Source organism: Nuphar pumila, chromosome 9 (assembly GCF_984573655.1).
Source record: "Nuphar pumila chromosome 9, dmNupPumi1.hap1.1, whole genome shotgun sequence".
NCBI lineage: Eukaryota > Viridiplantae > Streptophyta > Magnoliopsida > Nymphaeales > Nymphaeaceae > Nuphar > Nuphar pumila.
In genome coordinates, this window is record NC_143257.1 from 111,837,448 (window position 1) to 111,909,536 (window position 72,089).

General features: G+C 36.2%; 1 protein-coding gene and 1 long non-coding RNA gene across 4 annotated transcripts; one reads left to right on the forward strand and one right to left on the reverse strand.

Annotated features, from left to right (window-relative positions):
* Positions 1 to 14,561: 14,561 nt before the first annotated feature.
* On the forward strand, positions 14,562 to 15,717 carry LOC149828889 (uncharacterized). Its single transcript, XR_016434085.1, has 2 exons — positions 14,562 to 14,700; positions 15,509 to 15,717. It is a non-coding gene; the product is annotated as an uncharacterized LOC149828889 (long non-coding RNA).
* Positions 15,718 to 31,544: 15,827 nt separating this feature from the next.
* Positions 31,545 to 43,628, reverse strand: LOC149828890 (cycloartenol-C-24-methyltransferase-like). 3 transcript variants are annotated; one of them, XM_090017784.1, is made up of 14 exons: positions 43,563 to 43,628; positions 42,854 to 42,937; positions 41,232 to 41,298; positions 40,041 to 40,114; positions 39,761 to 39,845; positions 39,608 to 39,663; positions 36,004 to 36,058; positions 35,353 to 35,400; positions 35,146 to 35,229; positions 34,920 to 35,036; positions 34,220 to 34,303; positions 33,977 to 34,102; positions 32,543 to 32,640; positions 31,545 to 31,751 (listed from the first exon to the last, which is right to left on the reverse strand). In XM_090017784.1, the coding sequence occupies exons 2-14, from the start codon at positions 42,934 to 42,936 to the stop codon at positions 31,691 to 31,693; spliced, it is 1,038 nt and encodes a 345-aa protein (XP_089873910.1). In that variant the 5' UTR covers position 42,937; positions 43,563 to 43,628; the 3' UTR covers positions 31,545 to 31,690. The 3 variants fall into 3 exon arrangements, with proteins under 3 accessions (XP_089873910.1, XP_089873909.1, XP_089873911.1); XM_090017783.1 differs by having other exon boundaries at positions 43,533 to 43,623; XM_090017785.1 differs by lacking the exon at positions 32,543 to 32,640 and having other exon boundaries at positions 43,533 to 43,623.
* Between the last annotated feature and the right edge of the window lie 28,461 nt (positions 43,629 to 72,089).

The window sequence follows — 72,089 nt, forward strand, 5'->3', positions numbered from 1 at the left end:
AATAAATAAATAATAAATAAATAATAATAGATTTAATTGCATTTGCTGACTCTTTAGCATGATCGAACAAAGAGTATATTGTTTGTTTTAGGTGGTTTTATTTTTCTCAACCTGTCTAAATTTAGGTATTAGTCTGTTTAGGGTGTTAATATCTTAACTGTTCCACGTATTGGACTGTGTGGGTCTTTTAATCACTGAAGCCATTACGTGGTTGTGATTTTATTATTAGCATGAATAGTTCATATCGCTATTGCTGAATAAAAATTAGGCATTTGACTTTGCACGTTTAGATTTTGAATTTTTGGCAAGAATCAGTTTATTTATCCAATGCTCATGAACAAATCTTGCGTTTTGGGTTTCTTAAATGTTGATGTTATTCAGCATATGTTCGAATCAATGACATATTTTGATTTTCTGTTGGGTTTGGATGCATATTAAGTATATGGTCTTAGTACATGACAAACCTGAATTTTTTTGTCTAAACTGGTATTTTTAACACACGAATGGACCAATTTAAATAGAGTTTAAGTATAGGTCAAATCTGAATTTAACTAACTAAATCTAAACCATTGTTAAACATGATTTAAATCTGAATTTAATTAAAACAAATATGAGTTTTTATTGAACATGTAAATTTGGGATTTTTTTTTAAATCAAGTAAAAATCTGAGTTTTTATTTTAATCGGATAAATCTGGATTTTATTAAGTAGGTTCATGTCTAGTTTAAGTAGAGATCTCAGTATGGAATTTTATCATTGGAAACTAGATTTTTGGTTAACTATTTAAATCTGAATTTTTAGATCAAATAAAAATCCAAGTTTCTAGTGGTCAAATCTGATTTTAAATTGGCCTTAAAACTGGATTTCCGATTTCTTTATAATTCGAATGGACAAGCTTTAAAAATCGGTAATGTATTTAAGGTCTAAATCTGAATTCAATTAACTGGGTTAAGCTTAATTTATAGGTGGGCTTAAATCTGGAGCTAATTATTTAAAATTGAGTTTTGATAATCGAGTTTTAAATCTGGAGTTAACTTTATAAACCTATGTTTTATTTAATTGTGATTTAATCCAGAATTCAAGTAAATGAACTTGAGTTTTCATTTAAATGCGGTTTAAATCTTATTTTTTGTTCTGGTTATATGCTTTGAATATGTGATTGAGATTAACCCAGAATATGATTATGTGCCTTGTCTCATGTGAGCAAGATGTGTAATGTCAAACTGTGTCTTATGTAAGGGACTCAAATTTGTGTAATGGTTACGATTGAGCCATTTGAGGACCTTTTAAGGCAGTGTGTTTGTGCCATGTTATTTAGTTAATTGTGAAATGCGTTGATATGATGATTTACAATGCTTATCATTTAATTTCACATGTGGTTTCACATGTGGCATAATATTTAACTGATAGGACCGAATGGAATGAAGGCCCAAATCAGATAATGCATGTTGATTTGCATATTGTTCTAGTGTGAAGAACCCTTAATAATTTATGAAAGGTATAAAAGACTTAAACAATGTTATTAATTTTTTTTCTTCCTTGGTTGCCCTCTGAAATGGTGGGATCCTTGGATGGCGGTTATGAGAGACCGTGAGGATACTGAACATCATGTGAACTGTTTACCCCAAGAACCCGTTAGGTATTTCGTGTTCCTAGCCACAACTGTAGGAAACTTCCACCACTTTGCCTCGGGGTGTTGTTGTTCGACTTAGCTACAATTATTGGTATATCAAGAAAAGTGGCGTCGAAGGGTAATGATGCCCTTGTCATCCCGACATTAGGTGATGATTCTTAGTATTCCAACTTAGGGTGATGATTTCCGACATTAGTTGAGAGAAATGTGTGGGACCCAGTTAATAAAATACAATTGTGTGATTAAGATATAAACTGGGACTGCCTTGGACCGCGGGATTTGGTCCATTTTTAGTATCCATGGGTTTTATGTAAGATAAAACTTAAATGCGTTGCATTAAGTATGAACATTCATTCAAAAACAATGATTAACAATTAGACAAAAAGTCACTTATAAAATCTGCATTGATTCATGCATCGATTAAGCTTTGGTCCATGCATCCACTTTGGTTTATGTAACATACAAATTGTGATTGCTTGAAATTAAATTGGTCTATATTGCAAGCTTGTAAAAGTGTGAATTGTGTGTTAAAGCTCTTTTAAACTTATGTTTGATTTGATGTATGCTTCTTTTTCTTAGTGTTGAATTTTGAGAGTGTCTCGTACGAGAACTTCGGTTCTTACTCCATTTTTAAAAAACCTTTTTTAGGTACTAAAGCTCAGTCTTAACTAAGCAAAGTGATGGAGGGACCAGTTTGCTGGAGAGGACGAGGATTTATGATTTGGTGACCCAAATTTTAACTGTTGTAGGAGTTAACCATTTCTTTTTGAACTGATTGAACTTTACATTGGGTTATTAAGTTAAATACATTCAATTTAAATTTATGAATTGAATAAATTTATGTTTTAGAATGAATGTTAGTTTGGTAAATATAAAATTTGTAATATGCTCCAAATCCATGGGTTATCTTTCCACAATGATTTAAAATATGTATTCGTTTAAAAAAAATTGCATTTTTTCGAGGGTCAGTTTGGGATCGTTACAGAGTTGGTATAAGAGCAAGGTTAGAATCGACACCATAAATCATAAACTCGCATTCCATTATAGTTTTCTCATCACTGGTAAGAAGCATTTTGCAAATTTTAATTATTTTATTTTTTATATAAGTATGAAAATTGTTATTATGCTAGATGCAATATGGACTGCAAAAAATTAATCCATTTATGATGATTAAGTTGTGGTTGATGTGATTATTTTTCGATAATAAGGTCAAGCCTAAGGGGGTAAGTTGGATCTATGAGCATAGTCTAATAGCAAACTTTTGGTTTAGGTTAATTTTTAAATATAACGCTCTAGAGAGCTTGTAGGAAGAGAGGGATTTTTTTATGAATGCCCTCAGCAGCCTGATTGAGATGGTCACTGTCCATATTCAGGGTTAGACTGGTCAGCTCGAACCAGTAACAAACCCTAATCCTAGTGTGGTGACATACGAGAAAATTTTGAAGTTGGATCCGCCGATTTTTTCTGGGAAGGCCAACCCTGAGGCTACTGAGAGCTGGGTCGAAGAGATAGAGTGTGCCTTTTGCATGTTGCCTATGCCAAAAGAGAGACAAACTGACTTTGGCATCTAATGTCTAAATGGTGATGCCAAGAAGTGGTGTGACACAGTTTGGAAAGTTAAGTTCACCGGGGTGGATTCCATATCTTGAAAAACTTTTTGAGAAGCATTCTTGGAGGCTTATTTTCTTTGATTTGCTAGGGAGAGGATGCAACATGAGTTTCTCGAGTTGACTCAGGGGAACATGAGTTTGGTGGACTACACCACCAAGTTTTGGAGTCTTGAGCGTTACTGCCCCAACCTATTTGCTGATGACAAGGCAAGAGTATCGAAGTACGTGTGATGACTCAAGGATGGACTGCGGGTTTATGTGATGACTAGCCATCCTACTATGTTCAGCGATGCGATCGAGTCGACTTTCATCCTGAATGAGGAATGTGAGCGCTTCAAGGGAGGCCAATCCAAGAAGCCAGGTGGCAGTAGCAACCGTAACAACAATGGTGGAGCTCGAAAGCATCTATCTACTGGTGGTAAGGCACATAGAGCGCAATTTAAAAACAAGAAGACCCAGCAGGGGAACCACCAAAACCGCCATCAGCAGAGGCAACTGCAACAGACCTGTCGCCAGTGCAACAAGAATCATCCCTTCGGTGCATGCCCACTTTATACTGGCGTATGCTATCAGTGTAAGCAACCAAGGCACATTGCACAATATTGTCTGAACAAGTCGGGAGCTCAGGACAACCAGCGACAACCGCAAGAGCAGCAACAACAACAGAGACCTCCACAACAGCATTCATAGAGGAAGACCAATGGGCTTGTATACGCCGCCATGGCCATGGAGCGGAATGATCAAAGTGATCTAATTGAAGGTATTATCGTTGTTGTCGATCACTTTGCATGAGTTATGTTCTATTCGGGTGCTACCCACTCTTTTATTTCTTCTTTTGCTAGATTGCTTGATATTTCTGTTAAATTATGTAATTGAATCTTATAATCCAATATATATTATATATATATATATATATATAAAATAATACATATACATATATATAATATCTGTATATGTATCTACCTATTATATATATAATATATATATTTATTTATTATTAGTCATAGGGGTAGTTTAGTCTTTTCACACATTTTACACATTCAATTCTTGAATATGCTTTTTTGTAATTTCCTTCTTATTTTCTTTATTTTTCTCTTTTTTCTTTTTCATGTACTCAAGTACATTGGGGGGGGGGGGCACCACGTGTTTATCATCAAGAATATTAAGGTCTTGATCATAGTATCTCGTTGAAGATACTTTTACATAGTATCAGAGCGAGGTTGGAGAAAGAAAGATCATGTGGGTTCTCACATTTTTTTGGTGCCTTGAAAAAATGTGCCCTCAAATATTTGGTGATTGGAGTGGATCCTTTTGTTCATCCAATACTTTAGAAGATTCTTCCACCAAGAAAGATCTAAAAATCTCTTGAGGTACATATCTTTTTTTCTCATTTCTTCTCTCCAATGGATGAAAAAGACTCTCATTTCTCTCTCGACTTTAAACTTAATGGCTTCGACTATCACGTTTGGGCTGGAAATATAGAGGCGCATATTAAAGGAAAAGAGCTTTGGGGCTATATCCAAGGCTTGATTCCCGAACCGGAGCCTAAGATCACCTTGACAGAGAGAGGATAAATAAAAATTCATGAAGGAGAAGAAAAAACCAAGGCTCTTGAAAATTATAGCAAAAAACATGAAAAATAGGAGATGAAGAACTTCAAAATCCTCTCATGGATTTTCTCATTCGTGGAGACAAGAATCAATGCCAACATTATAAAGTTCAAGAAAGCTTCTCAAGCGTGGGAATACCTTAAAAAAATATACATTTCAAGGGATTTGCCCCACAAATACTATCTTCAAAAGAGGGCCTTGACCCTTCAGCAAAATGAAATTACTATTACAGAGTATTTCGCGGAGTTGTCTTCCATTTGGGATGAGCTTGCCATGCTTGAACCCAAATGGAGTGGAGAGACTATTGAGCTTAGGCACAAGCAATTAGAAGAAGATCGTTTTTTCAATTTTTTGAACGGGCTTAGGCTCGAATTTGAACAAATCCGATCGTCTCTTCTATCTGCCTTCACTTCCCCCCTCTCTTGAAGATGTAATTACTAAACTAAGTGGGGAAGAGACACGTATGAGTATAAGTAAGAATAACCCAAGTGTTCTAGCAACACCTTCCAATAATGAAGAAAATGAAGTTGTTAATGTCGTTTCAAGACTGGAGATCAATTTAAGGACCTACAAGCCTCTTCATTTCAAGAATCAAAACCAAAGTTTAAGCGATCAAGGAGGAAAGAAGGATTATAGCAAGCTCTTGTGCCACTTTTGTAAGGAACCGGGGCACATCAAGCCAATATATCCAAAATGAAAGAAGTTACTAGCCATGGCTACCACATCTCAACCTCAAAAGGAAGAGTGCTCATCATCTTCAAATGGAGCTCTCTCATTGCAACAAATTGTAGATGCTCTTCAACCTCTTCTCAAATGGGCTATTTTCGGAGCCGCCATGTCAACCTCTTCTCCTCCTGGTAAGACATCGTGGCTTTTAGATTCGGGTGCTTCATTTCACATAACCCCAAGTATGAGTTCTTTTTTTGATTACTCAAATAATCGCTCCCATCATTTGTTTCAACCGCGGATGGAACATCTCTTGAAGTAAAAGGAATTAGAAATTTTGAAAAACAAAGGTTTTTTATTCCAAAAATTAGATTTATACCTAAATTAAACTTAAATTTACTTTCGGTCTCTCAACTCTCGGATCATGGGTGTGATATAAAATTTTCATCTAACAAATGTTGGATACAGGATCGATTGTGAGAGGTTCATTGGGGAAGGCTCTAGGAAGGGCGATCTTTACTACGTCGATTCTCTTCAAATTCCAAAGAACCCATTTTATAATATTGTCCAACAAAAAGATATTAATGTGTGGCACAAGAGACTTGGACATTCAAATATTGTAAAAAAAATTCATTTACCTTTTGTTAAAAGTCTATGTAAAAGTGATTTCAATTATAACGATTATATACTTGGGAAAATGAAAAAAATTACATTTTTGTCAAAGATCTATGTTTAAAACAAGACCTTTTGAAATTGTTCATTCGTATGTATGAGAATCGACACCTGTTTTGTCAAAAGGAGGTTTTCCATATTATGTCATTTTTGTTGACCACTACACGAGATATTGTTGGATTTATTGTCTTAAACACAAATATGAAGTTTTTTTGACTTTTAAAACCTATCATATGATGATTAAAAATCAATTCAATGTGGGTCTAAAAATTTTTAGAACTGACTCTGGTGGAGAATACCTTTCAAGTGAATTCAAAAATTATCTTGAAAGTCATGGTATTCTTCACCAAAGATCTTGTCTGAAAATCCCTCAACAAAATGGATTAGCCGAAAGAAAGCATAGACACATAATAGAGACAACTCAAAATCTACTTATTTCTCAAAACATTTCAAAAGGTTTTTGAGCTGAAGCTGCTTTAGCGTCTGTCTATCTAATAAATCGGCTACCTTCGAAAAAATTGAACAATATCTCGCCTTTTGAAATGTTGTATACCAAAGAACCCGACTATAGTCGGTAGAGAATATTCGGTTGCAAATGCTTTGTTCTTACTGACAAGAACAAAAAGCTTTTACCAAAAGCCATTGCATGCGCTTTTCTTGAATATTCCGAAACCCCAAAAGAGTTTTATTGTTATGATATTAAGAATGATAAATTATATGTTTGCAGAAATGTGAGTTTTCTGGAAAATGTTAATGGTTTTGAAAGAAGTGAACCTTTTAAAGAAAACATGAATTATTCTTTTTTATTTGAATTATTAGCTCATTATGATGACAGTGATGATGAACTCACTTTTAATGAGGCTAATGATAAAGAAGACAAAGAAGATATTTCCTTCTATCCTCCTATCTCTCAACATAGTGATGAAGGAGTATCGAGAGACCCTATAACATATACCCATAGCAACAAAAACAGTTTTAGGAGTGCGATTGAAAAATACAGTGAACCTAGTGGTTCGAATCCTATAAATAATGAAAATCTATGAAGAACTGAGAGAAATAGAAAGATGCCTTCTAGGTTCATCTCATATGATTTATTTACTCCTAAACATAGAGCCTGTCTTAGCGTCATTCATTCTTATGTAGAACCCATGAACTTTGAAGAAGCCAAAAAGAAAGATGAGTTGTTGAAAGCAATAGAATGTGAGCTTTCAGCTCTCAACAGGGCAAAAACTTGGGAATTTCAAGTTCTTCCTAAGGGTAAGAAAGCAATAGGGTGCAAATGGGTATTTAAGGTAAAGATTAAGAGCGATGAATCTCTTGAGAGATATAAAACTCAGTTAGTTATAAAGGGATATAGTCAAGAATACAAGATTGACTATAAAGAAACGTTTTCCCCTGTGGCCCGAATGGTCACTGTCTGATGCCTCAATTAACAAATGGAACGTCTATCAAATGGATGTTAAAAATGCCTTCCTAAATGACGATTTAAATAAAGAGGTATATATGGATGCTCCACCAAGAATGGAGACTCCCAAAGGAAAAGTGCTTCGCATTCGAAAAGCTCTTTATGGTTTAAAACAAGCTCCTAAGGCTTGGTATGATAGGTTTAACTCTGTAATGTTAGAAAATGGGTTTTCATCCTGTTTCACTGACACTGCTTTGTTCGTTAGAAAAACCAATGCAGGGATTGTCATTCTGCTTCTGTATGTAGATGATATGCTAATAACCGGAAGTGATACTAAAGGGGTTAAAAGCATAAAATCAATTTTAAATGATAGATTTGAGATTTCTAACTTATTTTTTGGGTATTGAAGTGACATACTCTCATAGAGGGTATTTTTTGTTTCAAACTAAGCTTGCATCTGAGGTTATTGACAGGTCAGGTATTACGGATGATAAAGTTTGTAAAACCCCTGCTATACTAGGAGCTAAAATGAAGATTGATGATGGCATTCCTCTCTCCGATCCCACCTCCTACAGGCAGCTTGTGGGATCATTGATGTATATGAGTATTACTAAACCAAATATTTCTCATGCAGTTCATACTACAAGTCAGTTCTAACATGCACCAACATGAGTTCACATGAGTGCCATCTTGCAGATTGTGAGATATATAAAGGGTACACTAAACAAGAGAGTATTCTTATCATCTTCTTCTAAATTAAAATTAATTGCTTATACTGACTCTGACTGGAGAGGTGACCCAAATAACCGTCACTCCACCATTGGTTTTTGTGTGTTTTTAGGAGACTCACTGATCTCATGGAGATGTAAAAAGCAATAAAAAGTGTCTCTATCCTCAACAAAAGCTGAATATCGTGCCATGTCGACTACTACCATGGAAATTGTATGAATTCATTAGCTATTAGAAGACATGGGGCTCACAATAGAATGACCCACTAAGCTATGCTATGATAACAAGAGTGCAATATACATTTCCAAAAATCATACTTTTCATGAGCGGACTAAACACATTGAGATGGACTGTCACTATGTTCGAGAAGCGTATCTGAAAGGAGTTATAGATCTTCCATATGTAACTTCAGAATATCAGTTGGCAGATTTCTTCACTAAAGCTTTGTGTGCTCTGCGGTTCAATTTTCTCCTTGGCAAACTTTCGGTCATCTTGCCCTAAGTTTGAGGGGGGGGGGGTGTTAAATTATGTAATCGAATCTTGTAATCTAATATATATATATATTATATATATAAGGTAATACATATATATATATATAATATGTATCTACCTATTATATATATAAGATATATATTTATTTATTATTAGTTGTAGGGGTAGTTTAGTCTTTTCACATATTTTACGCATATTCAATTTTTGAATATGCTTTTTGTAATTTCCTTTTTCTTTTCTTTATTTTTCCTATTTTTCTTTTTTCTTTTTCATGTACTCAAGTACCTTGGGGCCCCTCCAACGGTCACATTTGTGACCGTTGGAGAGGACCCAACGACTATGTGGGAGCCCCTCCAAGGGTCTTCCCTTGCCCTATATAAAGGGTCTCCTTCTATTGTTTTTACTATGCTTTGGGTCAAAGCCCAAGTGATCGATAAAGTGTTCTTTTATTCTTTTGTGCATTTGTGAGATTTAGTGGGTTATGCTTTTGTGCACAAGTGTTCTAAGAGTTCCTATTGTGCATATGTGCACGTGTTTATCATCAAGAATATTAAGGTCTTGATCATAGTATCTTGTTGAAGATACTTTTACAATTTCACCATCTAGTTTAGAGACTATGTTAGAAGTTATGTCTCCTTTGGGGATATCGACTCAGTGTGCTAGGTATCTCACCGTGGTTAAAGTGGTCATTGACAAACATGAGTTATCTGTCGATCTGATTTTACTCGAAATAACATTTTATGATGTCATTTTGGGTATGGTATGACTATCTCAGTGTAATGCGACTCTTCAATGCTGGGGCAAGAGATAGTCAATCCATACCCAAAATGACATCGAAATAACTCTTCAGTCGCATTATACTTAGATAGACCCGACCTGTCAGTGTTGGTATTTCAGGCAATAAGGTCTATTGGCGAGGTGACACTACAAGAAAATAGGTTGTTAGCGACGGACGTTAGCGACGGAAAGATTCCGTCGCTAGTTAGCGACGGATTGGCGAGCGACAAATATTCGTCGCTATTATCACTGAATCTTATGAAAGTAGCGACGGAAGATAGTCCGTCGCCTAGTCCGTCGCTAATTAGCGACGGATGTTGCGACAGATTGTTTTGTCGGTACGATCGCACCATTTACCGACGACGTTAGCGACGGAAACTAGTCCGTCGCTAACTAGCGACGGATGTGGCGACAAAATATAATCCGTCGCTATTTTCGCGAATTTGATTTTACGTTGGCTTAGCGACGGAATTAATCCGTCGCTAAGCCGTCGCTAACTTTCGAATAACCCTAATCCCAACCAGGTTTTCCTTTTCTTCTTTCGCTGCTCCTGCGCCGGTCCCGCTCCCGCCGTTCGCCGGTCCCGCCGTTCGCCGGTCCCACCGTCCGCCGGTCCCACCGTCCGCTGGTCCCACCGTTCGCCGCCCGGAGAAAGGTAACGCCCTCTCCCTCCCGTTTCCGGCAAGGGGTTAACCCCCTGCCGGAAAACGCAGGGGGTTAACCCCCTGCCGGAAACGGCAGGGGGTTAACCCCCTCCCGGTTCACGCAGGGGGTTAACCCCCTCCCGTTTCCGGCAGGGGGTTAACCCCCTGCCGTTTCCGGCAGGGGGTTAACCCCCTGCCGTTTCCGGCAGGGGGTTAACCCCCTCCCGGTTCACACAGGGGGTTAACCCCCTCCCGGTTCACACAGGGGGTTAACCCCCTACCGTTTCTGGCAGGGGGTTAACCCCCTCCCGGTTCACATAGGGGGTTAACCCCCTGCCGTTTCCGGCAGGGGGTTAACCCCCATTTTCACGCAGGGGGTTAACCCCCTGCCGTTTCTGGCAGGGGGTTAACCCCCTCCCGGTTCACACAGGGGGTTAACCCCCTGTCGTTTCCGGCAGAGGGTTAACCCCCGTTTTGACGTAAGGGGTTAACCCCCATTTTCACGCAGGGGGTTAACCCCCTGCCATTTCCGGCAGGGGGTTAACCCCCTCCCAGTTCACAGGGGGTTAACCCCCTCCCGTTTCCGGCAGGGGGTTAACCCCCTCCCGGTTCACAGGGGGTTAACCCCCTCCCGTTTCCGGCAGGGGGTTAACCCCCTTCCGGAAAACGGAGGGGGTTAACCCCCGCGTTTTCCGGCAGAGGGTTAACCCCCGCGTTTTCCGGAAGGGGGTTAACCCCCTGCATTTTTCGGCAGAGGACCCTTGCCCCTTGCCTTTCCGGTAGGGGGTCGACCCGGGCAGGGGGTCGACCCCCTGTCGGAACAGCAGGGGAGTCGACCCCTTGTCAGAACAGTTTTTTTTCCGTGGTGACTTCATTTTAAAAAATTGTTTTTTTGTGCAGATTTCTCAACGGAACTCGCTTGTGCCCCGCCACCCGTGGTAAGTAAGTGACAAAAACAATGCAAATCGGGTAAATACACGTGGTGAGTAAGTGAGGCAAGCGCATCACATGTTATTTAATTTATTGAATGTAACACTTTATTGTTCACACACTCACTTAGTTGTTGATATCTAGGACTGCTTTGTTGGAGTTCGGAGATCATGCTGAGCATGATTTTAATGTATGAATATGGAAGTGTTCTTATTTTTGGAGTACGGAGTCCATGCTATGCGTGGTAGTAGTTAGTGGGATATTGAAGTGTGTTTGCTGCAGGTACATGTTTGACATTTGTTTGATATGAATTATTTCGATGTATTGCAATGTTTGATGTGATTGTATCCATGCTTACATGTAGTTACTTTCAATTTGATTATGTCTTCCATGTGAAATTGTATACTGAAAGCATGCTTCAAATGAATGTATCGTGTCATGAATAGTTTGCACATGAAAATATTAAGTTATCAATGCATGCATCATAATGTAGCTGACAAGCTGTCGATATTTCAACGACTTGGGCATGCATTTGGTAGTTGCCGATCAAGGCTATTGACAGATCGAGAGCAAGATGCAGCACACATCTATATTCTTTTTAATTGTTCAGCGATCGACCCATACATCGAGTAAGTATATGTATATGCAACTCAATTATAAATCCTTTTATGTTATATATGTGGATACATGGCTCGGTAATATAAGTATTTGTGGTTTGCAGACGATTTGATCTGGAGTTGCAAAGCAAAGTTTCACATCTCACTAATGCAGAAGTACAAAAAGAACGTGAAACTAAGTTTGTGGAGTGGTTGAAACAGTTGGTAAAGAAGCTAACATAAATTTTATACTTATAAACAACACTAAGTTACTTAATTGATCGTGATCACAATAATTGTTTATGTCTGTGCGTAGGTTCGCCATGGTGATGTTAAAGATCAAGGAATATGTGATTTAGAAAATGGTCCGACCAAAGTTGTGCAATGCTACAACGGGTATATCGTAAATGGTTATCGATTCCATACAAAAGACTACGGTATAAACAAATCAACGATAAATAGTGGCGTGTGTGTCAAGGGTAGCAGCTACGGTGAAAATGAACATGATTACTACGGTGTTATAGAGGAAATAATGGAGTTGACTTACTTAGGCATGAATAACAGGGTTACGGTATTCAAGTGTCATTGGTTTGATCCAACTGCAACAAGACTCGACAAAGCTTCAGGCATTGTGGAGGTGAATCATAAATCCAGGTTTGGAACATATGAACCATTCATATTAGCCTCGCAAGCTCAACAAGTTTATTATACTTCATATCCGAGTATAAAAAAGTCAGATAGAAATGAATGGTGGGCAGTTTGCAAGGTGAAATCCAAACTATACCCCGAGTATGATCAGTTACAAGAAGATGAGTTAGCTGAAGACAGTGATTACTATCAATCAGATGATGTCTGTGACTTCGCTTATGGTCACGATGTTGCGCATGATATGCATGTCATATCTCCATTAGCTGATGAAACATTCATAGAGGAATGTGATCCAAATGATGTACCAAGTGGATGGGCAAACAATGAAGAAGAAGAAGAAGAAGAAGAAGAAGAAGAAGAAGAAGAAGAAGAAGAAGAAGAAAGTCAAACTAGTAACGAGGAAGAATTCTCAAGCTAGTGAAAAAAATCTTATACTACAAACCTCTATTTAAATGCATTGTAATACTTGATGTGAGTTGTATTGCAATACTTGGTGTGAATGATTAAAAATTTTATTTCAATGTATTGTAATACTTGATACGAATGATTCGAATGCATTGTAATTTATCTGAATGTATTATAATTTATGCAATTAACGAATGATTTGAATTAGTGCAATACTTGATGTCAATGATTTGAATTATTTGAATGCATTGCAATGCTTGATGTGAATGACTTGAATGCATTGTAATACTTGATGTGAATTATTTGAATGTATTGTATGACATATGTTATTTGTTAAAATATGGTTCGTGGAGGTTATAGTGGTCGCTCATCCAGTAGTAGCCAAGCTCAACCTTCATCTTCACGGGCTCCTGTGATAGGTATATCATATAACTAATTAGATGCTTGATTAGTTCAAATGCACATTCTGAGAACTTGGTGTGTATTTTTTTACAAATGATGTTGCGCCTGTATACGACCCACCGACACCAGTTGATCGCACAAGTCAACAGCCAACACAGGAAACAGGGTCTTCACAGGCTGGCCCAAGAAGACTCATTCGAATAGTGTATATCGATAATCGACCGTAAGTATTTTGTTTTCAATTATTGCATATCTTTTAAATATTTTATATTGATATTTACTGTGTAACAATTCATGTGCAGCACGAGGTTTGAGCCACAAGAAGTAGTACGGGAGATTAGGAATTCACTTCTTCAACATCTACCAGGACCAGTTGCTCAATGGAAAGAGTACCCAAAGGAGGTATTAGACAGATTGTGGTCCTCATTCATGGTATACAGTTGTTCCTCATAGTTAATGTGTTTCATATTTAATTTATTTAAGCAATGTCTACTAACTTTCTGAAAATATTTGTAGGCTTCGAATCGCTTTGCAACTACGGTGGAAGAAAATGATGCAAGGAAGGTGTGGCAGAAGGTGGCTGCCAATCGATTTGCAGACATGCTGCACACTATGAAGACTGCAGCAAAAAAAGCATCTGGCGTAGTAGATGATCCATTACTGTGGAAGGGCCATGGTCCTATTACTATCAGGAGAGATTACTGGGATGAAATGTGCGATATGTGGGCGGGAGATGCATTTAAAAATCGCTCTGCGAAGGCTTCACAAAATCGATCGAAGATGCCCGAAGCTCATCTACACACAGGTGGATCTAAGACATTTGGGAGCCACCTAAAGAAAATGGTAACTCATCAATATATAATATTAATTTTATAAGTATAGTTGCAAATTTGTGTACTAAATCTTTTGTCATTTAACTTCGCAGGAAGCAGAAAAAGGAGGCAGTGTACCATATAAGGATGTGTTTGTAGAAACACATAAACGGAAGACCACGGGAGTCTTCGTATCAGAGAAGGCGAGAACGACAACGGTATGTATTAATTCTATTAATAATCATTGCAATATATATGCAAGTCATCATAATGTTATCATTAATTATTAATGAATACTTTAAACATTATTTTGTAGGAGGCATATGAGCAACAAATGGTAGAGCGATATGGTGAAGACGCTACTCAGCATCCATCATTTGATCCTACAGCATGGGTGACTGCAGCAGGTGAACCCAAAAAAGGTCGCGTGTTCGGGTTTGGGAGTAATATGAACACTTCACCAGTTATTGGTTCTTCCAGTTACGGCTCACCAACTTCTTGCGCCGACATAAGCTCCAAGTAGCCGACTATTCTTTCCGGTGATGATGTACGCGAGATCATTAATGAATCACTGAATAACTACTTCCAATACACCGTCGCCCCCTTTCTCCGAAATGAGATCAAGGCCGCTGTTCAGGATAGGGGATCTTCGATTCCAGGTCCCTCTCAGGTATAATCACATATATAGTTTTTTTTACTATTTTAAAGCACATCTGAGCATGGTAGAATCACATATAGAGTTTTTCTAGATGCCTTAGAACACATATGAACATGCTATAATCACATATTCAATTTTTTTACTGCCTTAGCACACATATGAGCATGATAGAATCACATATATATATTTAACTTTTTGTCTGTCTTAGAGCACATATGAGCATGATAGAATCACATATAAAGTTTTTTTGATTGCATTAGAACACATAAGCATGCTATAATCACATATTCAGTTTTTTTACTGCCTAAGAACACATATGAGCATATTATAATCACATATTCTGTTTTTTGACTGCCTTAGCACACATATGAACATGCTATAATAACATATAGAGTTTTTTAACTGCCTTAGAACACATATGAACATGTTATATATCATTTATGATAGAATCACATATAAAATTTTTGGCTTTGCCTGCCTTAGAGCACATATGAGCATGCTATATTCACATATTCAATTTTTTTACTGCCTTAGCACACATACGAGCATGATCGAATCACATATATAGTTTTTTGCTTGCCTTAAAGCACATCTGAGCATGGTAGAATCACATATAGAGTTTTTTTATATGCCTTAGAACACATATGAACATGCTATAATCACATATTCAATTTTTTGACTGCCTTAGCACACATATGAGCATGATAGAATCACATATAGAGTTTTTTTATTGCCTTAGATCACACATGAGCACATGATAGTGTGTAATTTATTTCATTATATTTTGTTTATCAATACTGACTGTTCTTTTCTTGTGTAGGCTGCTAGCGATAATCAGGGTAGTGGAGCTGAAGGGACAGATAAAGACAATGAACAAGAAGACGCACAAAATCTTGGCGATGATTAGAGGACTGTGTTGAAGAAGTTCTATTTTTTTTATTTTTCCTAATTGTAATTGTTGAATTGTAAATAATTAAACTTCTTAGTTTTAAGGTGGAACGATTAATTATTATAGATACTTGTTATATGAATTTTTTTGTGTGGTTTGTTTTTTATTTACAGGAAATATAAATTGTACAGGAAATATAAATTGTACAGTTCTCCGTAATTAATTTTTAAATAAATTTTTTTTGATTTTTTTTCGTTTTTGCGACGGATTAGCGACGGATGATTCTGTCGCTATTCATATTAATCTAGCGATGGCTTAGCGACGGAATTAAATCCGTCGCCACGCCATGGTCGCCGTTTAGTACCGGCGGATTGGCGACGGAATTATTCCGTCGCCAGTTAGCGTCGAAATATTCGCGACGTAAGCATACTGTCGCCGCGTTGTCGCTAATCCGTCGCTAACATGGTTAGCGACGAATTAGCGACGGATTAGCGACGGAAGGTGGTCGTCGCTAATCTACTGCTCTGTTGTAGTGTGAAGATCATATCAACATTGAAGATTTTGAAGTACTGCAAGCAAGGGTGTACTATGTTCTTGATTAGTGTGTCGACAACTGATAGCCAAAAGTTATTATTGGAACAATTGGATGTAGTCTAGGAGCTTCCTCATGTATCTTCATTGGACTTACCGAAATTACCGCCTCATCATGAGATTGAGTTAATGCCTGGAACGACACCGATATTGAGAGCACAATATCATATGACACCTACTGAGCTTGTGAAGCTTAAGAAGAAGTTATATGAGCTTCTTGACAAGGGGTTTACCAGACTGAGTGTGATACCTTGGGGTGCACCAGTCTTGTTCATCAAGAAGAAGGACAAATCTATGAGGCTTTGTATCGACTATCGAATACTGAATCAGGTAACAGTGAAGAACAAGTACCATTTTCCTAGGATAGATGACTAGTTCGATCAGTTGCGCACAATGAAAGTGTTTTTGAAGATTGACCTTCGATTGGGATATCATCAGTTATGGATCAAGGCAGAGAACATTCTGAAGACTACTTTTCGGTCCAGATATGGGCATTATGAGCTTTTGGTGATGTCCTTGGAACTCACAAATGTCCCAACAACTTTCATGGACTTGATGAATCGAGTCTTTCGGTTATGGTTGGACTAGATTGTGATAGTTTTCATTAATGATATCTTGATATACTCAGAAAGTGAAGAGGAGCACATAGAGCATTTAATGATCATACTGAAAACACTAAGAGAACACAAGCTCTATGCTAAGTTCTCAAAGTGTGAATTCTGGTTGGATCAGGTTCATGTTCCTTGGCCATGTCATCTCGGAGAATGATGTTGAGGTAGATCTGGCGAAGGTGAAAGCAATATTGTCTTGGGAGCAACTGAAAACTGTCACAGAGATTAGGAGTTTTTTGTGATTAGCTGGATACTATCATAGATTTATCTAGGATTTTTCTCTTATAGTTGCCCCAATGACCAAGTTATTGCAAAAAAGAGTAAAGTTTATATAGATGCCTCATTGTGAGGAGAGCTTCCAGGAGCTGAAGAAAAGGTTGACCTTAGCTCCAGTACTGACTTTGCCATCAGAATCAGGTTGTTTTATGGTTTACAGCGATGCGTCGAGAACCAGACTAAGTTGTGTCTTGATGTAGCACAAAAAAGGGATTGCTTATGCTTCTAGGCAGCTAAAGGTGCATGCGACTTGGAGTTGGAAGTTGTTGTCTTTGCACTGAAGATTTGGCGCCACTATTTGTATGGAGAGCAGTTTGAGGATCTCTCTGATCACAAAGCCTCAAATATATATTCAGAAAGATCTAAACTTGAGGCAGTTAAGGTGGCTAGAATTCTTTAAAGATTATGAGTTCTCCATCGCTTACCATCCGAGAAAAGCAAATGTAGTGGCAGATGCGCTTAGTAGGAAGACTTCAGTTTTAGTCGCCAGTTTGATTGGGCAAAGTTGGGATTTACTTGAAGAATTTGTTAAGTGGCAGCCGTTTGCAACGAAGCCGAGCAGATGTATTGTGCAGAAATGAGAGCGTAACCTGAGATCATAGATCGTGAGGCATTGCAGTCAGATGATTTGGACTTCGAAAAGATGTGTGAGAGTGCTCAAAAGTCGAATGCGTAGTTTCACCGTGAGGAAGACAGGACCATCATGTTTGGAGAAAGATGGTGGGTTCTGAAAGCTCTTAGAGAAGAGTTGATGAGTGATGTCCACATATCGAAGTATTCAATTCATCCTGGTAGCACTAAGATGTTCAAAAACTTGTAAAGAACTTTTTAGTGGAATGAGATAAAACACGGATGTGGCAGAATACATGTTCAGATATCTTGCTACCAAATTAAGATCGAGCACCAAAGGCCTGGTGGGCTACTACAGTCTTTGGATATCATAGAGTGGAAGTGGAATGACAACTTGATGGACTTTATATGGAACTACCAAAGACCCATCGTCAGCATGATGCCATCTGGGTAGTAGTGAATCAATTGACAAGAGCGCACATTTCTGCCAATCAAGGTGAGTCAGACCCTAGAGAGCTTGGCATAATTGTATATTGATGATATCGTCAGGTTACATGGGGTACCACTTTCGATCGTGTCTGATCGAGATCCTCATTTCATGTCATGATTTTGGCGATAGTTACAGAAGGCTTTGGGCACCAGAATGAAGTTTAACACAACTTCCCATTCGCAGACTGATGGATAGTTCAAGAAGACGATTCATACTCTCGAGGATATGCTAAGAGCATGTGCGCTGGATTGAGCAAAAGATTGAGATAAGGATGTGAAACTTGCAGAGTTTTCATACAACAATAACTATGACACTAGTATTGGTATGACCCCATATGAAGCTCTGTATGGTAGGCCGTATAAATCCTTGGTGTGTTGGGATGAGGTCGGTGTTAGAGCAGTCGAGTCGTTAGAGGTGATCCAACACTATTCAGATCAGGTGTGATTGATTCACCAGGAGTGATCGCAACACAGAGCCGACAAAAGAGTTACACCGATTAGAGGCACAAAGCTTAGTTTCATAGTGGGAGAGCATGCTTTTGTTCGGATATCGCCATCGAAGAGTGTTTTCAGGTTCGAGAAGAAGGGTAAGCTTAATCCTCGGTACGTGAGATCTTTTGATATCCTTGAACAAATTGGTGAGTCAGCATATCGAGTGACACTTCTGCCTCAATTTTCTCAGATCCATAACGTCTTTCATGTCTCAATGTTGAGAAAATACGTACCAAACCCTTCACATATTATTCAGTACGAGGCAGTCAAAGTGCAATTTCATGTCTCAATGTTGAGAAAATGTGTACCAGACCCTTCACATATTATTCAGTACGAGTCAGTCGAAGTGCAACCGGATTTGACGACAAAAGAGAGATCAGTGAAGATTGTGGATCTCCAAGAGAGGGTGTTTCGAAGCAAGACGATTCTGTTGGTGAAAGTGCGATGACAACATCACGGATTGGACAAATGTACTTGGGAGCCTGAGAATTACCCATATTTATTCGATATGTTTTAATTTTTTAGACAAAATTCTTTTAAAGGGCTAGGGATGTAAGACCTCATAAAATTTTTAGGTTTTAAAAATATAATTAATAATATTTTATGCATTTTATGTGTTAAATAATATTATATTATTCTTTAAATGAAACAACATGGTTAGTTTAGACGTGAACCCTTAATGGGTCATGTACCCTGTATGAAATCCATGTCCCACACGTATGGAAGGGTATTTAAATTAAGCAATTAGATTCTAATTAGGACACATGCTTAGTTTAAAAACTTAAAGAAATTTTATTAGGAAGGTTACTAAAAAGTAAAACTACAAAATAAATAAAGTTATTTGTAAAATGTGTAGGACATCTTTTTTGGAAAATCCCTTTCAACAAAAAAACTCCCCTCGTTCATGTTATAAGAGACACGAGCTCCTCTCTCAAAACATGAGAAACATTGTACGAGATTCTCTCTATTAATCCGATAGGTGAGGAGATTGGCATGGGTGGAATCGAATACAGGTTTTAAGAAAAATTAATAAGAACCCAAAATTTGTTTTGAAGGGGCGTTCTGGGTAGGGTGTTAGGCTATTTAGGATTTTTTTTTTTGTGATTTGCTCTTGTTTTAACGTGAACATGTGTATGGGCTTTAGGATTTAACAGTCTGTCAATTTTTTTTTAAAGGTCTAATTGTTTCTGTTATGTATTTTTGAGGGCTTGATAGCATGAACTGTTTGATGAGTTTCGAGATTTTCCTTAGTATGTATAGATTTAATTGTTTGATAATTAAATTCTGATAGTTTTAATAACCTGTACAATCTTAGCTATTCTCTGTGCATGCCTAAATCTCAGTCTAACGTATACTAGTGTTAGCTACTCCTTGCCTGTGAACAATTTTTATTTTTTTTGTTAGACATTGATTTACATGAGTGAAGCGTACACAACGTGATTTATTATGTGTCAATTTTAGGGATAGCTTTTGTCTTCCTATCGACATATATCAATTGGTTGCTGGAGGTTCAGATTTAATTGTATGTACTGATTCTTTACCATAATCAAACAAAACTTATATTGTTTGTTTTAGGTGGTTATATTTTTCTCAACTTGTCCAGATTTAGGTATAGTCTGTTTAGGGTGTTAAAATCTTAACTGTTCTACGTATTAGACTGTTAGTATTAACCTGACCCGACTATGCCTGTGAGCCTTTTAATCGCTGAAGCTGTTACATGGTTGTGATTTTATTATTAGCATGAATAGTTCATATTTCTGTTGCTAAATAACGATCAGGCATTTTACTGTGCATGTTGAGATTTTGAATTTTTGGCAAGAATCAGTTTATTTATCCAATGCTCGTGAACAAATCTTGCATTTTGGGTTTCTTAAATGTCGATGTTATTCAGCATATGTTCGAATCAATGATAGATTTTGATTTTCTGTTGGGTTTGGATACATATTAAGTCTATGGTCTTAGTACATGACAAACCTGAATTTTTTTTGTCTAAATTGGTATTTTTAACACACAAATGGATCAATTTAAATAGGAAGTTTAAGTATAGGTCAAATCTGAATTTAACTAACTAAATCTAAATCATTGTTAAACACGATTTAAATCTGAATTTAATTAAAACAAATATGAGCTTTTATTGAACATGTAAATCTGGGATTTTTTAAATCAAGTAAAAATATGAGTTTTTATTGTAATCAGATAAATCTAGATTTTATTAAGTAGGTTCAGGTCTAGTTTAAGTATAGATTGCAGTATGGAATTTTATCATTAGAAGCTGGACTTTTGGTTAACTATTTAAATCTGAATTTTTAGATCAAATGAAAATCTGAGTTTCTAGTGGTCAAATATGATTTTAAATTGGCCTTAAAACTGGATTTCCGATTTCTTTAGAATTCGAATGAATAGGCATTAAAAATCAGTAATGTATTTTAAGGTCTAAATCTGAATTGAATTAAGTGAGTTAAGCTTAATTTATAGGTGAGCTTAAATATGTTCCTAATTATTTAAAATTGAGTTTTGATAACCGAGTTTTAAATTTGGAGTTAATTTTATAAACCTACATTTTATTTAATTATGATTTAATCCAGAATTCAAGTACATGAACTTGAGTTTTCGTTTAAATGCGGTTTAAATTTGAATTTTTATTCTGGTTATATGCTTTGAATCTGGGATTGTGATTAGCCAGAAATATGATTCTATGCCTTGTCTCATGTGAGATGGATGTGTAATGTCAAACTGTGTCTTATGTAAGGGACTTAGATTTGTATAATGGTTATGATTGATCCATTTGAGGGCCTTTTAAGGCTGTGTATTTGTGTTTTGTTATTTAGTTAATTGTGAAATGCATTGATATGATGATTTATAATGCTTATGATTTAATTTCACATGTGGCACAATATTACACTGTTATGACCGAATGGGGTAAAGGCCCAAATCGGACAATGCATGTTGATTTGTATATTGTTTTTGTGTGAAAAACAATTAATAATTTATGAAAGGTATAAAAGACCTAAACAATGTAATCATTTTTTTTTCTTCCTTGATTGCCCTATGAAAGTGTGGGATCCTTGGATGACGGTCATGGAGGACCGTGAGGATACCGAACGACGTGTGAACTATTTACCCCAAGAACCCATTAAGTAGTTCGTGTTCTTAACCTTGGTTATAGGAAACTTTCACCACTTTGTCTGGAGGTGGTGTTATGTGACTCAACTGCAGTTATTGGTATACTAAGAAAAGTGACGTTGAAGGGTGATGATGCCCTTGTCATCCCAACATTAGGTGATGATTCATAATGTTTCGACTTAGAGTGATGATTTCCAACATTGGTCGAGGGATATGTGTAGGACCCAATTAATAAAATATAATCGTGTGATTAAGATACAAACTAGAGACTGCCTTGGGCATCGAGAATTGACTCATTTTTAGTATCGACAAGTTTTATGTAAGATGAAACTTAAATGTGTTGTATTAAGTATGAACATTCATTCAAAGGCATTGATTAACAATTAGACAAAAAGTTAATCATAAAGTCTTCATTGATTCATCCATCGATTAAGCTTTGGTCCATGTATCCACTTTGGTTTATATAACATGTAAATTGTGATTGCCTAAAATTAAATTGGTCTATATTGCAAGCCTGTAAAAAGTGTGAATTGCATGTTAAAGCTCCCTTAAATTTATATTTGATTTGATGTATGCTTATTTCCTTATTGTTGGATTTTGAGAAGGTATCGTACGAGAACTTCGTTTCTTGCCCAATTTAAAAAAAAACATTTTTCAGGTGGTGAAGCTTAGTCTTAGCTGAGCAAAGTGATGGAGGGTCCGACTTGCTAGAGAGGACAAAGATTTATGATTTGGTGGCCCAGATTCTAATTGCTATAAGAGTTGACTGTTTGGAACTGATTGAACTTCAAATTGGGTTATTAAGTTAAACACATTCAATTTAAATTTATGAATTGAATAAATTTATATTTTAGAATGAATGTTGGTTTGGTGAATATAAAATTTGTGATGTGCCCCAGATCCATGGGTTATCTTTCTGCAATGATTTAAAATATGTATTCATTTAAAAAAAATATATATTTTTTGAGGGTCAATTTAGGGTCGTTACACTTTGGACAAAATTATTTTCAACAAAATATGTAAATATGTGCTGAAATGCATAAACTTTTAGCATATGAATTTTAGTACATTCGCATGCTTGTTGAATCATATATAAAGTCATTTTTGTTTTATTTTTTTTTATTGTTTCTAGAAAGAACCCTAACCCTTTTCCTTGTAAAACATATAACTCTTTTTTCTCTCCTCTTACTGCGATTCTCGTGAAGTCTTTTGGCACCATCCGACGAGGTTGCGGTATCCTTCTCATCGAGTTCCCTAGTTAGGTCGAAAGGTGAGTTTCATATAAACAATATATATGCATATTGTTTTATTTCATTTTGATTTTTTTTTTTTAGATATGAACATTTAATAGCCTTATAACATGTGTGTTTGGTTGTTGTTGTAGGTATTTTATGTATGTTTTTTTGTGTTTTATTTAATATTTAATACCAAATTTACCATTTAGGTTTTTCATATATATATATATTTGTTGGTGTTGTAGATTATTCATGTAGTTTTGACTTGGTGTAATGGGGCTAGAGTTGACTACACACAAACATTAATTAGTGTAATGCGATTGAGGTTGATTATGTATAACCATTGAATAGGGGTTATGAGGCTAGTGTGAGTAGTTAGTTTTTAGAGTGGTTGTTGTAAGTAGTTTTGTTAATTGAATGTATGAAGGGTATATTGATGGTATTTTCTCACTTGCTATTTTGATTAGATGAATGATGACCTTTGGAAGGGTTAAAATACATTATCGTAGCATTGATTACCCTACTTAGAGATCTATACCGGTCTCTAAAAATAATTGCTTTAATGAATTTATGGCATTGATGTCTCATAAAATCAGATACATGGAAGAGTTATTGAGCCTTCGGTATAGTTATTCTCATAAAGTATGTAAGCAAGATATATGGGCAGATGTTTTGGACGATAATGATGTAGAGCCGATGTTATTTAACGGTGATGTTTACTTAGTTGCTCACAAAGTTAAATAAGAAGCAATTGAAAGTGATGTACAAAAAGTTTTTGATAATTGAAATGATGAGAATCCTGTGAAGAATGTGCATCTATCTCAGACACTATCTATTGAGCATAGTCCTTTGGCGGACATTCAACTATTTCACACGGTGGGCGATATTAATATCCTAAACATTGAGCTCAGACACACAAGGGCATGCAATTACACGAACCAATTAAGGATATAGATATTCGATGTGCAAGTAATGAAGAACTTTTATAAACAATTAATGTTGTACATGATTAAAGGATCATTATAGAGGATGTAGAACTACGTGGGCAAACCAGTGCTACTAATCTTCATCACAATAATATGAATGACATGTAGTCTTCCAGGGCAAATGACATAACTAGGTACAAGTTGGTGGACTTTGTAATGTATGCATGAGATATAGTGTGATGATGAAAGTGTTATTTTTACTATTAATATTAAAAGTTAGAAATGCAGGAACGTTGCATGTATAAAAGCAAATGAAGTGATAGATATGCTAAATGTTGATTTAGTTTGTACAACCGATCATTCAATTAATGGTACAAATGATCATGTTGACAATAGAACTATACTATGTCAGTTGAGCCAAACGAAGACACTGATGACATTGGGCAAATAATGATAATTGAAAACACTGTATAAATAGCAATTAGGAAGTTGAACCCTTGGTATGGTTGTATAAGCTATATGAGCATTTGTTGGGCAGTAAAATTATTTTATGTTTTTACACTAATGATATGAGGTTGAATAATTTTTCATTCAGTGGATTCTCATACAATGAAGAACAATTGAAAATCATTGAAGTAGAGGCATCTCAATTGTATGCCAAGTTGCATAACGAAAAACTTAATAATTGAAAATCCTTTCAATGACAAACAACAGGCTCAAACGGTCGAGAAATTGCTTTCGGCCGAAGGTTTAACATTATTGTGAGTTTTTTAAAGACTTTGTCATCCAAAATAACTATAAAGCAAATTTTGTGAAAAATTGCAATAACAGAGTGATTGTCATATGCACAAGAAAGATATCATAGGCGATGGTTGATTGGCTTTGAAAGATCCATTGCAAAAAGGTGTGAAAAACAACATTCTTTCAAGTGAAGAAGTATAAAAACAAGCATGCATGTGGTGAATCATTGGACAACCTTCTAGTGAAAAAAGTGTCATTCAAGTAGATTTCAAGTGTTTTTCACAAATGCATGCACGATAACCTGAAGATGACTCCAAGAGAAATCATGGATGACATCAATCGTGAGGAAGGTGTTGAGGTTAGTTACAAACAAGTATGGAGTACATGAACATGGATGAGAGATAAGCTATATGGTTCATTTAAGAAAATTCTCACCTATTTGGATCATTTAATGAAGGCTAACCTTGGAGTGCTAGGGTATATTCATACCAATAAAAAATTCATTTAAGTACCTGTTATCCTTTAATCCATGCATCGATGAGTTTTTGAAAGGATGCCCTCAAATTCTTTTGGTAGATGGCATATTCTTAAAAAAAAATACATTGATATATTATTGTTTACCCATAGTATTGATCTTTGTGGTAAGATGTTTTTGTTAGCATTTGTAGTTGTAGATAAAAAGTTAAGAATTCATGTGCATGGTTTTTGAAACATTTAAATGATGAGTTTATAAAGAGATGAGTATTGACAGTTATCTCAGATAGATATATAGGGATAAAATATGTTGCCCCCACACATGACCTAGATGTCATGTTGGATATTGCATTAAGCACTTGTCAAAGAATTTTGCTAAGAAATTTGGTTCACCACTTAATGCACTACAGTGAAACACAACTCAGCAACCATGAGACATTTGTACAATTATTTTCTTTCAAAAACTCAGAACTAAGATGAAGTTGTATACCATTATATTGCCACCGATGTGGATATGAAACATTAGGCTAACAATCACTTTTTAATAAGAAGATATGTGTGCCTAACATCTAATACAATAGAGAGATTCAATTCGTGGATTCTCCTTATACATGACAAGCCCTTAGTGCCTCTTATCGAGAGGCTCCGTCTCATGCTGATGAAATTTTTTGAGAAAAGAAAGTATACCAGGCAGAAAATGTCAGGTGTTGTGGTGCTCATGGTAAACAAAAAGGTAAAGGCACTTAAGAGAAAGACATAACTACGTGTGCAGGTAGTGCATTGCCACCAACGTTTGTGCAAAGCTCATGGCTGATCTCTCAGTTACAGTGTTGATCTTGAAAAATAATTATGTTCTTATGAAGAGTGCCAAGTTTGTGTGATTTTATGTAAACATGTTTTTACTTGCATTTTGTATGAGGGCAAGCTACAAAAAGATTACTGTGACTAGTTTTTCAGAGTTGAAGTGTTGCCCAATTCACGTGAAAGTTCATAAGAAACTAGTTGACTTAAAACAATTTTCCATCATATTCTTTTTAACATAAAACTGCTTCACTTCAACATTTAGCAAACTAAAGCTCAACTTAGTACCTCTGCACCATAATTTGACTACACATGCACATGCACGCACGAATGCATGTAGGACAAACTATCAAGTATAACATATAAGCCACACCCAGAGTTTTCTTCACCTCGACAATGGTTCCTTGTTATAAAAAAACAAAAACATACCAACGGGGGCCCCTCTTGTTTGGCAGGAGCAGTTAGTTCACGTCAACTTGTGTTGGGATGTTGCAAGTTTGAATCCCAATGGTATGATTGTATAACTGGCAGGGGTCCACCTAACCCTAGCTTTCCCTGTTGAAAAAAAAAAAAACATATAAGCCACACCAAATTTAAGTTTCCAATCTTTGAACCATTGTTGTTGATCTATTACCTGCTGGGGAAGCCCCGTGGAAAAGATAGCTCCACATTAATATTGGGTGCTACTGAAGCCACAAAATTATGGGTATAAATCACCTTAATTTCACATTTTTTAGTACTTTTTTTGTAGATCGAACATTATGAATGTAATTTAGAAGGAAAGGACTTCAAAAATCATCTTCTTACAAAGCATTAAAATTTTATAATTTAAAAAATTATATTTTTAGATAAAAATGACATTATCGAAGCGAATAAACCATGTTGAACACATTTATGTAGTCATATTGAGTTGAAACCACTTGAACTTATGAGAGAGAGAGAGACACATAAACAAATTAAAAAATCAGCCTTTTCTGACCCAATTTTCTCATGTCATATAAAAAAGTGATTTTTTCGTGAGGAAAAGTTTTAAATTTTTTAAAAATGCACCTAAAAAATATTGTGGTTAATTAAAAAGTCTAAGGTGTTTACTACTACCAAGTTTGCTCTTAAATTTGATATAAAATTATCATTTTACCCCTCAATATTATATTTAAAAAAATTGAAAATAACTGTAATGTATGACAAAAATGACATGTTTCCTAAAATGTCACATATTTACCAACTTCGTCGAATGGACAATATCGCAAGTTCCTAATTTTTTTCTTATCGCGTTTACCCCCGTAAGTGCAAATTTTTTTATTTTTGCACATCATGATCCTAAAATAATACACCCACGAAACTCCTCAATAAAATTGCATATGAGGTTGCAAAATTCTAAATTTGTGAAATTCCAAATAATTTGCCAAACTCATCATGAGTTTTACAATAAAAGTTGCAAAAATCCTTTCTAGTGTTGCAGAAGTTCGTATCTTGCGAATTTTAGAACAATTATCGCACTGGTATTGTGAATTTTTTTTTTTGTGAAATTTTCTATAAATAGTATAAAAACAAAGCTAGGGTTTCACATAAACTAGGTTTTTTGTGGTATCCAACCAGTGAAAAATTATGGTCATTTTCCTACAACCAAGTGGCGGCAGTGAGAAGATTGGAGGCGCTTCATTGGCAAAAAATCATCGACAGTGAGAAGATCGATGACGTTTCCGATAGGGGCATCTTATTGTATGGGTGGGATAGAAAATGAAATTTGCAGTCAACATTCGATCATGGGGTATGGGTGGGATATGCAACATTTTTTAGGTCATCCCGCTCTAATGAACTATGATAGCTAGATAGATGTGTTTTCTCCTTATTAACACAAAGTAGACCAATATTCTTATGAAAGAATATAATGAATGCAATGTATGAACAACTTTATTTTGTGAAAAAATGAAATGAATGCAATGTTTGAGCGACTTTATTTTGTTAAAGTACATGTTTTGTTTCTCATCCCTTTTTTTGCATTCTGATTTCATGTTTTCGCTAATCCCAAATTTCGGCCCCCTCTTGTGATATTTTCGATGAATCTTTTGAAAAAGGAATTATGAGATTTTGCAAGAAAAAAAATTGCAATACTAGAACAAAGCAATTAAGAAATTTTGCAATATTGGAGTCAAATTCCTTTTTTATTTTTAAAAAGTAAACTGAAATTCGTATGTACCTTGCAAAATTCCTTTCTGATTTAGAAAAAACAAACTGAAATTTGTATGTATCTTGCGAAACTCTTTCCTAATGCAAAAATCACTAGTTACATAACATGTTAATTCCTTGTTATATACACATTATATACAATTGATTCTAATGAACAAATCAAACAAAAAATAAGATCAAACAACTTCATTCTCTTTTTATATAAATAACCCATTCTACTAAAAAGAAGAAGAATCAAACAACTTCATTCTCTGTTATACATATACATAATTCGGCCATCCTCCAAAACACATAAATCAAACAACTTCAACTTTCATTGCCGCAAGCGCAATGGTCGCCTTCATCAACTTTCATTGTTGAGAGTGACTCTGTTATTGCAACTCTTCACAAATTTTGTTTAAAGGTTATCCTTAACTACATGATCTCTAAAAAACTCGTGACATTGCTTAAGATTAGTAAACCTTTTGCCGCAAGCAATTTCGTGATCGTTTGACTCTATTGATAGATATTGAAACTGTTTGTATACGTTAAGTTTTTTGTTGTGCAACTCATCATACAACTGAGAAGCCTCTACATCAATTATTTTCAATTGCACTTCATTGAATGAGAATCCATTTATTGAGAACCAAGGGTTTGACTTCCCAAATATCATTAGCGCATGTTTCTTACCCACCAATACTTGCTCCAAATCATCACTAATTTGGTCATTCCCTATCGTTTCTAAGTCCGACCTAGCCAACATGGTATACTCAGAATCATCGCTATCATCAGATTTTGCACTATGCCCATTATCGTTGCTCGCACAGAATGATTGATCGACTGCACAAAGTAAATTAAAACTCGGTATATCTATGACTCTTTGCTTCGAAAAATATAATATTCCTATAATCCCAACTTTCAAGATTAACAAAAAAAATAACACCTCAAATTCAAGTATAAATTAGAAAGAGCTTCAACCTTTACCTAGATTTGTCATCTACATTGGAAGGCTGAGTGTCATACAACATCCTGCGATGAAGATCACCGACACTGGTTTGTCAAAGTGATTCCACATTGTTTGCAGTGATCTTCTCATCATTAACTGTTGAGAACGGTGAGATGTTCGCAATAGCAGTGAGCTTAATAGCTGGTGGCTGAGATAGACACACATTATTCATAAGATTTTCATCATTTCATTTTTGTACATTACTTGTGACCACTTCTTGTATAACTTTGCTAGCAATTAAGTAAATGTTTCTCCTATATAACATAGACATCATCATCGTCCAAGAGAGGTATCTATATATCTTCACCATCTAATTTTGGAGTGCACTTATACTGGAGGACCATTAACTCTTTCATATATCCATTTTTTTGAGACATTAATGCTACAAATTCCTTATAGTTGTTATTTTTAAAGACCATTATAGATCTCCAAAAGAGTTAATCATGCTACAATAATTTACAAATATCATTTTAACAGCCATCATAACTTCCTACACCAACCACACAATGTATCACTTAGTTAACAACTCTGAAATCCAACAAACCATAATACCCCATACAACCAACCCTTATTCAACGTTTATGCATAGTCAACCTTAACCTCAATCAATCAGAGATAATAAGTAATTATATGCTCATTTATATGGTACGAAAACTCAAAAAAATCAAAGAAACTAATAGGCAAATCAATGGAGGATTTTTGCAAAGTCGCCACCCGTCAAAATATTCGCCTAAATGTTATCATAATCTCGTCGAAAGATCACCGAAAGGATTGGGGACCACAAGAACGTTAGGTGTTACGAAAATAGGGCATTCAAATGAAAGAAGGGGTTGTGAAATGAAGCGTCATTTATATATGATAAAATTTTGCAAGAAAAAGTAATTTCACAATACGAGTGTGATTAAAATAAGAGATTTTGCAATATCTGACTTTCGCAAATATTTTAGAATTCACAATACTTTTTGCCATACTCAACAACAATTTTGCAATTATCGAACTTCCATAAATTTTATGATTTTTGCCATACTCATGACGAGTTTCGCAAATTGTTTGAAATTTCATGTTCTTTTTTAGAATTTTGCAATCTTGGATGCCATTTTGTTGGCGAGTTTCTTGGGTATATTATTTTAACGTCATGATGTGCAAAAACTGAAAATTTGCACTTGCGGGGTAAAAGCGATAAGAAAAAATTGAGATCTTGCGATATTGCCCATTCAGCATATTTGGCAAATTGTGGGGCATTTTAGAAAATGCATCATTTTCTTTTTAAAAAAACACACCTAAAAAAGAGGAAAAGAGTCTTTGAAGGGATAAAGTGGATGAAAGTTTGTTTTTTTATTGGCGGTGCAAAAGTTTAAGTGCCTTTTTAAAAAAAACTAATGCTTAGGTGTAATTTTTATTAATGCCAAAACTTAAGGGGAGTTTTTTGAAATATATATATAGATATATAGAGAGAGGGGGGGGGGGGGGGGGGGGAACCTAATCCTTTCTTCTCACTTCCACTCCATCCCGTACTCTTTTCACTGATGCATTTATGAAAATATTTCATAAAAGGTATAAAAGAAAAGTGGTATAAAATAAAAGACGTGGCTGAAGATAAAATTGTGCCTCAGTGCGTTTATTTCACTGGAAGCATGTGAGGACACCGTGTTTTTCTAAGTTATTTTTTAAATATTTGAATTTTCCCGATGTCAAATGTCTTTTCGGATTCTCTTGTAAAATTATATCCGATACTGAACATGATGCAAATCCGACCCGATTACCTATTTGGATGTGAAAACTGGTACCAAACCCCATCAAATGGTTCATATCAGTGGGATATCCGACCCAGAAGCATACCATTGACATCCCTAGCTTCGAAACGTGCCTTTAGTAAAATTGGATTTAAATTGTTCAACGTAGTTGGTAGACACAAACGGGTGGGATTCTAACCTGGTTCTAAACTGATCTGACCCACCATGTCTCGATTTGGATACTATATATCCTAATCTAGGGTCAGATCGAGAACTAAATAGTTGGGTCTATTAAGACCCTTGTCAGAACCGGATAAGCATACATAATCAGATCCAATTCAGAGTTGGGTCTGTGTCACCAGTTTCTCAATTTTCAGTTAAAATAATAGATTTTATCTGTAATTTCACTGGATCCAGTACCATAGTTTCTCATTTTTCAAGTCAGATCCAAATCCGAAGCCAGACACACCATTCAAATGTCACATCCAGTCTATCTGACTCAGACCCACAATCGACCATTTTGCAACCCTAGTTGTTGATACCATTTTTTACATGTAAAGAACTTCCTAATGACTTTTCTCTCTTTTATATTTTACTAAATAATTTTTAATGCTTTTCCAGATCTGGTTAGATCCAACACACCATTCAAATGAATTTACATGTCAACCAATCAAATGTAGTTGGTTTCGGAGTGAGGAACAATTAAAAAGAGGGAGACGACCAAGAAACAGAAACGAAAGAAAATAAATAACATTACCCAGAGGATAATAGTCTTGCAGGATATTGCATCTTATTACAAAGTGAGCACAGATAGTAATGATGCACCATATTCATATTTCCTTTCAAACTGATTGGTGAACTGGCGTGCACCTCCTTTTAGGAGGACGATATGGGCTTCTGAACCAGGAAGAAGTACATAGGAGTGAAGATCTCTTTCCTGAAAAAATAAGATGTAAATGTTTAGATAACAGTTAACAAGGCATGTAGCTTTACCAATGATGTGTGATTCATGACTAGATGGACTAGGTGATTACATCCATTGAATGAGCATGGATTTCAACTCTCAGATGCTCATTCTTACCACCCACATGCAAGCTGTGTTTCTTAATAAGTTGTGATGAGCCCTCTAGACATCTAAATGCTATCTTTTCATGTTAAATAGTCGATAGAAAGGGCCAAATTCAAGCTGCATGAGCATTAGGCTCATGTAATCACATTCTCAACTGCTTTTGTCGGGAAGGTAATGACTGCAGCAGCTGATGGCTAAAACTTCACGTCCTTTTTTTCTTTCCGAACACGAAAGCTGCGGGGGGGTAAGACTCATGGAATTCAAGCCTGACATGCCTAGGTTGTGACAGTACAACCTTATCACCGAGCTCAAACTTCATGTCTTTTTTCTTTCTTTCCCTACCGACGAGGAGGGACCCACCAAGATCAAGCCTTAATTCGGCCAACACCATAGATGGTAAACCCAGGAGAGTGGACCAGCCCCACAGTGCCACTCCATACCTGTTGAGTTTGCCAAAGTTCACGTCTTTATATATGTTTATTTTGCACTCTTTCTTGCGAGTTCCTGTGTGTGTATGCACGCATGCAATAATCTAGGTCATGTAACAAAATGCATTGGCATTTAGCAAAAGAAAAAAAAAGTGGAGAAAGAACATTTGGGTCGGTATTGTAAACTGAATGTTGATGAAATTCTATGCCATGATTATGGATATAACTCACCTTCCACCTGCAACAAGACTATCTGCAGCCTTTTCAAGAAATGCAGAAACTCGCTGACTTCCTTCAGGTGCCAAGCCTACATACTCAAAAGCCTTGACCTGGAAGCAGAGAATGATCACCAAAAGAGAGAGAGAGAGAGAGAGCATTCCTTCCACATTATACAGCTTTTTGAGCGTCTTCAAGCTGTACACAATCCATGTACAATGACATGTACACACCAAGCTGATAATAAAATGTGGTGAGTTATGGCAATCATGAGCTTTTAGTGGTGTGGTTACATCCATTCAGGCACACTCATTCTTCAAGAGCGTCGCATTCTCTCTTCTTAGTTTCTCTTGCACATGTCAATATTCTCTTTTTCTTCCCCAGTAAATGCATATGCTGGAGTAACCCTGATGCAAATTTAAAACCGGATTTACACAAAAATTACCAAGACTACGACTCTCTCTCCCATTATCTAAGGAAAGCAAGAAATATTTACCATTGTCTAAGACAAGCAGGAAAATAAATGGAAATTGAAAAAACTGAATTTTATCTCATCTCAACTCTGATTTACATCCAGATCCCTCGTCTATTTAAGGAAAACTAGATGTAAAATCAGAGTTGAGATGAGATAAGTTCCAATTATTTCCATTTCCATTTATTTTCTTGTTTTTTGTGCTTTTCTTAAATAATGGTAAATATTCCTAGCTTTCCTTAAATAATTGGTAGAGATAGCCATACTTTTAGTAGTTTCTCTGCAAATCTGATTTCAAATATGCATCAGTTGGTATAAGAACTCCTTCATCTCGACTCGTTTGAAAGGACGATTAGAGGAAATGATCCTACTAGATTTCATATAACGGCTCCATCAACACCTGGGCTTGGCTTAAGCTTGGTGCTGATTGAACCCAGATCAAGATCCCAACAAAAAAGTCTTAGTATTTGAGTGACCACACTGTCTGATCTCACTGGAGACCACTAGTCCTATGCTGAAACTCTAATAGATCTGACACCAACTAAACTTCAACCAATCAAGAACAATCCACCATATGCATACTACACATGCCAGATTTTAGCCAGATATCAGATCAGATCTACACATGCCTGATTTTAGGCAGATATCAGGTCAGATCTAGGTACGGGCTACAAGTACCAAAAACAAGTCTTGGTTTACATGAAATATAGATGCAGGCTTGAACACAGAGTCCAACTAATTGACTACTTGAATTAGTCAAAACCTTCCTGAGTGGGCACTTCACTAGTCTCCATCATCCAGTGAAAGTCATTGCATAAGTGTAAATTAAAGAATATTTTCGTGTGTTATCATATTTCTAAATAAACTAAAGGGAAATAAACAAACCAAGTTAACAAGAAAGGCACATCCTTTATTAAGCTTAAATGGCTAGTTTTAGAAAAGGAAAAATAAAAAGCATGAGTTAGAGATCTTAATACCATGTTCTTCGTAATGAAACGACCAAGCGCTGTTAGACGGAAGCTACTAAGAGAAAAGTGACTTGCATCCAATGAATAATACCAGGAGACGGGAGAATTGCGTGCAAGATCCATCTCCCTCAAAACCTGCATGTCAAACGAGAACCAATTGTATCCAGGATACATTTGCTGCTGACATCCATACATCTAGCTAAGAAATCTAACAAAAGCCAACAAGGTATATAGCCAAGTATAAAGTGTTACCTCAAACCCGGCCTGCTTCAGAGCATCCAGACACTGCCTAGTTGATCTTATATCTGGAAGGCCATTGCCAAGCTCTATCTCGGCCTGTAAAAAAGAATGTCTCATTCCATTTGTGTGCCTTACTGGATTAAACAAATACTATATAATGTTTCCTCTTGGATGCAACTCTGGAAACAGTTTTCCAATACTGCGGCTAGTTTAGATTAAATGCAATAATTCCATGAATCCAGTCTGATGTCACCAATGCATTGACACAGCTGCAGATACGGGTATATATGGCCATTTTTAGGAAGTTTCTAATATGACTTGTATATAAGGGGATACAGAACAAGAGTCAAAATGGAGTATCCGAGTGACATAGCATTGAGAAGATATTGAATTGTTTAAAGAAGAAAATGGTCTATAGCTTTCAAGAACAAATAATAAGAAAAAGGCAGTTAATTTAGTCAGCAAACTGCATTCAACTAGATGGGTTAGTCATCAAGTATCCTGGGCTGTTCATGTATAGCAATGGCCTATGTTTCCCTTCAAAATTCAAGGGGTTTTAGGAGACAAATTTGCTGGACCCCATGTCACATTCTAGAGAATACCTACAAGTTAAATACTACCTGTTTAATAATTAAAAACAAGTATATAAACAGGATCACAAATAGGGTCGTAAAAAATGCAAGCTCTGAATAATTTCTTTTCAGGTTATGACCTTTATTCTCTGGTGTTCAGGGTTGTTAGGATCATAGGAGTCCGTCATGCACCACTCATATGCAGCAAAACACTGACCAGTCTTTAGAACTCTGTAAATCTCCTTGTAGCATCCAAGCTGTTTCCACCAAATTATGTGATCAGGTTATTATGGAACCTTATCAAGCAAAAATCCAGTATCAACACATATTAAAAAAAAGGTCTAGCAAGGCAATGAGAATACATACTGCATCTGGAGCATGGCAGGTGGCTTCAATTGCATATATTGCATCAAAAGTATTGTCAGGAAAAGACATATTCATGAAGTCAGCCTATGGCAAAAACATGAAACGTTATTATGACCTGTCACATCTCTCAAACAAGATTCACACAATAGGGCAAGAACCAGAAAGAGGAAAAATAAAAGATGATGCCCATGTTTAAGGCATACCAACCTTTACAAAATTACAGAAGTTGTCCACTCCACTTACACGGTTAAGCACCTGCTTTGTGATGAGCACGTTAGCACAGAAAGCATCAAAAGATCAAGTAATAAGTTTCTGCCTCTTTGTATGAGAAAAGAAGGGGCATATTGGAAACACTGGAACTTGCAAGTGCATATAAAAGAACTTCGTTTTTTTCCAATGCAGCGTCACACTACATTTACTCAAATATGTTCTGGTCAGGTGCATAAAATATGACTGGCTTCATATCCTATAAACTGTTCTGCTCAGCTGCACAAAATATCACTGGTTTCATCTCTCTCTCTCTCTCTCTATATATATATATATATAATGCAATTATACAATTTTATTCATTTTTAAATTTGAAGTTTTTCTTAAATAACTTTCTGCAAAAAAACCTGTTTCTCATAAATCTCCTGATATACTGCTTTTCTGAGTTTCATTTTGTCCACGCGTGTGCATGCATGCACGTGCACATGATACTCACCTTAAAACAAGTTTTAAAGAAGCCTGCTATTAATCCACTACAATATCCACTCAAGCAATAGCTTTGAAGTGCTTATTAAAATTTTAAAAGCAAACTCTAGAGTCATATGCTCAAACTTACAGAGCAACAGGGAAAGAAAAGGAAAGAAGGCTTACAGTTCCTCTTGATATCTGGTATTCATTGTTGTTCAACCCCGTAACAGATGCAAAACTGCAAATAAAACAATAAAAAGATATATAAACCTTATATATATATTTCTTATGGATTATGTTACCAGATAAATAACATTGATATCCATTTTCAATTTCAATGCAACAAAGTTGGTAATCTTAATGCAGAAAAGTGCCTAAAATAAGCAGCAGCAACAACAACAACAACAACTACGCCTTCATCCCAAAACAATTGGGGTCGGCGATATGAACCAAAAAAGAAAATCATTCTGGGTCTTCCACATGAATCCTTCTCCAATCATTTCTATCCAATGCCATGTCCTCGGTGAGGTTCAAAGCATTCATATCCTTTCCTATCACCTCCATCCATGTCTTCCTAGGCCTACACCGACCTCTTTTAACTAATATATTTTCCCATTTCTCCATCCTTCTAACTAGAGAATCATTAGGCCTTCGCCTAATATGTCCAAACCACCGTAAACGATTCTCTCTCATCTTATTTTCAATGGGTGCAACGCCTACCTTCTTACGTATCTCCTTGTTCTGAATCTTATCTTTTATTGTATTTCCACACATCCATCTCAGCATACGTATCTCAGCTACACTCATTTTTTGAATATGATGTCTCTTGGCAGCCCAACATTCTGTACCATATAGTAAAGCAGGCCTAATAGTCGTCCTATAAAACTTTCCCTTCAACCGCAATGACATTCTACGATCGCACAATACTCCAGTTGCACTTTTTCATTTCATCCACCCAACCTTTATCCTATGATTTACATCTCCATCAATTTCTCCGTACTTTTGAATGATAGATCCCAAATATTTGAAACAATCATCCACCGGTATTTCTTGCTCACCAAGCTTCACTACACTCCCATCACTACTTCGTTGCTTACTAAACCGACATTCCATGTATTTTGTCTTACTCTTACTCAACTTAAAACCTCTTGCTTCCAATGTCTGTCTCCATAATTCTAACTTAGCATTAACCCCAGCTACTCATCAATCAAAACAATATCATCAGCAAATTATTAGGCAACACCTATTACAGAAATTTACAATGGTTAAAAGGACCAAAATACCCCTAAAAGGTAATATGTATTAAAACTATATATATATATATATATATTAACACCCTTCCTCAAACTCATGAAATGACAACCGAGAGTTTTCCAATAAGAAAATGGAATCTGGAAGATGGTAGTACCTTAGTAAAGAAGCCCGCCAGTTGATACTCAAATGAAACATATGGTAGAGTAATGGTTTTCTTCAGAAACTCTTCACGAACATAATGGCAATCCATTTCAATGTGCTTTGTTCGCTCATAAAATGTATGGTTGCTCACAATATATTGAAAACAATTCAAATATCAGATATTTGAAAGCTTCCACAATCACCTTTTAGCAAGAAGTAGAGAGAGGGAGATGCAGAGAAAACGGCAGCCACAATGCCATGGGCGTGCCCTAATCCTTTTTATATATGACTTGATATACATTAGGCATAAGCCTTTAAAATACAAACAAATTACAACATGCCATTACACAATGTAAAAATATAATTATAATATCAGACGCACGGATCTGGATCCAATCCAAATCCAATCACGTCTTATCACCCTCTCTCAAGTTGTGCATGGTCTTGTACCGTGGACAACTTGTTCTTTAAAAACCAAAACTGATGCTTTGTTAGGCCTTTAATGAACAAGTAGGCAACTTAACTTTCTGTTCGAATGTGATGAGGCTCCATCTCCTTGTCTTCAACCTTCTGTCTGATGAAGTGTTGATCTATCTCAATGTGTTTTGTGCGACCATGAAGTGGGTTATAAGCAATGTTAATAACACTCTGATTATCACACAACAAAATAGATTGAGAAATTCCTTCCCCTAGATAAGCTAGAAGATGTCTGGCCCATGTAGCTTCAGTTGTATCAGCTGCCATAAACCTATATTCAGCTTCAGTACTGGATCTAGCAAATGACACCAAATTTTTTCTAATGAATTTACAATACCCGAAAACAATCTCCTTTCATCTGGATCCCCTGCCCAATCTGCATCTGTATAAGTGATAATTTTGTGCCCCTTGTTGTCAGGCCAATTTCTTTGATAAAGAAGACCAACTCCAATGGTTTCCTTCAAAAATCTTAAAATTATCTTCACAGCATCAATATGACTAGTTAATAGTTCGTGCATAAATTAAGATACTTGATTAACAAAATAGATAATGTCTGGCTTGGTGAAGTTAAGATACTGAAGCATCCCAACTATGCTCTGATATCTAGTTGGATCATTATATAAGTCTCCATCATTAGAGCTCAACCTTTGATGCAAAACACTAGGTATGTTTAGGGGTTTGCAATCTGCCATTCCTGCCCTGCTCAAAAGATCAAGAGTGTATTTATGTTATGTAAGAGTTAAAATAAGCAATCTAGAAAATTATTTTTATGTCGTGAATGCCTGAAATAATTTAAATAAGACTAATAAGTTTGAACAATTAAAAAAAACGGGCATCAATGATGACACTTCATTTAAATATAATATTCCTATCATAGTTACCAGTATCATTCTCTGTTGAGGGATTTTCTCAGAGTAGATATTGGAATTCTCAAAATTACAAAAGAAACAAAAAAAGAAAATTTTGCTTAAATTATATAAAACTAAGAAAATCTTTCAAAAAGTTTGTGAAAATATCATAGTAACATCAATATTTATTTTTTGGTACTATTTTTAAAATATCGTGCCCTTTTGCTGATAATATTGGCTTACCTAGAAAAACCAATAATATCATAACATTTTCAAAATATTGGTGACTATGGTTTTTATATTTTAGAGTTTTATTTCTGAGGCTAATAATCCTACCATTTTTAGCAATACCCATGATGTTGGAATACAACAATTTCTCAAAAAATATGAAGGACAAAGTGTTCAAAATGGTGGTATACACCAGAGTTACTGGAAACTTCTTAGATAGGTGGGAAGCTCGCTTCCCGAAAACTCGCTTTGGAAGCGTGATACTCCTCGCTTCCGAAACTTGATGAGAATCTCGATTCTCCCATGCTTTCCACATGCTTCATTTATTCTTCTTATATGTTTTCTCACTCTACTTTTCACATTTTTATGTGTTTCCTCTTATGCTTCTCACTCACTTCTATGTGCTTTCTCTAAATTGGCAGTCATCATTTTTAGATTTTGTTAGAATTTAATTCTTATACTAAAAATCATGAAATTTAAGAATAGTCACTTTTATTTTAATTTTTATTTGTTTTCCATTTATATTCCCCTTCAATTCTTATATTGCTTCTTTTTTATTCCTCACTACCTGCTTCCTATATATTTTAAAATGCATCGCTTGTCGCTTTCGCTTCCCGTATCATTTCCCGCTTCCGCTTCCTAGTCTGGCAACCTTGGTATAGACTTATGACAATTATTTGGATAGTCCACACTCAAAAACAAGAAAAGGAATAGGAAATTTCCTCCCATTCTTTGACCAATGTGGATTAGAGTAAATGCATATGAACCCAAATAATATCATCATAATAAATACATCAAAACACTTCAAAATGTGGATAAGAGTTTTTATCTGAAATTACCTGAATCTAGCAATTTCTCGAAGTGGTCCTCCAATACCACAACCAACATCCAATACCTACAGTCAAAAAGCATTTAAGTTCCAGCCCACCAACTACATAAAAGAATAGGAGGTACTCGCTAAAGATTACTGAACAAATCCTACTTAATTGCACCTTCATTCCAGGTTCCAAACGAAGTTGTAAAGCAAGAAAGTGTTCATGACGCTTGATGCTTTCCCGAAGAGATTCTCCTTTCCATCTACAAAATGCATCAGTTGTTGGTCACTTTTGACAAAAGAACATTGAGATGTGAAGGCACAGAAAACTGAGAACAAAAGGTAAATTTACCATTTTTAGCAAGGACCCTCTTACAATTTGTACTCATGAAAAGTGAAAACACATTTAAATTTAGCAAAATCATATTATTCAATATAAGAAAAGTAGGAGTGCCAACCTGGGAGCAAAATGAAAAGACTCCCCCCAACCAAATTCATAGAAGCTTGTCGAAAGATCATAGTACTTGTTCACCTGGAAGAGGAAAAAGGAAAAAAGACATATCAAATACAAGTTGTAACAGCAAAAGGTTATGTGTTAAATTAAATGCTAGATAAGACTCATGAACTGAACATATTGCAAAGATGCACAAAACTATTGTTATCCTTATTGAACAAGTATAAACTGAATGTACATTAGGCAATATAAACAACATATCTCAATCTTTCACTTTTTGTCATTGTGTATATTACATTTCGGCATTGATATTCACTAGTAAATGCCAGGAACTGTTACCAAGATTAGATGAGGTCGGGGACAAGTCACCCAATATATGAAATCAGAAAAGTCCTTATTATCATCTGATTAGGATCAATTTTAATGCCAAAAAGAGCCTAAAATCAGGCCAACTCTGCATTTTTGTTGATCCACCAAGGGCAGCACATGAGCAAGAAAACATTAAGTTTTCCCCCCATTAACTCCAATTAGAGAATTTCTTTTTTTTATTTAATTGGTGGTTTGATTATGTAAGTTGTTCTTGTTTGATTTAACTAGGTAGGAATTTGTGCAGGCTAATAACAGTTTCATGAAAATCAAATTGATCAAATCCTATTTTTCCAATCTGATTTTCCCAAAAATGTTTTGTGGTCCAATCAAATTTTAACGATAATATGCCATATTTAAAAAAGATATTGATTACGCTTTGTGATCCAAAAATAAGTCAATACTTAATAGCACCTGTTGTTGCCTGAAATTGCAAACAAGGTGAGAAAAGAGTATCCAATCACATTTAAACTTGTGATACACAGACGTCCATCCATACATTACCAAGAAGTGGAAGAAGTAGAAGCAAGCAGAAATTTGATATCTACTTCTCAAAGTAGATTATCAATCTATCTGAACATGATAAAAGCACATGAAAATTCAAAGAAGGGGGAATTAACTTGGGCTAACTCATTCAATATTTGGTGTACTGTGAATTTACAGCCTAGTAGAAAATTCACAAATGAAACAAAACTGGTACTTGAAGGTCTATGGTTTTTAGGGGTTAATAGCTTAAATTCATAAAAAGTTACTATAATTAGAAAAACATAAGTATAAAAGGAAGGAAACAACAAAGCCAGATACAACTTTTTCTCAACAAAAATATTACCATATCTGCATAGTTAGCTTTTCTCTCTTCCTCTTTACCTCCAAAAGAAACATGATATTTCTCATACCTAACATATCAAAATAACAAAATGTCAAATTATATAAACACATATATAAAGATGCAGATTGATTTCACATGGTGCAAACAAACAAAATAAACAAATACCAGAAAAAATTTAACATAGTAAACAACAGGATGGCCATGAAACAGAATATAGTAGTTTTGAGTTTCTATTAGGTAATTACTTGATTAGTATCTGATGTTATTAAGAGTAAAATATTGATATTTAGTTCTTTGAATAATATTAAAAAGCAATATAATGACATTATTTGGCTCTGTATCTAGGCAAGAGTTTTTACTTCTGGTTACAGAGTACAAATCATGTAATCAAGGTGATGATGATCCCTTCATCCCAGACTCAAGAGTCACACAAATCAAGCAACTATTTATATCAAATTGTCCTTCAAATGGCACGAATTGTGATATCTTCTACCCAGTGCATGTCAGTCAATGGAATTTCCATACACTGTTTTTTTCTATTTTTCAACCTTGGAGTTTTTATTTAGGGGCTTAAGCAATCAGCTTCAAACATGAGTCCTCCAATGACTGCCATTGCCATATCCAAAAAATATTTCAAAGAAAGCTTCTTTTATTCGTATTCATTGTCCTTCCCAGAAATAAACCTAGTCGACTGGTCTGAGATAGCCTAGACAAATCCTGACCTGGTCTACAACTACTGGCTAATTCACGCACAATGGAGACCAATCAGTAAGGCTCTCATCAACTGTTCCCACAATGTGAACTCTGGAAACAGTGATGGAAACTTAGAATGGTTCCCTTATTAGAGAACTTCCCTTTTTTACTTTGAATTTCTGGATTGTTTTCCTTTTGAGCCATTGAAGTACCCGGTTAGATGATGGATAAAATGGAGAGTTGTGTCGACACCCAGAAACCTGCAAATATGACATTGGCCTTTTTCTTTATATCCTCTCTCTGAGCAGCAGAGTTAGAATTTCCTTTCGTGAGAGTATAAAACTTGTTCTTAGTTTTGACATTCTGCACCACATTCTTCTTTCAAAATTTTCACAAATTAACCGCAGGAAAAAATCATCTTGGACTATGTTTAGTATCATCATTCACCAACTCATCACATGTCAAGATAGCAGTTCATCTGAGTTTGTTGCCTCCCATATGTGGTTATGTCATCACTCATTTCTATTATGGTAGGGAAGTAAACTATTTTTAAGCACAACACTCCATGTCCAGATCACGACATAAACTTTCAAACTTTGCCATTTCATCTGGATCCACCATTACCAACAAGTACTAGAACTCCCATTTATCAAATTAAATTCTTTAATAAATATATCTGGACATCTACTAAAGAGCAGAGAGAAGGAGATCGCGGGGACACCGACCATCACCACTCGATTTGTTTATGAATGGACGTACTTCCTGAACTACAAACTATAACAGCATTTATCCTTGACATATTTGTAAAAAAAACGAAAAGGGAAAAACAGAACAGCAATGAGCCAGTCCTTATAGGTAAGAAGAAAACCACAAGCATGTGGGAGCATATATGAAAAAACGAAAAAAGGCAAAACAATGACATGACATACTTATGGACGGCCGAAAGCACCTCCTTCTTCTCCAACTTTCCTCCGACGGATGTAGCAAGATCTAGCGCTCCAGATTTCGACATACTGCACCAGAAAAAAAATCATAAAAGGAGGAATGAAAGTGAGTTCCATTTTGAACTCTTCTTCAAAGCTAAGCAGAGCCAATTCATGGTCATTGTCCACATGAAAATGACAACGACAAGAAAGAGAAATTCTGCATCCCAGAACTTCCTTATTTTAGGAGAAGACCTACCCATTATTCAAGCGCTCATAATGTGCGTGTGTGTGTGTTTCATGATCACCTCTCAACAATACACGAAGAAGAAGGAGAAAAAGGCCATCTTGGCCTCTCCGGTACTAAAACATCGAGAATCGAGAGGGCACCGCCTCAGAAACTCTCTTTCCCGAGGTCTCCAAACGAGACTACCAGAAAAGATCTATGAATCTATAACCATCCTCGGAAGAAACAAAAAATAAATGAAAAAACTCAAAGAAGATCGATTAATTGCTTCATTTCACGATCATCCTCAGAAGAACAAAAAAAAACCCTTAAATCACGAAAAAATCCGAAGAAAAAGGCGCACTTTTTGAAAAAATCCCTCAAAAAAAAAGTTTTACGAGATATCGTCAAAGGTCCATGCCATTAACGATCTGCAAAGATATTTGCGTGCTCACTCACCGCGCAAAGCGAGCGAGAGAGAGAGCTTACTCTTCCTACTTCTACACGAGAGAATGCAGAAAGAAAGAGATGGCCTCCACCGGCGCGAGGTGATTTTGAAACGGAAAGGGTCGGTATTGTACTATTTATAGCAACAAAATTTCAGTTCCAGTCTCCAATATTTTACGTAATATTTACTTTCCGTTACAGTCTACACTGTATGTCACGCAGCCACCTACGAGTTTTCTTTTATTCCGTACAACCTCCACGTGCCATTGTGCGTAGGGATGGCAGTGGACGGGGGAAAGCGGGGCCCCGCCCCGCCTCGCCCCCGTTTGGACCGGGGATGGAGGCGGGGACGAAGGTTAAAATCCATCCCCGTTCCGGGATGGATGTACCCTTTTCCCCGCCCCGCCCCGCCCCGCCCCGCCCCACCCTTCCAGTTTTCCCCACCTCATTCCCGTTTGAACCGGGGATGGAGGACATGAAACGAGGATGAAGGTGGGGGTGGAGGTTAAAATCCATCCCTGCCGGGGATGGTGGCAGGGATGATGGATTGAGCTCGTGTTCGTGTTTAGCCAAGCCGAGCTTGGCTCACCCCTAAATGAGAAGAGTCTAACACAAGCTGGATTGTCTAAAAACATTACATGTTACATAATATATATATATATATATATACACTATACTATACTTGAAAATACATATAACTTTTTATATATTTCACTTAATAGTCTATGTTTTATGTATATATGATTCATTTATCCTTCTTATATATATATTTTATGTATTTTTTTATATATTACACAAAATATATATTATTCATAAAATATATATATTTTATCTGTACTAGCACTATCTAATTGTGCCACGCTGAACACCTTGTGTTCGGGCTCAACTCACTTGAGCTAAACAAGCTGCTTGTGGCTTGGCTCGTCAATTATACCAACAGATCATGAATGAGTTGGCGACGAGTCAAACCAAGCCCAGTCACTAGCTGTTCTATTAGTTTGCCAGCCCAGTCACTAGCTGTTCTAGTAGTGTTTGTCCAAAGATTGAAACGCAGCCTTACAGAACCCATAAGTTAAAGGCACCTGCACACCCGAAGAGATTTGAACTAGGGATGAAGGAGTCATTACCTTCTCCCCCCGGTCTTCTGCCACAGGCTACCCAGAACTAGAACTGAGCATGCAGGTATTGAACCTGACGTGTGATTCGTATATATTAACCCCTATTCAGATAATAATTGTTTCATGCTATTAGATTTAGAGATCCATCAGATTCAGTTAGGAAATCTTAAACCAAATCAGAATTCAGCTACTAATCATGTTTAGTTTTCTTAACCAAATCCAACTAATTGGATTCAGAATCCAGTTGGATACCCCTAAATTGGGTGAGGTGGTATTTAGAAAGAAACCTAAAACCGTAAGGGCTATTCAGAATTTATGCATAAATAAAGGGATCGAAAGATTAGACGGAAAGGTTGAAGAGGTATAAGTGTAAATTTCTGATTACAGTAAAGTAACAATACTCAAAAGACTTGTTTTTTCCTGTTGGGGACAGCCAATGTTAGTTGGCCTGTTATAATTAGTCATAGAGTCGGACAATGATTTTTCACAAGACAAAACAAACAAGCAAGATATCAAATGTACGAGGAAATAGACTTTTGGTTAATAATACAACAACAACAACAACTACAACTACAACTTCATCCCAAAACAATTGGGGTCGGCGATATGAACCAACAAAGAAAATCATTCTGGGTCTTTGTCGAATATGTTCAAACCACCGTAAACGATTCTCTCTCATCTTATTTTCAATGGATGCAACGCCTACCTTCTTACGTATCTCCTTGTTTCGAATCTTATCATTTATTGTATTTTCACACATCCATCTCAGCATACGCATCTCAGCTACACTCATTTTTTGAATATGATGTCTCTTGGCAGCCCAACATTCCGTACCATATAGTAAAGCGGGCCTAATAGTCGTCCTATAAAACTTTTTCTTCAACCGCAATGGCATTCTAAGATCGCACAACACTCCAGTTGCACTCTTCCATTTCATCCACCCAACCTTTATCCTATGATTTACATCTCCATCAATTTCTCCATACTTTTGAATGATAGATCCCAAATATTTGAAAGAATCATCCACCGGTATTTCTTGCTCACCAAGCTTCACTACACTCCCATCTCTATTTCGTTGCTTACTAAATCGACATTCCATGTATTCTGTCTTACTCTTACTCAACTTAAAACCTCTTGCTTCCAATGTCTGTCTCCATAATTCTAACTTAGCATTAACCCCAGCTCTAGACTCATCAATCAAAGCAATATCATCAGCAAACAACATACACCACGGCACATTTTCTTGAATTGATCTCGTAAGCTCATCCATCACTATAGCAAATAGGAAAGGGCTTAAAGCAGATCCTTGATGTAACCCAACCGTTATAGGAAAATTGGTTGTCACCCCTCCACAAGTGCGGACATTGGTTACTACTCCTTCATACATATCTTTAATTATACTAATGTACTTGAGAGAAACACCTTTCTTCATCATTGTCCACCAGAGAACGTCCCTAGGTACTCTATTGTAAGTCTTCTCCAAATCAATAAAAATCATATGCAAATCTTTGTTCCTCTCTCTATTTCTCTCAATAAGTTGTCTAAGAAGATGTATAGCTTCCATAGTAGATCTTCCAGGCATAAAACCAAATTGATTCTCCGATATCATGGCAACCTTCCTTAACCTAGACTCAATCACCTTCTCCCAAAGTTTCATAGTATGACTCATGAGTTTTATACCACGATAGTTTGTGCAATCTTGTATATCACCCTTATTCTTATATAGAGGCACCAAAGTACTCTTCCTCCACTCATTAGGCATCTTATTTGTCCGCCAAATCTTGTTAAAAAGATTTGTCAACCATTCTAAACCTTTCTCTCCCAAGCATTTCCAAGCCTCGATAGGTATACCATCTGGGCCAACTGCCCTTCTTGATTTCATTTTCTTCAAAGCCTCTGCAATTTCTTTCTTTTGAATCTTGCGCATGAAGTCACGATTCATCTCATGAAAAGGAATGGAAAAGTCTCCAAGATCCTGAGCATGACTTTCATTAAATAGCTTATCAAAATAATCTTTCCATCTCTCCTTAATCTCTTCATCTTTGACTAAAATCCTTTGCGTTTCATCTTTGATACATCTAACCATACCCAGATCCCTCGATTTCCTATCTCTCATTTTTGCAATCCTATAAATATCCTTCTCACCCTCTTTGGTATCCAACTTGTCATAAACCTCCTCATATACCTTATCCCTCGCGTTCCGAACTACTTTTTTAGCTTCCTTTTTTGCTATCATATACTTCTCCAAATTCTCATTATCACGACTTTTACTTAGATTTCTATAACACTCTCTTTTAACCTTAATAGCTAATTTGACATCCTCGTTCCACCACGATGTATCCTTACCTAGCGGTGCACCGCCTTTAGACTCACCCAATACCTCCTTAGCCACCTTTCTCATGCCACCCGCTATCTTATTCCACATAGATTCTGAATCCTCCTCGAGACACCAATCAACTTCCTTAACTACCCGCTCTACAAACATTCCTTGTTTAGCTCCTTTCAGTGCCCACCACTTAATTCTAGGATCTATCCTATATCTATCCCTTTTGCGGCATTGTCTAATTCTAAGATCTAAAATTAAGACTCTATGTTGTGTAGCTACACTTTCTCTCGGTATAACCTTACAATCGATGCAACAACCCCTATCTCTCTTTCTAAGTAGGAAAAAATCTATCTGACTTGTATTAACCCCACTTTTAAATGTTACTAGGTGAGACTCCCTCTTCCTAAACCAAGTGTTTGCTAAGATCATATCATAGGACAAACCAAAATCTAAAATCCTTTCTCTGCTATCGTTTCTTTCTCCTATACCATAGCCTCCATGGATACTCTCAAATCCATCCCTACTAATGCCTACATGCCCATTAAGGTCACCGCCGATGAAAAGCCTTTCTCCATAAGATATCCCTTGTACTACTCCATCTAAATCTTCCCAAAATTGACGCTTAGTGGAATCATCTAAACCTACTTGAGGTGCATACACACTAATAATATTAATAATATTCGTACCTAATACTAATTTAATAAGTAAAATCCTATCATCCTTCCTACGGACCTCAACTACATTATCTATAAACTCACGACTCATAACAATCCCTACTCCATTCCTATTCCTATTTATTCCTGTATACCAAATCTTATATCCCCAAGGTTCTATCACTTTTGCTTTCTCACCTACCCATTTGGTCTCTTGTAGACATAAAATATCAATCTTTCTCCTACACATAACATCTACTAACTTACCAGTTAAAGACCCTCTCTAATACTCGTAATAGTGACTAACATGAGTATATTACATTAACGTCATACTTCTAGTATATCTTTCAATGTAATTCTAGTTAGTATACTAGTAAATATGCATATATTGAGTCAAAGTCGTGATTTCCCAAACAAGCATCGAACAAGTCAAAGATCAGATAGGTAACGACTTGATACCAGAGCTTCTTCTTGATCCTCCTCCTCCTCCTCCTCTTATCCATCTCGGGTTTGGTTTTGATGTCCTTTTGGTCATTCTTTGTTCTTTTTGATGAGTACAGAAAGGGGTGAAGCGGTTGAATATGTATTCTAAGGCTGATGCATTTATGCGAACGGCTAAAAATCATGCCAGTTATTAATATATTATGAAGCTATAATATGGACCATGTTGGTCACTTTCATTTGTGGTATTTTTCTTAATGTAGCTAATTGACAGATGACTAAACATATTTTCCCCTACTTCCTTATGTTGAAGGTCATTTGTAAGGAGTGGAATGAGAGAACAATATCTCCAGGAAGCACAAAGGCTGGTGGTATGGTTATTTATGAAACCTACTCCTTATACAGGTTTAAGGCAACACATGAGCCAATTTCGTGAATTGATTGATGCAATAATTATTAAAGTAATTTTTTAATTAGAATCGTAATTGTTCATTCACTGTCACCGCTTTGTTTGTTTTGAAATAATTAACTTAACATTGTACTTGTTGTGCCTTATATTAATTGATTTTCTGGTTCTGTGGGTTGAGGAACAAAAAGGGCACCCTTACCTTAAATTATTTGTCAATTGCTTTTTTGTGGATTCAAGAAGCACATGCTACTGTTCACCACCTGACTGATGAAACATGTTGAAATTTTGATGTGGGTTTCAATGTAACATTTGAAACAATATTGTTTAAACTGTCCTTTTGCTAAATTATCAGTGGAAATTCCCTTCTTTTGATTCCACTGGATGTTGGTTTTTATTTGGCAGTATGTTATTTGTTGTGTGTGTTGGAGATGAACGACAGTGGTGCATATGAATGATTATGGTTCATATAGTATAGTTTTGCCTTAATTTAATCATGGGTTAAGACTCCGCTATCTTATCATTTTTCATAAAAGATTGGGCATGATTTTTCATATTAGTTATGTTTGAAACATTTCAAAAGTTTTACAAAAGAACAAAAGGAAGCGGAAGTGAGAAGCGATGCATTTTAAAAGGTACAGGAAGCGAGAAGTGAGGAATAAAAAAAGAAATATAAGAAAAATGAATGAAAATCAAAATGAAACACAATTAATATCAAATTTTATGTTTTTTTAGTGTAAGAATTAAATTTTTAACAAAATGTAAAAATGATGACTACCAATTTAGAGAAAGCACATGGAAGTCAGTGAGAAGAGTGAGAGAAAACACATAAAAAAACATGAAAAATTAAATAAGAGGACATATATCAAGAATAAAGAAGCATGTGAAAAGCATAAAAGAAGCCTTGGGGAGTCGAGGTTCTCATCAATTTCGGAGGTGAAGAGTATTGCGCTTCCGAAGCAAGCTTTCCACCTATCTAAGAAGCTTCCCTTTAACTCTGCAAAAGAATATAGTAGATTGTTTTGATATAGTAGACAAATGGTGAAAAAATAGAAAGCTGCAAACTTGATTGTTTTGAAAATATTAGCTTTTTATGACATTTAGCATAATTTGTGCTTATTTATGTATAGCATTATTAACCAGAAGTAACTCCGCCTGTGTATAACTGTTTAGTTATACACTGTCGGTCCCAAGCCCGGATAAAGGAGGAGGGTTGCGGTAGGCCTGTGACAGCCAGCATAAAAACTTAGTCATACCCTATGATTATGAACCAATATGAGAATTTCGTTGGGGCGTTCCCTACTGAGCGACGCGCTGTACTCTATAGGCCCGGAGGCAGTGATAAATGGGCAAGGGTTGCTAGGTCGTCGCCCGGAAGCGACGCGTCACATCGGCGCCTGGGTGTGGTGTCAAATAGGCAAAAGTTCCCTCACTTTGTTGGACGGGTGGGGGTAAAGAAGTTAGTCTGACCAAAAAATTAGGTTAGCCACTTATTTGTTCACTGAGTATATAAACATACAATACCAATATAGGACATACTGATTGCCTAAGATCAAAGTTTGCATAGTCAATCCTATCTCGAAAGCTACTAAGGAGTGTAATTATCAACCATTGCCTCTTAATAGGGCTACCTGCCTCCGCACATATCAAATTGCCTAACTGGTAGAGAGACAACATCGGATCTACCTAAAAAATGTGTACTGCATGCTCTATGACTTTCTACTAGTTTCTTGGGTCATTTTTCTGTACTGGCACTTTGAATAGGTTCATCTCCTGAAGGCCTACTACAAAAAAAATAAAAGACACACTATATCACCCCAACTCACTAAGGATTTACCCATAACTTGAAATGTGAGAAAACAAAAGTTGTGTATTCAAAGTTCTGAGGTTGGGGTTTTTTCTCGAGTCCAAATTGACACAACTTATATAAATTTTTAATTGAGTTCATCATGCAACAAAAACTAGTTAAACCAAAATATTATCTTGCATAAGTTATAATCGTGAGCAACAATGGTTCATGAACATAATTAATTTCATATTTTAATATCTATGAATTTTATCAAAAGTTATGCACGATCATATAAAATATGCAACAACTTTCTTGAATTTCATCCAAAATCAATCCTTTGACATCCTTACTTTTAACTATTGGCATCCCTAATATGTACTTAATAAAGTCACAAGAGGTGCCCATATGGTTAGGAGGTAGGTGCCAAAGGTGGATACATTTATACTTAGTGGTTGAAAAATTCATCTAGTCAACTCATGACTTGAGTGAGTTGTTTTATATCGACTTGTAACTGAGTCAGAAAAATAGTATAACAATGTTGTGAACTAAACTCAACTTAGTCAATGTTTTGACTTGGCCAAGACAACAATAATGACTAATTAAGTTCATTATTTTTTAACAAGTTTGGGCACTACCTTTTACACCTAATTAAACATGTCTCTTTAATGACTTTTCCATTTGCATATAGTTCTCATTTTTGGGGGGATAAATTTACTTTATTTTATTAAGTCTTTTATCTTTTAAAAAGTTAGGCACCGTCCTTCACTAGGGTTGCAAATGGATCGGATCTCGGATCCCAAACTATATTGGGAAGTTGGATTGGTTGGGATCCAGGACAGCCAAATTTTGCAAATTTCACTTTCTGAATCCAACGTGTTTGCAACCCTATCCCTCACACCCAATCAAGCGTACTTTCTTTAATGACTTATGTTATTGCATGTTGTTTATAATCAGAAATCTGGATTTCAAATGAATATACTATTTAAAAAATGTTTATGTATATAATATATGTTTATTATTTATTTTTAATAAATTAAATAAAAAATCATGACTCATCCGCATCATTGAATCAAGCGTGACTGATCTGAGACCAAGACCCAAGAATACCAACCATGCCCCCTGTCTTTAGTTCGAAATCTACCACCCATGGCGTCTCCTGCATGTAAGCCAAACCAACAGGCTCTGTTAAATCGGACCCACGGGTCCAGATCCATTTACGTTCTTACCCTAGAAACCATGTCCAGGGACATGGATACCTGTCCCATTTGCCTGTCCGTGGAGTTCGACTTTATGTCCATATCTTTCGATTAATGAGGCAGGCAAAACCGTACAAGCCTTTCAATTTATAATTATTGACCATTAATTGCAATTAAACATTGCCCAAGACAGCGACAGTAATACGGCAGGCAAAGCCAACACAACTTTGTCTTTGATTGGAGTAGTTTTTCTCAGCTGGTGCAATAAAATGGCACAAAATTTGTGCATTAAGCACCTGATCGCCCTCCTTGGGCCCTACAACTGACAGCCCCTGTACCCCAAGATGGAGGGTGATCAGATGCTTAATGCACAAGTATTGTGCATTCTTATTGCACCTGATCTTTTCACGGTTTTTCTATGTAAATATAAAAAAAAAAACTGACTGGAAGCAGATCAGGTCATGCTGAATATGAGCGTTTTTTCTCATGCTGACATCCTGGCCATCCGATTTGCATTTTAAAAAGCTCAAAAGTCAAACAAAACCACGTGGCATTCATCCAAAATGCGAACAAACGGCCAGGATGTCGGCCTGAGCAAAAATGCTCATATTCAGCATGACCTGATCTGCTTCCGGACTGACTGCCTTCCAAATTAGGTCAGCCTTGCATTTGTTTAGGGTTCCAATCACAGACACGAATAATATAAAATGTTCAGACCCAAACCCAGACCCAGACCCAGACCCGAGTTCAGTCCAGTTCGTTATAAGATAAACCATACCCAAATTCTATAAAGATTACATGAACGAGACCTGATCCATACTTGATAAAATAATCTTTTTTATATTGAAAAATCAGGAGTTTTAATTGAAACTCAGGTCGACCCCACCCCACGTATGGTGTGAAATTTCACAAACCATACTCGGCTCTATATATTAATCGGACCCTCTGGATCCGACCCGGTTTTTAATAGAACCTCCTTCTTTATCACCAAACCCCTGACCCTCTAAGGTTTGATACAGGTTGGGTCCGGGTCAAACCCAAACCATTAACACCTCTAGATATTATCGAGATTTACGGCATGTGGAAATCCAATGATAGTTTTGCAAGCTTTTTCAGTATATCGATCACCCATTTCCCGTATATCACCATATTATTGTGATTTTTTTATTTTATTATTCTCTCTCTCTCTCTCTCTCTCTCTCTCTCTCTATATATATATATATATATATATATATATATATATATATATATTTCCTTATATTTCTCAAACATTTCTCAGTAAAAAAAAAGAGAGATTCTCTGAAATCTCTTGTTTTAAAATTTAGCTTCCTAACCTTCCATCCAAGATGTGTAGTACTCACAAAGGTCGTCAAGGTTTGTCATTATTGATTTATATATGATATGTAATTGGAGTAACCCAATAAGTGTCATCGTTGAGTTCAATTGTCAAGTGATCAGATTCTTTTCCTCTTCTTTCTTTTTTCTAGGCAAGAATTCGAAGAGGAGATGCAGGCTGTGTTTGCGTCGAGGGACAAACGCGACCCGGGCAGCATGCATGGTGTTTGTTATGGACTTATTGCATCCCGTGCAGACGCTTTATAAAGCATCGCACAGGATGCTGTTTGTCCTGACTTGGACGCCATGTGCCGCCCGTGTCAAACACGGCACAACACTGGGGCAAGCACCTATCCCGGGCCAGTTGGCCTCTTTGATATTTGAGGCCACTGCCTAGGGCTTCAAATGAAAAAAATATATAACACTTATATTTCACATGCTGAGGGCCTCCAATGAAAAAAAAAATGAAGAAATATGTGTCTCCAATGAAATATGCTTCGGGCCTCAACTTCACTTGAGCCGTCCCTGCACCTGTTAGTCCCCCACATGAGTGTCTCACGTATCAGACACACTCTTAAGTTTTGATAAAGTGCACATGTTGAACCGCCCCTGCACCATCCAACTGTTTCATTCAGCCCTCGGTAAAGTGCTCATGTTATTAGCAGAAAAAAATGTGAGTTTTTAAGGGCATGTTTGGAAGCGAGAAAGATGTAGGAAAAGTGATGCAAAATGGAAGATCAATATGAAATTTTTGACCCTTCCAAACAAGAGAGACTTTTTTGCCAAGAGAGTTTTTTTAAAAATACACTTTTTGATAGGAAACATTCCTCGAGGGGGAGGGGTGGGGGAATGTTTCCTACCAAGAGAAAAATTATTTTAATACTCCCCATCACCCATCTCACCACCACCAACCACCATCACCACCACCCAGATTTGGTGACTCAGCACCCATTCCTGACCTCTCTCCCCTCCCTTGATGCTTCTACTCTCTCTCCCACTTTCCTCTCCCTCGATGAGGGTTCGATGAGGCAGTCGATGATCCCAATCATCAACAAGCTCCAGGACATCTTTGCGCAGCTCGGAAGCTCATCGATAATCGACTTGTCGCATGTGGTTGTTGTTGGGAACCAGAGCTGTGAGAAATCGAGTGTGCTTGAGGTGCTCGTTGGGAGGGATTTTCTTCCTAGGGGCACGAACATCTGCACTTACTCGGTAAGTGTTTCTTCGATTTCTCTCCTCTCCTCCACTGAACAGTTTGCACCACCACCACCCCTCTCCTCATCTTTCTCATTTTCCCACTCTGTTTTTCTCATCCTACACAAACAAGCAAAAAAAAATTCTTTTGAAAAACTTTTCATAGGCAAAACTTTCTTTTCCTATGAGAGTTTTTCTCACTTCCAAACATGCCCTAAGTCTTGAGAGCGACCACTTATGAAAAGTCAAGCTATGACTAGCCATAGTACGCTTCCCTCTAGGTTGTTAAAGTACCAAACCACACAAGGTATGAACTTAATTGTTCCTTATGGTTGCATTTGATTGGTGGGACAAATCCTACATGGGGACAAAGCAGTCCCCGTGGAGACCCCTCTTTGTCTTTGCCTTTTTATTTTCAAAGGGGTGCAACATAGGGGTGTCAACGGGTTAAGTTTGGTTTAGACCCAGATGGAACATGATCTCGCCTCGATTTTCAGGTATGATATCGGGTCTGGAACTGGGTCTAATCGAACCCACCATAAGAGAAACCATACCCGAACACACTAAAAACAAAATAAACCAAAGCCAGGCCATACCCGGTAAAATACTATTTTTATCATTTTTACATTGAAAAATTGCAGGTCTTAATCTAAACTCAGGTGAAACTCGAGTCTGATATTAAATTTCACAAACTATACCCAGATCCATGTATTAATCGGATCTTTGGGTTCGACTTCAAGTCTTAATTTGGTTTTCTTATTTATCACCATACCCGGACCCTATAGGGTTTGGTACGGGTCGGGTCTAGGTAAACCTGACCCGTTGACATCCCTAGTGCAGCATAACCCATGAGTCACATAAGGGTGTGTTTGTATCAGGGACAACGCTGACACGATAACATGTCCAGTCGTGTACTATCCACATACGTTTTAGGACATACTATTTTGATGCGCCCATGCAACATAAATTTTTTTTTTTTTTATTGTTCATTCTTGTTTGTCCGCCATTGTTTCGTGGGGGCACAAAACAATCGAAGCAGGTTATATGTTCTCACCGAAGATGCATTGTTTGCTACAGTGCGTGTTTGGGGCTCCGAATGAGTGCCACATATATAAGCACGTAGGGCTCGTATCCCCGTATGTGTTGGCATCACTTAGCATCAGAGTCTAGTGTGGTTGCAAAGACTTAATTACCCTTTCTCGCCATTCTCGCCATGAAACGACAGTTTGAGAAAAGAACAAAAATGTCCTTCATTCAAAAAAGAGAAACGACGGTTCGAGATCCTCCATCTAGAAAAGTGAAATGCCAGTTTAAGAATGATGCTAACTCTTCAAAGTTCAGACGTTTCGTTTTCGCTCTAAGCAGTAAACTTTTGCATAATCTGCTATAACAGGAGCTCCCTTTGATGACACACCCTTTGTCGTCGTCTGCTGTCACCGGATCCTTCTTTGTCATCGTCTGCTTCCACCAGAGCACCCTTTGTCATTGTCTGCTGCCGTCGGATCATCCTTTGTCGTCATCTGTTGTCGCTGAAGCAACCTTTGTCTTTGCCTGCTGTCGTTGGAGCACCCTTTGTTGTCATCTGCTGTCGCTGGAGCATCCTTTGTTGTCGTATGCACAGTGGCAATATTGTTGCTACCATCGGTTGCATCTACCTTTTGGGTATTTATCCTTCACTGTCGGATTACCAAAACTCGTATCGTTTCTGTGAGTTTTGTTGAAGGTTTTGTTATGCAAACAAATCAATTTATAAATTTGAATGTTAAATCTTACAAATGGTTTTACTATTCATGCTAAATAACACCTGTTTTCATACTAAAACAAATCGATTTGTACCTATCCACTTTTTGGTCGTCGAAAAATAGTTAGCATGATTTGCTCTTATGAAGCAACAACGATTTATACGTTTGAAACAATAATGATTTAATGAAATTATCATGATTTGTACTTAAGTTTGATAAATCGTATAACAATGTTTACGTATGAAGCCCAAACGTTACAACGATATGTACTTATGAATGTTTTGATTTCTACAACGATTTATACATTTAACGCAGTAGCGATGTGTATTTATGAAGTTACCTCGATTTGTACTTAAGTTTGCTAAATCTTACAACGATGTTTACTTATGAAGCCAAATATTATGATGATTTATAATGTTGGTGATTGCTTAACGAATGAGATAATTTGTAATATTATATACTTGGGGAGGCGGTTGTAACATATAATGATGCAGTTAAATTTATGTGTTGTGTAAGTTAGCAATGTCTTAAGCTCGCCAGACAAGAAATCTCCCATTGTTCAATTTCATGAGAGTTACTGAAATGATTCGTGAGTCCCATCTATATGAGCGCTATGAAAGGTACCAAAATATAATGAAAATTGAGAATGATAAAGAAATGGACAAAGCATTGGAATTGTATTATGTGAAGAATTATTCATCAGATATTGAGGCTGAAGAGCAAAGAAAGCATGGGGAAGAACTAAAGATAAAGAAGAAGAAGAAGAAGAAGAAAAAGGAGGAGGAGAGGGAAAGTCAAAGGAAGAAGGAGGAGGAGGAGGAGAGAAAGACAAAGAAAGAATAAGGAGGAAAAGAAAGAGAAGGAAAGGCAATTAAAGAAGAAGGAGGAGGAAGAGAAGAAAAGGCAAATGATGAAGATGAAAGAGGAAAGGCAAAGAAAAAAGCTTCAGGATGAGGAAGAGAAGGAAAGGCTAAAAAAGGAGAAGGAGGATGAGCAAGAGAAGGAAAGGCAAAGGAAGGAGAAGGAGGACAGAGAAGAGAAGGAAAGGCAAAGGAAGGAGAAGCAGGACAAGGAAGAGAAGGAAAGGCAAAGTAAGGAGAAAGAGGACAAGGAAGATAAGGAAAGAGAAAAGAAGAAGCAAGAAGAGGAAGATAAGGAAAGGGAAAGGAAAAAGCAGGAGGAGGAAGATAAGGAAAGGGAAAGGAAGAAGCAGGAGGATGAAGAGAGGGAGATGGAAAAGAAGGAAGAAATTGAAAAGCAGAGGAGGGAGCCGAATGAACGAATGAAGAAAGAAAAAAACCAGATGATGGAGGGAGAGGATAAACAGGAGAAAAGTGTGACAAAGGTACGTAAATCGATCATGTTTGTTATGATTTACTATGATAGTTATTACTATATATAGTAATTAATGTGATAGCGATTACTGTGCACGATTTACTGTGATAACGATTACTATGTATAACGATTACTGTGAACAATTTACTGTTATAGGTATGATTATGTATAGTGATTACTGTGATAGCGATTACTATGTATAGCGAGTGTGCAATGATTATTATTTATAGCGATTACTATGTACAACGACGTATAGAAGTACAAATGAGATTAATTTTGATTTGATACGAATAATATGTTATTTTGTGTTACAGGGTGGTCACAAGAAAAGTAGAGCAACAGGTGAAAAGCTCAGAGGGCGGTGTCAGTGACCTATAGTTCTGTCGTGGTATGGACAGTTGAGTGAATATCAGAAGGATCGATTACAAAATATGCACTTCGGCAGCCTTCTAGACCAGCATTCTTTTGAAACGTGTTGGAACACCATGACCCACCTAGTAAATAAATAGAATAATAAGATGAACATATTTCAATTTGATTCTTTTGAGATCACCATGACCCTAGAAGATATGACATGAATTACGTGCCTTAAGTGTCATGAAAGTGTTGTCCTATTACGGGATTCAAACTATACCGCAAGGGACAAGTGCATGACCCTTCTAGGAATGTCGATGGAGGACTAGAGGCAATGTATTTCTGGTGAAAGCAATTTTACATCGATGAAAGTTTATTCTTTCTGTAATAAATGGGAAGGTCGGTCCGCTACATGCTTATATGAAAGAGCTGACCTAGAGTTGTGCAGTTTTCTTCTTTATTTTTTTGGACTTACTTTATTTTCTTATTTGTCTGGTTCGAGAATAAGTTACCTGTGGTTGCAATTCTTGGAAGACTTAGATAAAGTCGACAACTATGCATGAGGTGTTGCTATGCTCACACACTTGTACAATCAACTTTACCGTGTGAGTAATGGTACAAAATTCATCGCAGGGTTTTGGCCATTTATCCAGGTAATTGTTTATTACATATTTTATAGTTGTAAACTAAGATAGTCGAAGGTTATAGTCTTACTAATATATATGATTTTGTAGACCTGGTTGTGGGAGTATATTGTCGCCTTGCATCTTCAGTGTGGCCTGCGATTTGTGGTTTTCCAAAGATCGGTCGGTGGGCTAGAATAAATGTAAAGCAAGATAATGCTAAGTTCATTTTAGATGGTCTGCAATTAAATGAGGTAAATGGTTTAACATCGTTTATAATCATTTCAGCATTTATCATTCATTAGTATAAATTGTTGAAATGTTTAGCATTTTTAAGTAATCACCATTGCAGGATTTTCACTTTGTTAGTACAAATCATTCTAATGTTTAATATTCTTAAGTAATGATCGTTGCAGGATTTTGTATTCCTTAGTATAAATCATTATTGCTTTAGCATTTAACTTTCATTAGTGTAAATCATTGTAATCGTTAGCATTTTTAAGTAATGATCGTTGTAGGATTTTGCATTCTTTAGTACAAATTGTTATCGCGTGTAAATCGTTGTAATCGTTACCTTTCTTAAGTAATGATTATTGCAGAATTATTTCTTCGTTAGTACAAAACATTATTGTTTTAGCATTTAGCATTATTATTGTAAATCGTTGTAATATGTAGCATTCATTAGTGTAAATCATTTTAATACAAAGCTCTCATTAGTAACAATTATTGTAATATATTTAGCACTCATTATTATAAATCATTTTAATATTTATCATTCATTAGCATGAATAATTATGTCTATACCTAAATCATAATCTCCAATGTACAGATTGTATGGAGACCGTATGGAGATGGGGAGGACGAGGACCAAGAGATTGTTGCTCAGGCTGTGAGACTGTCTAGCTGCGATATTTGGTTGTTTAGCAATTATGAAGCTGAGTTGCAGCATGGTAGTCAAGTTCTTCTACAAGCTGGCTTGGGACAGTCTAGCCCAAAGCAGCCTGTGGAAGTGAGAAGAAAGATGAAAAGTGGTGGGGCCAAAAACATGAATTGGCACGAATGCTTCAGGGAATGATTGGATAGCTAAAACAAAGGAGGTATTCGTGCCACAACACATGATTATAAAGAACGACAATATGACCCCAACTATTTCAAAAAAAATTGAGAACCCATGCATCAAAATCTGAAGATTGAGAATAAGTAAAGTAGAAATGTTGAAAACCCATGCATCCCTTCTGTCCCCCATCATGTCATCTCTCAGCAAAGAAAATACGTCTATCGTGTCCCTCTAGCTACAACAATGATTCCCTCAGTTGCAGTACACAATGAGGAGCGAACATAGTTCACAAAAAAGAAAGTAGTCTCTGCCATAAGGTTTGAGATGCTGGAGAGAGATAATAAGGAGTTACGGAAGCAGGTGAAAAATTTGGGGAGACAAATGTGATCACAATATGATACACTAGTAGAGATGATGACCAGTGTTTATAATAAGATCGAGGAAAGAGAGTCCACCAAGGAAAAAAAATAGGCGATTTGTATGTCATAGTCCATCTAAGTCGTCAAGTGCCATTGAATAAACATTATATGATTTTTTTATCCTGATATTTATTTGTTGTAATTCTATAATTTTTTTTTGTTAAGTGACATTCTATAAATGTATAATTCTTTTTTTAATAAGCGTAACACACAAGTGTCATTGGACAAATCATTGTAATGTTCGACCTTCATAAAAGAAAATCAAAGAAGTGTTTAGCGTTGTGTACTGCGCAAATTATAAATTGCTTTTACGAGTTGTCTTCATATCGGGATTTATACAAACATTGATAAAAGGCTGAAATAATTTATACATATAAAGACTACGTACTATCGCGATTTGCTTGATGTCGATTGCCTTGCAACCAGTTCTATAAGAGTTCGCGATTCATTTTTTCTAGAAGGTGTTCCATCATGATCTGTACAACCATTTCACCAAAACCCATCAAATAATCGAACCAAATTCATTTAAATATCCTATTGTGATTTGCCTTTACAAGCTTTGTCTAAGCGAACGATACGTTCCATCGCGATTTACACAATGACTGATTCATAAATGACAGAAAAGAAAAATAAATAAATTGACACGATGTTTAGACTTAGTAAAGAAGAAATCGAGTTAACTTCAATGATACAGACGTCATTGTGTAAATCACTCTAGGACAATATCTAGTATAACGAATCAAATACAGTATGTGTACAAGTATTTGTCTTATCGCGATTTACACAATGACTAATAAAAGGTGAAAAGTAGAAAGAAAAAACAAATCGACACAATGTTTATTGGTGAAGTACAAATCTAGGTAACTTGATAAATACAAATCGACTTAGAACCATAATTCTTTAAGTTTTATAATATAATAATATTTTTCCTATCACGATTTGATTTTATGAGCTATGTCTATGTGAATGATATGTCATATCACAATTTACATAATGACTGATTCATACAAGGCAGAAAAGAAAAACAATAAACAAATTGACACGATGTTTAGACTTAGTAAAGTACAAATTAAGGTAACTTCAACGATACATCATGACCAATGATTTGGCTTAGATACAATACATGACCATTATCATCAAAGAAAACATATATCATCACCAGTATGAAACCCACGTCCAAATAGCGATGTGCTTCTAATGCAATCCAGGTGCAGGAATGTGGAAAGCTATTTATGGGAGGGCATTTCCATCAAACGTATATCTATCTTTTAGAGACTCCTATTTTTACAGAAAATATCACCAAAACATCTATATCGTTTATCGTCGAGTTCATTTTCTGTTGCAAAGCTATTCCATGTGCAGTTAAGGATACATCCTCTCCAAGAAAATGAGCTCATTAGTAATGGCAGCCCACTGCACCATTTTCCTCAGACTGAGGCTGATTCTTAGAGACTCTAGCAATGGTACACTCTTGAGAGTATGCTTCACAAACTTCAGCTCAAGCACTATCCCCTTGAAGAAGCCGATGAGCTACAAAATGTATGGGATACGAAAATGTGAAGAAGATGAAGCTCTCACGACTATAACATATTTATCATGAAGTATATCGAAGATTGGGCAGATATTTTTCCAACTACGAAGTATGGTTTGTGAACAATGGAGGGTCCGTCAGTAGGAATAGATCAAATAGATGGACATCATCATCACCTCATGTCTATCATGCAGAATATATGTGCTTGCTCCGGTATGACGACAATGATTGAAGATGATTATGGTCATTATATTCTGCGTAAGCTTCAATATACTTCACGACAAATACGCCAGAGTCATATGTGTCATGAATATATCGATGTATACACAGAAGATAACCATCATTGAAGATTATACAGATCTTTCTTTACGGCGTGAAACAACTACGTTATCAGCATCAAACCCTATCTATCAAGCACAGGTAGAAGAAACACAAAAGAAGAAAGAAGAAAGAAGAAAGAAAAATATAAGGAAGAAGAAGAAAGAGAAGAAGAAGAAGAAAAAGAAAAAGAAAAAGAAAAAGAAAAAGAAAAAGATGAAGGCGAAGGAGAAAAAAGAAGAAGAAACTGCGCTACCGCAGAAAAGTGAAAGAAAGGTTAAATAGATTAGGGTTTTAGTCTTGGACAACAGGCCAAGTCGGGTTTTAAATAGAATAGGGTTTTATACAGATCTATATTAGGGTTTTACATAGAATAGGGTTTTACGCACGTGTACACAAATCAACACGACAAAAACCACAATTCGACTTAGAACCACAATACTTTAAGTTTCATAATATAATAATATTTTTCCTACAACAATTTGCTTTTACGAGCTATGACTATGTGAAGGATATATCATATTGCGATTTACACAATGACTGATTCATAAAAGGCAGAAAAGAAAAATAATAAACAAATCGACACGATGTTTAGACTTAGTAAACTACAAATCGTGACTTAGAAGCAAATCGATTTCACTATAATGATACTTGCTATAGCGATTTGCTTAATACTGATTATCTTTTCGCGAATTAATTTTACGAGCTTTGTATATGTGAACAACATGTCCTACCTTCAGTTTACTAAGTGGCCTTCGCTAGTCACTGGGAATGATAGAAGGCAAATCTATCTACCAATGGAGGTCATTATCTCTTTGCAAGTTTTTTTTGCAGCACATTTGTACCTCTTGATTATGCATAGACTTGTTCACATGTGTTCCTCCTAACGTATAAGAGTTGCTTGAAGGATCGCTGGGTGGATCGCGGAGAACTTTGGCATCCTTTTCTGTCTCATGCACCCTGCCACTTTTACCAAGATATGCAACTGCCCTTTGATAATTTCAGTTGTTAGTTTCCTTTCCTATGTGAACCAATGGAGAAGATGAAGCTCACATAACTGTAGCATATTTACCATGAAGTATATCGAAGATTAGGCATATATTTTTTCAACTATGAAGGATGATTTGCGAATGATAGAGGGTACGATAATAGGAATAGATCAAATAGATGATCATCAACATCACTCCCTGTCTATCATGCAGAATATATGTGCTTGCTTCGGTATACAAGGAAGATGAAGGCGGAGGAGAAAAAAGAAGAAGAAGAAGTTGCATTGCCATAGAAAAGAGGAAGAGTTGTTAAATATATTAGGATTTTATACATGGACCACAGGTCGGGTTGGGTAGAGTAGCGTTTTACATAGAATAGGGTTTTACACGGATCTATATTAAGGTTTTACATATACTAGGGCTTTATGCATGTGTATACAAACCAACACGATATTTAGACTTAGTAAATACAAATTGAGGTAACTTCATAAATACAAATCGATTTATAACTTGAGATCAATTTAAGTAACAATTGCAAATCGATTTCACTGTTTTGTTCACAATATTTTAGTAACAGTTGCAAACCGATATGAGTAAATCACAATATTACATATCGATATCGTTCACAAATACAAAGAAAGACATATCGTTGTCGCAGTAATAATTACAAATCGATATGAGTAAATCGCTATATTATATATCGATATCGTTCACAAAGACAAACAAAGACATATCAAAATTGTATGTCTTAGGGTTTAGGGTTTTAGGGTTTAGGGTTTAGGGTTTCACGTTTAGGGTTTAGGGTTTAGGGTTTGGGGTTTAGGGTTTAGGGTTTAGGGTTTAGGGTTTAGGGTTTTGGGTTTCGGGTTTAGGGTTTTGGGTTTAGGGTTTAGGGTTTAGGGTTTAGGGTTTTATGTTGTAGGGATTGGGGTTTAGGGTTTAGGGTTTAGGGTTTATGGGTTTAGGGTTAAGGGTTTAGGTGTTTAGGGTTTAGGGTATAGGATTTAGGTTTTTGGGTTTTATGTTGTAGGAATTGGGGTTTAGGGTTTAGGGTTTAGGGTTTAGGTTTTTGGGTTTTATGTTGTAGGGATTAGGGTTTAGAGTTTTAGGGGTTTAGGGTTTAGGGTTTAGGGTTAAGGGTATAAGATTTAGGTTTTTGGGTTTTATGTTGTAGCGATTGGGGTTTAGGGTTTAGTTTTTAGGGTTTAGGGTTTAGGTTTTTGGGTTTTATAATGTAGGGATTGGGGTTTAGGGTTTAGGGTTTTAGGGGTTAAGGTTTAGGGTTTAGGATTTCGGGTTTTAGGGTTTAGGATGTAGATTGGGTTTGGATTTCATCACAGTTAAATGGGTCTCACAATCAACCCAATCCAATCAGCCCCCCACCACCTAAACCCATTTGTTATCATCGCAAATTTTTTCCCTCCCTCTGCGAGAGAGAGAAATGATTATGCGAGTCAAACTCGACCAAAGTTTTAAAAATTACTCACCTTCATTTTTGAAATTTGTGGGAAAAATCCGTAGAATGGGACTCGTCTGTCGGTACAAGGTTCAACCATTCCTAGCGCCTTTACCAGGGGTAATTGAACCAAGGATCAATATGTGCTTAGCTACGCTCAAATATTTAAATTATGCTCTATTTCCTAAATGCACAAAGAGTCAGGCATATGCTATGAAATTCTTGAAAAATGCACATTTTAAAAAAATGATGTTTGCTTCTGATATTTTGGAAATACTTGGAAATGAGATTATTGGAAATCATGGATCACATTGAAGACTATCTTTTGAAATGAAAAATTGGTTCTCAGAACAATTGAAACTTTGAGAAAATCAATTTCTGAAATAATCTGAATATCCTTTTTGAGAAAATCAATTTCTTATTGAAATAATTCAATAAAAGAGGATTTGGTGCTTTGAAATGCTTTCATGATGTGAATTTTTCAATGTGAATGAATGAATGTCACTTCAAAGAGTATTTTTTGTGGAAATTGAGAAATTCATTTGAGAAATGCAACGATTTTGAAGTTAGTCTAAGAGTGTAGGCTGAATGTGGCTAACACGAAGATGACAAATTTGGGTCTCGTTCGTATTCTGACTATGGCCATAAATGCGAATTCCACCGAGTTTGTCAACTCTCTAAAAGCTTGTGCATGTGTCATTCGTGTCAACCATAGTGAATTTGGAAAATACATGAATCATCATTCATCAGATCTCAGAATTTATGAAAGCAAACTATATGCAATGCATCCTATTCTATGCAGAAATGTAACTCTTATTCCAATATTGCATTTAGTTTTACATCAATAAAATAAAAGAAACTAAAATAAAATCTTCTTTCTGAATATTCCTGCAAAACTAGAAAATGAGTTAGCACAAATATGTAGGTTTTTCTAGATTTATCCGATAATATCGAGAAATTATCAGATTTTATCCAGATATAAACCTTGATTCATACCTTTCTGATATAAACATGAGAAATAAATGATGCAGATGTATGAAAATACGAAAATAAAGTTTTGAAATTCAAAATTGAGGTGAAAATAACCAAAATACCCTTGATAACAAGACTATGGCCTTGGAATCAGGGTTTTCAGAAAGATTTTTTATAAAAATGAGAATTTTGAAATTTAAATGAATGCAAATGATGATAAAATCAAACATAAGATGATATGGAGTGATTATATGCATGCTAAAACTCTAAAATTATAAAAATATCACAAAACACTGAATTTCGCATGAACTTCGTGCGAATTTCGCATGAACTTCGTGCGAATTTCGCCTTTCTTTTGACAGTTTAGCTAACACACATGGCAATTGAACTCAGAATAAAACCAAATTTGGCATGGACGATTATATTAATTCTAAGAATAGAATGGAATATGAAAATAAAATTTTTGGTATTATTTCAATATAGAAATTAACAAAAAACCCTAAAAATGCATGATTTTTGCCTTTTAGCCTACACCTATCCTAATGATGACCTAATTTCGGGTACTAACTTACCATAGAAATTCACAAAATTTTACAGGGCGACAGTAGACAGTTAGGAAATGATGTTTGCCTTTTACAGATTTCTGATTCAACCTATGGTCGGAGAATTACAATTCCGGCAATATGGACTGGAATCCGATGAGTTTAAAATTGATGGCAAACTGACAGGCTTTTATAAAAATTAGGGAAAAAAATACTAAACAGCAACCAAAATCTCTAAAATTTTAGGAGAATATTTCGAACAAACATAGAAGCATATCCACTTTTTACAATTTTGTCATTAGACCTACGGTTCCAGATGACACACTAGATTATCAGACACCTAAATCTATCAAAATTGTAAAAACAGGAAATCGGCAGGTAAACTTTTAAAATCTAGGAAACATAGAAATCTAAATCCTAAAATCCTGAAATTTTGGGAAATGATATAGGATATCATGAGAAACAATTCATCTTTTGACAGACTGAACATCCGACTTACAGGTCGGAAAGCCACGATCGATCTAGGTCGATCCAAGACTCTGTCAACTTATAACAGGCTTTACACAGTAGTCTATGGGAATCGATTTTTGATAGATAGCAATTTTTATCAGAAAAAATCAGTAAAATGTAGTAAAATATTAGATCTCTCTGTGAATCTACCATATTTTACGGATGATGAATCAGATCTTCCATGAGGGAGATCTCAGATTAACAAGTCTGCTACAGGGGATCCAGCGTTTTCACTGAGTTGAAAACCTGGTCCGGTGTTTGATTTTTAAGGTAGGGCTGCAAACCTCAAAATGCCCTGGGTTTTTTATGAGAAATTAGAGACAAACAGATGCATCTGCTACAAAAAAATTAGGATTTATTAATGAGAATTTAAACATAAAATAATGACTGCATGGCATACCTGAATTAAAAAAAAACTATAAATCAATAAGCCTATGTTAATGAAGTTAATGGTATGAGACATCAAAATATCCTAAATGCAATATCTAAAACATGAAATCTACATGAAAATAATAATAAAACCAAAAGAAATACATGAAGATATTTTTTTCATATTTACTGTTGGATGTTGAAAGGTGGGATCCGATCCATTTATTGGATGTATCCCTTCATTCATATCACCTTAACCCTTGTGAAACCAACGTTTCCTATCATTATAAACCCATGTTTAAAATTTTCCAACCATGTGAATCCAGTTTTGATACTGAATTCACGTTGGATTTACACAGAAAATAACGGGAAAAGAAAATTATGAAGAGGGTTTACCTTGGGAGGAACCTTGCTAGAACCGGTTGAAGGAGTTGAAACTTGATCCTGCTGCAATAAAGGAGAGTGGAAGGTGGTGACTATGGTGGCTGTAGATAGCTGCAATGGCTGGAGCCAAGGGGAAGATGAGCTGGAGCAATGGAGGGCCTGTAGAAGGTGGTTGGAGCTGTAGTGGGTGGTAGAGTGCTGGCTGCACTGTTGGAGAAGGTGGTGGAGCGCTGGTTGAAGGAGGGAGTTGTGGAGTGCCGACTGGAGCTGTGGAGTGCCGACTGGAGTTGTGTTGTGGTTGGTGGATACAACCAAGGGGAACAAGGAGAGGAGGAGAGATACGTGAGGGAGAGAAAGAGGGAAGGGAGAAAGAGAGAAGAGAAGAGGAGAAGAGGTTGCCGTATGGTGTCTTAAGAATGAGAGAGGCTAAGGAGAAGGTTCCAAAGAGAGGGGGAGAGAGGAGATGCTTCAATTGCTCTAGCTGGGTGATGCTTAGGATAATTAGAAAGAGGAAGAAGTAATAAGAAGAAAGGAAGAAAGGAGGAAAAGAAAGAAAGAGAAGAAGGAAAGAAGAGAAGAAGGAGGAAAAGGAAAGATAAGAAGGGAGAAGAAAAGGAAAAAAAGAAGAAAAGGGGGCTGGCGACAAGGAGAAAGAGGGAAAGGGAGAAGGAAAAGAGGGAAAATGAAGAAGGAAAGAAAGGGAAGAAAGAAGAAGAAGAAGGAAAGAAGAAAGGGAAGAAGGAAAGAAAGGAGAAAGAGAAAATGAAGGAAAAAAGAGAGGGAAAAGGGAAGAAAGGAAAGAAAGAGAAGAGGGGGAAGAAAGGAAAGGAAGGAGAGAGAGGGGGTCGACCCCCCTTGTGAAGTCCACTCCCTTCTCTAGGTGGAAAAAAAAAAAAAAAAGAATACAAGAAAAAGAGAATTTCTTTTTAAAAAGATTTTTTTTTGAAATTTTTGAGTGGGGTACCACCTTGAAGGTGGGCCCACATATTATTTTGAAAATCAAAGGGGTAGAATGATTTCTCGGATTTTTTTTTGGATTAAATGAAATATTTTTGGCAACTTTGAAATAAAACTCAAAATTTGAAATTCTATACCCCCTTGTAGAGTAGATCCAGTTTGAAAATTTGAAAATCAAGTTTGAAAGGAATCCAGCTTGTTTTGTCAAGAAAATATTTTTAAATTTAGAGTCTTGGGGGTAAAAAAGTCAATTTGAAAACCCAGGGTTTGAAATTGATTTCAAAAAGCTTTAAAGTTCGACTCTGGATTGAAATTTTCAAAATTAGAGTTTTGGATCTCGAAAATGAGATAAAATGTAATAAAATGTTATGAAATGATGAAAAATGATAAGAAATGATGAGAAATGATATGAAATATCATGCAAAATGCAAACCCTGGATGAAGAAATTTGGATATTGGACCCTGATTGACAGTTGTACTAGTTTAAAAAGTGATAATTTTGATAAAAATGAGCAAAATGGTTCAAGAAATGGTTTTTGGTCTCTACAGGGCCAATAGTGACACTGAAAACTGAGGTTTAAACTGGTTTGAACTAGAATGAGCTGGAATGAACTAAGTTCTAGGGTTTTAGAACTCAAATGAACTGACAAGACACTAATTCAACTAAACTCCTAGACTGAATGATCGAGAAATGGTGCCATTTTCAGAGAAATGGTGAGAAATGATCACTGGAGTGAAGTGAACCTCGAACAAGAACTGGGTTTGAGCTGAAACAAAAATCAGTAATACTGAGATGAACTAAAACTGAAGCTCAAACACCAGTCCAACTCACTAAACTTAGCTTAATTTCAGCTGAAATAAGCTAAAATGGACTCCTAGACTGCGGGAAATGAATTTGAACTGAAACTAGAGCACTTGAACTTCTGGTGAGCTCAAGTTAGACTCAGAGGAATAGGATTGACTGACTCAGAGATAATTGGCTTGGGTTTGAACTAGAAATAAGCTCATTTATGAGGAAATGAACCTGTTTTGGCAGGAATGATCAGAAATGAACATGACCTGCTCACTGTGAGCTCAAGTGAGCTAGAGATGGCTGACATTCTAACTGTTCTGAGCTTAAGAATGAGCTTGGTCGACTCTAACTGGCTAGGATCTAGGATGACCTAGGGGTAAAATAGTAATTTTTCTGGTAAAACGGGGTAAAATGACACCTAAACTGAGACAAACTTGGGGTTGGACTCCTATACTGACCTACCAGGGTTGGCATCTGCAATAAGGGTGTGTCTGAAAGTGAACAAAGAAAATTTGGGGTGTTTACACCATCACACAATCGTGATTTACGTTGACGAGCTTTGTTTATGTGACCGATATATCCTATCGCGATTTACACAATGATTGAATAATAAAAGGCAGAAAAGTAAAACAATAAAAAAATCGAGTTGATGTTTAGACTAGATAAAGTAAAAAATGCGATAACTCTATCAATACAAATTGATTTACAACTTGATACTGATTTAAGTCACAGTTGCAAATCGATTTCACTGTAATAATTTATCTTATCACGATTTGCGCTGATGAATTTTTCCTATGTTAACGATTTGTCCTATAGCGATTTACACAATGACTGCTAAAAGATGAAAAAGAGGAAGACAAAACAAATCGACACGATGTTTATTGTTAAAATACAAATCTAGTTAACTTGATAAATACAAATCGACTTATAACCAAAAGACTTTAAGTTTCATAATATAATAATATTTGTCCTATCGCGATTTGTTATTATGGGCTTTGTCAATGTAAACGATATGTCAAAAAAAACAATAAACAAATTGACACAATGTTTAGACTTAGTAAACTACAAATCGAGACTTAGTTGCAAATCGATATCACTGTAACGATACATGCTATTGTGATTTGCTTGATACGTCCTATCGCATTAACTAGTTTTGTAAAAAGCAGATAAAATGATATTTTTTTATTTAATTAATGCGCAATGAAATTTATTTGCGTGCAGTTTTTGAACACTGGCGGTAAGTGAAACGACACTTCCTTTATATATGAATAACACGCCGTACAAGTTCAGGAGGGTGTCGCTTCACTTTGCTTCATGATTAAGGAACAGACAAACTGACATTTTCTTTATAAATGACATGTTCATGAATCAAACATATAACCTGTTTCATCGCAAATGGGGTATCAATGTCGAGGAAGGAGATGACGATAGCTACATGACCAGCGATGGCGAGGAAGGAGACGACAATAGCTACACGACCAATGATGATGAATCAAGCGTATATTATCTAAACCTCATGACGAGTTTCTTCAAAATTTATCTCTTTTATGGCGTATATTTTATTTGTGTTGTGTACTGTAGAAAGAATTTTCAACATCGTGTCTTGAATATTCTGCTAATGTCAGTGGAACATCTACAAAAAGTCATGCCCGAAAACTCAGCAAAGAGCTCCAAGATAACAACAATCAACTGGAATACAAATTTACAGAAGGAAACACTATCAATAATTTTGTATGTATGAAACCACTATCAGTTATATATTTACGTATGCCATGGGTATGTATGTTAACACGTGCATATTTATTGCAAATAGATTATATCTGATTTTGTCATGTATATTCAAAGCAACGCAATAACCAATACTAGACGCATCATCACCCCTTATTTCATTGTATATCAGTTATCTTATATGTTTATTTACTTTTTTTATTTACTCTTGTTGCTTCATGTTTTAACCTTACTATTATCATTGTTTCGTTCAACAAAGTTTTGTTCGTCGATTGCCATACTCCATTGGATTTCAAGATGGACTACTATACTGGGCTAACGATGATCACTGCGAAGACTTTTGGTCAAGTAAAAAGGTAAGTGAAGAAACCGCTTGCCCAAGGTTTAGGCATAAGAGTTCTAACATGATTTATACTATCGATTTGTAAGATATTGTACCGATTTACAGATATTTATTCCTACACTCTGGCAAACTGCTCAGCATTGGGTCTTATACATGATGGATTTACGAAAAAAACAAATATGGTGCTATAACTCATTGGACTTTCACATTGGTGTACGTGGCATTTTGCATTTGGTAAGTTTCCATCTATAAGGGTATCATATCATGTATGATGGCCCAATACAACTCATTGGACTTTCATACTGGTGTACAATGTGACATTTTGCATTTGATAAGTTTTCATCTATAAGGGTATCATATCATGTATGGTGGCCCAAAATTCACTTACTTCTGCATTAACCACAAGTGGGATTCATCAAAGACGTTTTGGGTGTCAATAATGTCGATTGGAGGTTTCGCTCAGCACACGATGCTCCTTTACAAAATAATGGTGCTGATTATGGCCTATTTGTAATAAAGTAAATTGAAGCAATATATAATGGATGAGAACCTAATTTCGATGTCGTATGCTCTACACTTAAACATGTTTTATTATCCTCTATTATTGAGGACTCAATTTATATATTGGTGTCACATTACCTTTTTGTTATAGGATGATATACCTGGATTCCGCACAGAACTATATGAAAAATTGACGAAGTTTCTAATTGCGGAAGAGAAAAAAACTCAATCGGCAAGAATACTTAGAAGGCAACGAATGACGCGACCCTCCCTAGGAGTAATATGATGTATATCGACTTCTAACAGATTTTGTATACTATACAACCAAATTTTGTATACTATACAACCAAATTTTGTATACAAATTTTTTAAGACTGTGTATACAAATTATATAAATCTCTCTTGATTGAAATAAATAAAATTACAATTTTACTAAACACGCCAATAAGTTGGACTGTTATTTGTAGCAAAGGCAAATCATTGTTATGTTCACCCTTCGTAAATGAAAATCGTAAAAGCGATTAGCGTTGTGTACAGTGGAAATTGTGATTTGCTTTTACGGTCATCCTGCCGCGATTTGCACAAAAAATGATAAAAGGTGGAAATGATTTGTACGTATAAAGACTACATTCTATCGTGATTTGTACGATATCTTCTACAACGATTTACACAATGATTGATTCAATGGTACAAATCGACGTCCCGTTTAGAATTAGTAAAGTACAAATCGAGATAACTTCTTAAATACAAATCGATTTCATTTACAAAGACAAACAAAGCCATATCGTTGTCGCGGTAAATTCATAACTATAAATCCACATGATTTACCATATTCACTTATAAAAAATATTAGAATTTAGTTACAATACATCATGACCAATCATTTGGCTTAGATACTTTTCCAACTGCACCATTTGGCTGATATTTTTTCAACTGCGAACTGTTGTGCACTACTTTAGAGAGAAGTATGGAGCCCTCACCACTATAACATACTTGTCTTGAAGTATATCGAAGATTAGGTAGACTAGGCAAAATATTTGTGCTTGCTCCAGTATGGTTAAATAGATTAGGGTTTTAGATCTGGACAACGGGTTAGGTCGGGTCAAGTAGGATTTTACATAGAATAAGGTTTTACACAGATATTAAGGTTTTACAAATATATCGATATCGTTGTCACAGTTACTTCAT

Coding starts and splice junctions, on each gene's coding strand:
- LOC149828890 (XM_090017784.1), bottom strand. CDS start 42,936: ATGTCGAAATCTGGAGCGCTAGATCTTGCTACATCCGTCGGAGGAAAG. Junction 41,299..42,853: donor GTGCTTTCGGCCGTCCATAA/GTATGTCATGTC, acceptor TTGATATGTTAG/GTATGAGAAATATCATGTTT. Junction 36,059..39,607: donor CGAGAAATTGCTAGATTCAG/GTAATTTCAGAT, acceptor TTTTATTTGCAG/TTTTGCATCTGTTACGGGGT.